Source organism: Staurois parvus, unplaced genomic scaffold (genome assembly GCF_062004578.1).
Source record: "Staurois parvus isolate SC_StPar_1 unplaced genomic scaffold, SC_StPar_1.0 ptg001146l, whole genome shotgun sequence".
Taxonomy (NCBI): Eukaryota; Metazoa; Chordata; class Amphibia; order Anura; family Ranidae; genus Staurois; species Staurois parvus.
The window spans coordinates 569,286-641,374 of record NW_028318942.1 but is presented as its reverse complement, the minus strand read 5'-3'; the positions used below and the strand labels follow the sequence as shown (position 1 = coordinate 641,374).

Sequence of the window (72,089 nt, the reverse complement as noted above, 5' to 3'; positions counted from 1 at the left end):
CTTATTGCACAGGTGGCCACCTATCATGGGACCACGCTTGGAGTCACTGAGCTCCTGAGAGCGACCCATTCTTTCACAAATGTTTGTAGAAGCAGTCTGCATGCCTAGGGGCTTGATTTTACACACCTGTGGCCATAGAGGGGATTGGAACCCCTGAATCCAATTACTTGGAGGGGTTCCCAATACTTTTGGCAATATAGTTAGTGTGTGTATATGTGTGTATACATATATATATATATATATATATATATATATATATTGTATTTAAATGCTCCAGAACTTTGTAAATGAGACAAAGCTCCCCCTTGCAAAGGATACCCAATTATAAGAATAGCAATTTTATGCTTGCACATGATTGGATAATAGAATCAGCTGAGATTTTACATATTTAGTAGGCCTTGGGGCAGCTGCACTTGCAAAGTGCACAGCCTATTTGTCTTTAGTAAATCATCTCCGACATCTTAAGTAATGACAAAGTTATTGTTTGAACCACTTGGACCATATCAGGAAATTTAAAGATTGCTTTGATCCATAAGAGATATACAAGTGTGAGAGCTAAAGAGGTTAACTAAACATACATTTTCTACTTCTCTATTGCTTTTCTTTAGGGGGATAACTTATAATATGCTGATTTGAAGCTGAAGTTTAATCTTTTTTTTAACCTTTCAATTTTTATTTCATACAATTTTTTAGAATAAGTGATGTTATCACTTGGTCTCTGTGCTTCTCTATGAGTATATTGTTGTGTCTCCAATCTTGACAGCAATTCAGTCACTAACAGTGTGTGGTCAAGAGAGTAAAAAAAAATATTTTATATAGTAACAAATAGCTAACTGAGTAACAAATCGCTAACTGCACAATTGGAGTAACTGAACTGGTCTTAGAAAGTTGTGAACCAAGTGGGTTCTCTAGAGATGTGCCACCCTTACCCCAGGTCCATAACCCTTTAGTTCTCTTATTTTAGTATGAGCATCTCACCTGTTTTTATGTTTTTGATTACTGATTTGTCTAATATGCTCTCTATATCTGTCTTTTAGCTATGGAATCCAGAACATTCTTCTCAAGTTGTCTTTCATATCTAAGACATGTTGTGAGTTCCATCATGCTGTTGACTTTCCTCCTTGCTGTTCATCTCTCCTCAATGTGCAGAAAGAGGTAATATACACCACTACGATCCTCAGCTTCTTAAAGTGACCCTCCACTGGTTTAAAAAAAAATAAAACAGACCCTGTAAAAGAAGACTTTCTACATTCACCTGTCCTTTTTATTACTCTTTGGTTCATAACCCTCTTGGAAAGCTACAGCCACTACCAAAATCTTCACATCCAGCACTTTGGAAGTTTTGGATGCCTGGCATTCCGTCGCTCAGTGTTGTTCTGTCCGCTGGCCCCTTCATCACTACAGAATACAATAGTGCCCAGGGGTGGACTGACCATTCGAGCACTTGGGCACTGCTCGAGGGCCCGGGGTCAGTAGGGGGCCCCATGAGATGCCCCTGGTACCTTTCATTGGCTTTTTCATAGACTTTTTTGGTTGTGGGCGAGGACACAGGGGCCACATTGTCCCCTATTGCCCGGGGGCTCCATGAGTTGTCAGTCCACCCCTGCTAGTGACATAAGGACGTGGGATCAAGCCACAGCACGCAGTGGGGGACACAGACATTCAATACACCCAGAAGTGTATTGAATGTGAATATTCTACCTAAGGCTGTTGCTGTGCAAGAGAGGAGAGGGACCCAAAGAACAGGCGGTGGGACAGGTGAATATTAAATGTTTTCATTTGCAGGGTCCGTCCCAATACACTAAATCTGTAATTATTTTCGGTCAAATTTAATTTACATTTTTCATGTGTGTTTTTACACAAGAATACAGCACCTACCATGGCTCAAGCTTCACAGGGCATTGTGGGCTTTCCAAAGAGAAGGTGGAGCAGAAGCTGTTTGCCTTCAGGCTTTCTTTCTTTGATTTAAGCTTCAAGCTGAGCCATCTGAAGAAATGAAGAGGGAGTGACAGAGATAAGTGAGCGCCTTTTCACACTAAATTTCTAACTTTTAACAAACACTCCTATAGCTTTAGATTAGCGTTTTACAAGTGTAAAAAATAGGCCTCAAATGCCCTATGTGCAGTTTTGGCAAATTTTACACGTATTAATACCGTACCACAAACGCCTATATTAAATTGTAATGTTAGTAGCGTGCTGCAGCCACTCTGCAAAAGGGTCACCATAGACTCAAATAGGAGGCGTTGAATGGCTTTATACTCCACGTAGCGACGCTAACGCTTCATGTTTTGATCATATGAACAGCACTGCATGCTGTCCACAGTATCATTTGCAGAGGCATTTGAGGAGCATTAAAAATGCCCCTCAAGCGCCTGCTTTCAATGCCAGTGTGACCTAGGCCAAAATGCTTTAGCTCATTTGTTTTTATAAACTTTGGTGCTTATGCTATTGAGTAGTATATATTTTTTTTAGTACAGCTGATAAGTCAACGCTGTAAACAGCAAAAAAGGAGCCCAAAGGACATGACTATAAAAAATGTTTTTATACATTAAAGAGAGAAATTATTATATATATATTATTTTTAAAAGAAACATGTGGTGGCCATACACACACACACACACACACATACATATATATATACACGTATGTCCACCATGTGTTTCTTTTAAAAATAATATATATATATATATTTATATAAATAAAAAAATTATATATAATTTTTAAAAGAAACACATGGTGGCTATATATATATATATATATATATATATATATATATATATATATATAGCCACCATGTGTTTCTTTTAAAAATTATATATAATTTTTTTATCTATATAAATATATATATATATATATATTATTTTTAAAAGAAACACATGTTGGTCATACGTGTGTGTATATGTGTATATATATATATATATATATATATATATACACACACACATATATTGTACATATACTGTGTATATATATGTATATATATATATATATATATATATACACACACACGTATGAACACCATGTGTTTCTTTTAAAAATTATATATATATATATATATTTATATAAATAAAAAAACTATATGTAATTTTTAAAAGAAACACATGGTGGCTATATATATATAATCGTACATTGCACCCAAGGCTCATACTTTAGTATTGGATAAACTAATGGGCAGCTATCAATGGTACAAGACAAGCAAGGGTTATAGGTGCTTAACTAATACATAATACACAATACACATAGACACATCTAAAGTACGGTATATCTACACACACACACAGGCACACAATCTCAACCTACCTTAAAACACAAGTGCATAGTCAACAGTGAGCAACACCTTTTGAAAATTGAACTATATCAGAAATGCCTTAAGGCCATGAATTGAAGTTATTTGTTGTTCTTTATTTTAATGGACATGTTATAATCAGTCAATATAATTTTCATTTCAGGAAGTAAAAGAAAACAAATGATGGGGAATCCCAAAACATCCATGACTTTTCTGTCAATTCTGTTGAGGAATTTGCCAACATACCCACCAACTATTCAAATATGAACTTTGGCACTAAGAATTTCTGGACCTTGACCTACTGGTGTTCTATAATAATCTATCTAACATATTTAAGTTAATCAATTTTTAAACATATAGGTTTGGTGTAAACTGAATGATAGATTAAAACATAACAATATTTGCATTTATGCAAATAAAGTAAAATAAAGAATGGTTCTTCCTCCACCTGTTTCTTCCTCCTTCTTATTTTTCCTCCTCCTTCTTCGTCTGATTCTTCCCCCTCCTTCTGATTCTTACCCCTCCTGATTCCTCCCCCTCCTTCTCCTGATTCTTCCTCGTCCTTCTTTTTCTTCCTCTTTAATCTCCCTCCTCCTCATTATTCTTACTCCTCTTCCTGATTCTTACTTCTCTTCCTGATTCTTACTCCTCTTCCTGATTCTTACTCCTTCTCCTGATTCTTACTCCTCCTCCTGCTGATATTCGGATTCTCTGGTCATGAAATATAATTGTCATTTACTGTTGGATTTTGATAAGTAATTGTTTTCTGCCACCTTGTGTGGATATTTGGGTGCTACTAGTAAGAAGCAGAAATCACCGTTTCCCTTTTTGAACATTTTTTTTCATTCTTTGCATTTTAGCCATAAAATACTTACACTCCCCCAAAACATGATTTTTTTTCTGAAAACAGAGTCCCTGTCGAAACAAAAAATAGTAGTTGTAATTTTTCATGTTGCACAATATTTTGCGCAGATCTTTTTCATATCTATATGTTCAGGAGAAAATATTTTAGTGTACACAACTGAATCCCTACATTTTTTGTACATAATAAAGGATGAGGTAAGGTAGAGTAAATAGAACCCAATAAATTGTGAAAAATGTAACAATAGGAGATACTGTGAAGGCCTTTACAGCCCATCCATTTCAATTCAATTGGAATTGCTTTCACTATGACGTTTGTGGCAACATAGATGTTTTTGATTTCTGTTTACATACACGTGAGCACGCTGTGTTGCATACATACATACGCAGATAGACGGAGTTGCTTTTAATTTTTTTTTTTACATTAAATGTAATTTTATTTAAAAAAATTGTATCTTTTTTTTAAATTTAACTTTAACCGCATGCCGCCCAGCCACTGTACATATACGGCGGCAGGGCGGCACTCACAGGCAAAACCACGTTTTAAAACGTGCGTTTTGTAAACAAATAGGGGGCGCGCGCGAAGCGACAGGTGTTCCTGTGGAACACCGCCGCAGATGTCAGTTGCCGGGTCACAGCCGCTCATTAGCGGCTATGTCCCGGCGATCGGCGGTAAACGGTGACAGAGAGCACAGCTGCAGTAGCTGTGCTGTCTGTCACCTCTCTGTCAGCTCGAGGATGAGCTGATCGAGAAAGAATAGTTTCACTTTCTCGATCAGCCTTGTCCCGCCCAGCACACACCCCCGCCCCCTAGTAAAACACTCCCCTCACTCCTATAACCCTTCCCTGCTAAATAAACTTAACCCCTTCCTCCCCTGTTTGCCACCTGTGCCCTTCGTGATCATGTTGGGCAGGTGACAGGTCGTCTTTATTATTATTATTATTATACAGTATTTATATAGCGCTAAAAGGTTTACTCAGCGCTGTACATTATAGTGGGGGACAGAACATGAGACAATACAGTAACAAAACAATACACAAGGGGGTCAAGGGCCCTGCTCCTTGGAGCTTACAATCTAGGATGGAGGGAATAGTGGTACAGGAGGAAGTGGCTGTTGGGGATGGAGTGGTAGGAGGAGATCAGCTGTTAGGTGAGGGTGGGGTAGGCTTCCCTGAAGAGATGGGTTTTCAGGGTGCGCCTAAAGCTGAGGAGGGTAGGTGACAGTCTGATGGATTGGGGTAGTGAGTTCCAGAGGATGGGGAAGCCCTGGAGAAGTCCTGCAGTCGGGCATGGGAGGTAGACCAGGGAGCTAGAAAGTAGGAGGTCTTGTGAGGAGCGAAGATTACGGGTAGGGTGGTATTTGGGTATCAGGTCGGTGAGGTAGTTTGGGGCAGCGTTATGAATGGCTTTGTATGTCTGTGTTAGTAGTTTGAATTTAATGCGTTGGGCAATCGGGAGCCAGTGGAGGGAATGACAGAGGGGGGGTGGCAGATGCAGAGCGATTGGTAAGGTGGATGAGTCTGGCCGTTGAGTTCAGGATAGACTGAAGCAGGGATAGTCTGTGATGAGGTAGGCCGGTGAGAAGGGAGTTGCAGTAGTCCAGACGTGAGATAATAGGGGAGTGAACGAGTAGTTTAGTAGTGTCTGGGGTTAGGAACGAACGTATTTTGGAGATGTTGCGGAGGTGGAGCCTGCATAAGTTTGCCAACGATTGGACATGGGGATATTGATATGAAAATATCAGGGATCTATTAGTCCCCTAATGTCTCCCCTGCCCTCTTCTCCAGCTGACTGAGCACAGGAGTGTGTTCGGTCAGGTGTACAGCCGGTTTTCTAGCTGAGAATTCGACAACTACTGTATGAACTGGAAGTGATCAGAGCTGACATTACATTAGGAAAGCAGGGAATGGATGTTCATGATGCTTGCCATCCTGACAGTGGGTGTTGTGGTGCCGGGCACTCAGGAGGAAAGGGAGAGTCGAGGAACAACTTGGAGGAGTAGGCTGGAGCAGGGGCAACATGCGCCAGTCATGTAAGAGTAATCAAGCGGCTCCAGAGCTGTCCAGATCACTGTTGCATTAAAACCAGGGGCCCATATGTGAGATGGGGAATCAGCTTTCATTGTTTGAACACTGGTTGAAGTAAATTAAAAACGTTCTGACTGACATTCTGCAGTTTAGCCACAAGATGTCACTGTTTTTTCTAATACAGCCTCAGACTGCATAGAGATTTCTATATTCATGAAAGGGTGGGGTTTTTACACTTGAAGAGTGAACAGGAAAAGAAGAGGAGAGCAGCCATGCTTGAGAGAGAGAAGGGGGGCTGTGCGATCTGAGAATCCGATGCCATCTAGATGTGAGGACAGCCCTCCGTAATCAGAAATTCAGTTGAGTGAAACTGATGGTGTTCAAGATGCTAACCCTGTTCATAGAAAGGAAGATTGCTTCAAGAAAGCTGATGGGAAGCTGAGGAACTAAGCAATATATATACTGTGACATTGCATGCTTAATGGAGAGACATTTGTTCTGTTCAGAGTCACCAGCGGATGAAAAGCAGACCCGGGTCGGTAAGATCGTGCATGCACCTCATTTCAGTGTTGGCGCCTATAGGACTGAGTCCAGGCCTATAGTTAGTTAGTTAGGGTCTCTGTTTGTGTCAGGCCACAAGTGTTGTTACTGATCATTGGAAGGACTCCACAACTTAAAGTGACATTTCACATTGGAGAGCTGATAAAATCCTACATACTCAAGCCAGACTGGCATTTTGCTCAGAAGGAATACTCAGGCACGTGCTACAGGACCAGTTATGGGAGGGGGAATACTGTAGATTTGTGTAAGATTGTAAGCTGTTGTGCTGCACCGCAGGCTAGCCCATACCGTACACCCATACACTGATTCCTGCTCTTTTAGGGTAATAACAGGTAAGGTGAGGCAGTGTAGTTGTGCCCGCCAGTAGGTAAATTACTACACCTTCTACCTTCGTCCATCAGGAGGCGCCGTGCTGTGCAGCACAAGGGTCTCAGCCTTTGGGCTGAGTGTATGTAAATTTATTGTATATTCCAGCATTTGTGGTTGTGTTTATTTGCCACATCTAAGTAAAATTCTGTTGTGACAAAAGCTGGTGTTGGGATTGCTTTCCTCGTTCATGACTTCACTGTATCCTGGGGAGCCCACCCTGGTACACGGCTTACACATATGTCTGACAATGCAGCTAGCGAGATGGCTGCTTTGACAGATGGCACCTTCCTCTATTTCCAAACAGTTGCCCTAGGTAAGCTCCTTAAGAGTAATGCAGGGGTTTTCATGTCAGTGAAAATGTTACAGGCAAGTGCTTGGAGATGGAGAAAGGTAGTCAAAGCAGTCATCTCCTTGTTAGCTGCGTGTTCAGATGGCCATGGAGGGAGAAGGGGTGCCCTGTCTGACCTCACTGCACGTACTTTGTCCTGTACGAACCAAACACATTAATAAAAATCAAAGTGGGACTTCTTTAAGTGAAGTAGCACAATATCATTAAAATAACTCTTTTTTTGTACCAAGATGACTGATTGTTTCTTATAAATGTTTTTAGTAATAAAAAAAGAGTCCATGCAATACATACCTATCTGCATAATGGGATGCCATAATGGAAAGCAGAAACATCATAGGTACCTCATGTTATATAATTTTCATCTTATGTAGAAATGTGTCTGGCCTGTACATGACTTTGCTAGTGCTGACATCCTTAAAGTGACAGTGTCACCACAAGGTCACTTAAACACATTAGGAAGCCTGTAAGAGAAGGGACCCATGGTCACTTGTACACAACAGCAAGCCACAGCTTCACCGGTCCCGAGCTTTTGTCTCCCTTGGTGGTCATTGTGCTCCTTGCTGGTCATTATGTTCCCTTGTGATCAATTCACACTCTTGCAAGTCTCTAAGCCCTCTTGGTGTTCAATGTCCCCCTTGCTGGTCATATTGTTCCCATGTGGTCAATTTGCCCCCCTACTGGTTTCCAAGCTCTTTTGATGTTCATTGTTCCTCCTTGCTGGTCAGTTTTCCCTTTTACTGGTCAGAGTTTCCATTTGGTGGTTAGTGTGCCCCCTTACTGGTCAGTGTACCCCCTTGTTGTTTAGCTTGCCCCCTTAGTGGTCAATGTGCCCTCTTGTTGGGCAATGTGCACCTTATTTTTCTTGGTGGCCATTGGGAGCAATATTACCAACTCAAAAAACACTGCTCCTTCTCACCTCCTGGGTCTCTGGAAAATAACATTTGGCTGGAAGTATGCAGGCAGAGTTTGGCTAGGTATCACTCTACTGGATTCTGCCTGTATAGAACAATGCGAGTTGGTGTTACATTTGGAGTGACTTGCTCTATTAGGTCTAACTAGACCCCGGACACATGGATCATGTCCCTAGTGCTGGGGTCTATTGCAGCATCTACTCACTGCAAAACTTCAATGTAAAAAAGCATGATGGGAGGATGAGAGTCCTGGGAGGCAAACATAACCAATTGTCCCTATCATGGTGGAGACAGTTGCCTTTGAGGTCAAGAACATGTACCCTATAAAGTGTGCTTTAAGACTACAGTGATTAGTAGCCATGGTAAAGGTGGGTCTTGTATTAAAGAACATGGTCTATGGTAGCACATTTTCACATGTACAGGGTACATGGTAAAAAAAAATAATATAAGAATTATAAGGGAAGAATTGTAAATGAGGAAGTACTAAACAAGATGACTGCTGTTCTTTTAAAAATTATCTGGACTCCCCTAAATAAAATACTAAATACAATACCATGAAAGCAACACAAATAATCCATAATATTTACCTTCCTTTAATAAATGATTACAGCATATTTCATAGTTTTGCATTCTTCCAGCATTGACGACTTTTGCAGCTCTTGGCATTCGGTCACATGATGTAAAATGGGAGCTGCAAAGGAAGTTGATGATGAAAGACTCCCCCTGGCAGCTGCTGTGATCCCAGGACTGAACAGGGTGCAGATAGCTGTATAATATCCAACAGATGCCACTGGATACAGGTCTCACTCCGATTAATCTCAGAATGGGAGAGCATCAATATTTAGCGCCACGAGCCAAATCTATAAGTTTTGTTTTGTACTGACATGGGGGGGGGGGGGTGGTGTGAATGACCCCCCACCCCAGCCAAGTCCTTGCTTGCAGTGGATATTACCATAGGTCACTCTTGCATTCGTAAAATGTACAAAGTATTATTTTAACACTAATTAATATCAAAGTATTCTTCGCTACACAGTAAAACTTTCCTAATGACTAATTCTCATTTTCACACCTTTTGATGTTATAGGTGTAATTGTATTCATGGGTCCGGAACTAAGGTCTGCACAACGTCCACTGCAAACTGAAAATGTCTATCAGCAGACTCGTTTTATAGCTGCTCCCTCTGCTGAAGTATAGCCAAAAAAATTTTTTTGAGTTTTTGAAAAAGGAAGGGTCAAGAACTTCTACCACTGGGGGAGATTCTCCTTCATTTCCTGTCCTGGAAACCCAACAGCAAGAGGAAATATCTCATCTTAGTCTCTTGCTCTAGTAGCAACTTTAACATTTTGGATCACCCTTGTTTACCAAGGGTAATGGTCAACAGGAAAGATAGAAAACAATTAATGTATCCATTGGGGACGCAAACAAGTGTTCTAACCCTTCCACACACTATCCAAAAACTGAAAAAAAAGCTTTTTCTTTACATACACTTTAACTTTAGCATGCCACCAGGTGCCTGCAGAAACCCCATGAAAAGACCTGAGTATGGATGGTCCAGGACAGGGGCGGACTGACCATTTGGAAACTCGGGCACTGCCCAGGGTCAGTAGGGGGCCCCATGAGATGCCCCTGGATCCTTTTTCATAGGCTTTTTTGAGTTTGGGCAAGGACACAGGGGCCCCATGATCCCCTATTGCCCGGGGGCCCCATGAGTTGTCAGTCCGCCCCTGGTCCAGGATGAAGCTTAGATGGGGCTGAGGACTCTTCCCCCTCCCCACCCCGACCCCACATGGCAGTTCTTGGGGTTGCATTATGGGAGAGAAGGAAGAGAGTCCCATATAGGGACGTAAGTGAGCACAGGGAAAAGTATCAGCAGTGGAGAATGAGGGGTTATCAAAGGAGGTTTTTTAGCGGTTAGCAACAGCTGAATGTTATAGCACAGATAGAAAATAGTAAAGTTTCCCTTCAAAGAAAAAGTGTGTGTGTGTGTGTATATATATATATGTATATATATATATATATATATCACTACCCTCGCAAGGACGGCTGAATTTGTTTGGGTCACCCCTACCCTCTGCACAACTAGGCAACATGCATTTTCCACACTCTACACATTGGAGTCAGTAAACAGTCCTTAAGCTTGTTTTAGTGATTTTATTAAGGGGTTAAACTTGAATAGGTTCTAGGGGTATGTGGGGATTCCCAGAGAACTGTAGAACTTGAGGATGACTCCTTAGCAACTATGTACAAAAATGCAGATAGCAACAGTCTCTCCTTGAACAGCACTAAAGGCTTTCTAGTGTACCTCCTCAGACCCTGGATGATTCCTCCTCTTCACCCAGCTGCTTGAGGGTATTCCCCCTGAGCAAGGGGGCCCAAAGCTGTAAATTTTAAATAGTCTCAGATGAGAAGCTAGTTGGGTCTTGTACCTGACCACCCTCTCCCCTTACCTGGTCCAGGGGGTGTAAGAGTACTCACACTGTGCTTTCCTGTTACCTTAGTGGGTTGGTGGCTGTCTTCAGGCCTTACGCTAGGCTGGTTCTTTCCCTGCTACATAGGCTGTCCTCCCTAGAAGACGTTGAAGCAACGAAGATGCTCTTCTCCAGTGTCCTGCCTGAAGGTAGGCCCCCTCCCAGACTACTCACTCCAGCCTTCCTCAATCCATCTTTCATCCAACACTGTACACCTCTCCCCAGGCTATGCCACATTTGAGGGTTGTCCTGGTCACTATGCCCAGCCTCCTGCCAGGGCATAGGCCAAGGTCTATCAAACATGCAGATCTGGGTCTCTTCCAGAAAGTTTTTCAGTTTCTGCAGAGGTGGGAGGGCTCCAGAAGCCTTGACCTGTTAGAGCCTCCTGGCCTGTCCTGGGTTCAACTCCTGCCTCACTCCCAGGCTGACACATCCCAGGGTGCTACTCGGTCTCTATCTAAAAGGAACTAGCTAACCTAGAGAACATTACATTTATAGCAGAATAACTTGAACAGGAGAGGTATTTAGGATCACAGGAAACTCCAAAACAATAATAGTAATCAACAGGAGGACAAACTTCACACTAATCTCAAAATTGCCAGACATGAAACTACCAAGACAGGTCTTACTCACAATGTCCCAGGAGCTGTACACCCCTCAACTTTTACCCAGAGATCTTTAGTGCGGAATGTAAAAGATCCTTCTCCATATTAGGTGTCGGGGTCCTGTCCACGGCACAAGTTCTGGAAGATCTGGCATTTCTGCCAGTACTCTGCATGGCCGCAGAAGGAGACATCAGCCTCAGTTTGGTGCCAGACGGCCTTTATAAGGAGGCTCATCACTTCCTCAAGTTGCTGGATGATCTCTAGCTCCCCGTGCCTTGTTCCTGTTTCCTGTTTCTTTGACCTGTGATTTCCTGTTACAGACTCGGCTTGCTCCTGGACCTGTCTACTCTGCCTTACCCCTGATCTGACCTCGGCCTGGCTTACGGACACTCATTCTCTCTCTCGCTCCTCTGTGTATGACCTATCCAGTCTGACTACTCTGTTCTGATTCCCACCTGGTACCTGACCTTGGCTTGAACCCACTACTCAATAAACATCTAAATCCCGGAAGGGCGTGCATACCACGCACAGGCGCCTCCTGTCTGCAGACCTATCTCTGTGCACCAGCTGTGCTTCTGAGTGGACCACCAACTAGCACTCCTACAGGCGACCTGTGCAACTTTGGGCCTGACTCCTGCTGTCCCACTCTCAGGGGAGTCCAGGAAATTGCGCCAAGGGAAGCCCTCTCTCCATTGGCCTCCATCACCAGGTACGTTATATCAGGACTCCTGCATAAAAAAACCCTATTTGTCAAGCCCTCAGCTTCTGCTGAAGTCTAGTCTGTAGCCGAAATCCTCCTTTACAAATTTCTCCAGGCCCTCAGGGAAAGGTTCCTGAGAAGGAGGGATAGTGCAGGGACCACACCATCTCCAAGTAGGAAACCTCCCATTTGGGTGTGGACCGGCCAGGCTGTATTCCTACTCTTCATTGCAGAAGCTGTTGGTATCATTCCAAGATTACAATACATTGCTGCTGTTTGTAAGTGGCTCTGGTTAGCTATGTCTACCCACGGACCTGGTTGTACATTATTGGGACTTTCTTAATATGCTGTTCTCATCCACCTCGGCCTCTGCTGGCACACCACGCTGCACCCTACTCACACATTACCAATTTACGAAAAAAAAAGGCCCTTTTCACCTGCCATATGATAACAAAAATATGTTTTGGTTCACCATCTTGTTCTAATGCAAAAGGTCTTGGGAGATCCCACTGAGAGAGATTCTGCGGCTGTCTGATGGGTTGGGTCTATTCCCATTTTCCTTTCACAAGATGACTAATTCTTCTTCACATTCAAACTACAGTTCAAATTCTACCACAGGTTCTATTCATTTGACTGTATATACTGTACATCGAAGTCTAAATTACAATTACTTAAGTAACACACCACCAAAGGAGCCGCTGGAAGTTTTGGTCCTATTTCCCCTCTTAGAGCACACATAGACTGGCACACAGCATTTCCTGCACTCTTACACTGGCTTCAAAGAACAGTCTAGGTCTTTCTTTTTTGTGATTTTATTGTTAACAATGAACTGAGATGAGGAAAGGTAGCACGGGATACCCCAAAAACTGTATAGTTGGATAAATTGAGGACTCCTCAACTTCTGGCTGCACTTCACAGAACTGCTGGCTGCATTGCACACACTGACAGTGACCTGTTCTCCTTTCAGAGTTTAAAAGCTACACACATATATAGTTGCATAGTTAACCTGGCTGAAAAAAATTAAAAAAGACAAAAGTACATCCAGTTCAACCAAGAAAAAAAAAGCTATAATCCTACACCCACAGTTGATCCAGAGGAAGGCAAAAAACCCAGCAAAACATGATCCAATTTGCTCCTGCAGGGGAAAAAATTCCTTCCTGATCCCCTGAGAGGCAATTGGATATTCCCTGGATCAACTTTACCTAAAAATGTTAGTAACCAATTATATTCTGTCTATCCAAGAAAGAATCCAGGACTTTTTTAAAGCAATCCACGGAGCTGGCCAGAACCAACTCTATTCTACATTTTCACAGCTCTTACTGTGAAGAAACCTTTCCGTATTTGGAAATTACATTTCTTTTCCTCCAGATGTAAAGAGTTCCCCCTTTTCCTCTGTGATGACCTCAGGGTGAATAACTGTACACCAAGTTCACTATATAAACCACTGATGTATTTATACTGTACATGGTGATAATATCCCCCCTTAATCTCTTCTTATCAAGAGAGAATAAATTAATTTCCTCCAATCTTTCCTCATAGCTGATCCCCTCCATGCCTCTTATCAGTTTGGTTGCCCTTCTCTGTATTTTCTCCAGTTCCCCAATGTTCTTTTTGTGAATTGGTGCCCAAAATTGAACTGCATATTCCAGATGAGGTGTTACTAATGATTTGTACCGGGATAATATGATATCTCTCTCTCTGGAGTCTATACCTCTTTTAATACAAGAGAGGATTTTGCTCGCTTTAGAAACCGCAGCTTGGCATTGCATGCCATTATTAAGCTTGTGATCTACCAGAACCCCCATGTTTTTCCATGGACCCCTGTATCTTGTAACCTGCGTTCCTGTTCCTGCCTCTGCCTGACTTGTTGCCGACCCTGCCTGATCCTGACCTCTGCTGACTTCTCCTGTTTTGATCCCTGGCTTGTGACCCTGACCATTCTCTCCGCCTGCTCCTCCTGTACCTACCTGCCCGATAGTTTCCCTGTGTCAGTCCACACACTTCTGGTCACACCCGCATCCCTGACAGTAACTGTATAGTATCCATCTCATCTCTTCTTGTGACTAAAAAAAATATATATGTAATTTGCACTTTCCTCTGTTTCCTGTCAAATACTTATTTCCATTCTTCAAACTGACCACAACAAACATATCAGGAACTGTACACATATCTCAAAAGGTTTCAAGGGTTGCTTTATTTACAGCTTTTCAACAGAGTAGAAAGTCAAATATGAAATTATTATAAATGTTCCTTGTGAAATAATCCAGAAGCTTTAGAAACTACAGTATATATCTCAGGGACTTTGCCCTCTCTCAAGTGTCTTACTTAGCTCATACTTAGCCAATTAGTATCATTTTTTTAAAAACTTAAAAAAATTAAGAGATTAGTTGTCCATATCTCATATGTTTGCCCATCAATGTTTTCTTTTACGTATATCCTGAAAAAAAAAAAGACAGATTTTACCATTTAACCAGAAGAAAACATATTGGTTCTATTCTTGCATTGACCTATCTATAGGTTGTCCCTAAACTCTGGACACATAGGCAAAATGCATATTTTCAATAGGTTTTTAAACATTTTATTTAATTGGAATATTAATCAAAAACTGTCAGGGCTCTGCCCTCAGCAGAGGTGTTAGGAGATCTGGCACCCCTGCCAGTACCTTGCATGACCGCAGAAGTTCACATCGGCTCAAATTTGGTGGCAAACGGCCTTTATAAGTAAGTCCTGCACTACTCTCAGGTGCTGGTTGATCTCTGGCTTCCCAGTACCTTGTTCCTGTTCCTGTGCTATTGTGATCTGTAATTTCCTAATACCGACTCGGCTTGCTCTTGGACCTGTCTTCTCTGCTTAACCCCTGATCTGACCTTGACTTGGCTAACGGATATTCCCTCTTTGATCCTATGTGTATGACCTCGGCTATCCCATCTGACTACGTCTGCTCTGATTCCCACCTGGTACCTGACCTCGGCTTTGAACTGGCTATCCTGTGATCCTCTGTTTCCCTAAAAGGCTTGCATACCTCGCACAGGCACCACCTGTCTGCAGATCCCATCTCAGAGCATCAGCTGTGCTCCTGGGTGGACCACCAATGAGCACTGCTACAGGCGACCTGTGCAACTTTGGACCTGACTCCTGCTGTCCCACTCTCAGGGGAGTCTGGAACTTAGCCGCAAGGGAAGCCCTCTCTCCGTTGGCCTCTCACACCAGGTACGTGACAATAACATCTTTAATGGTGATTTCCACCATTTGTGATGCAAAGTTCCATGAACCCAAAGCAGTAACTCCACATTTCCACCAATTTGAGCACATTCATTTATGATGCCTTCCTTCAGGTGATTCATATCTGTGAGTACATCTTCCTCTTTAGGATACCCTAATAAAAGAAGTCAAGGGGGTTAAGGTCTAGTGAGCTTATATAGTGATATAATGCACACACGCACACACACACATATACATACACATATATATACATACACACACATACATATAGTGATATGTCTTATGTGTCCAGACTTTAGGGACACCTTGTATATTGTCTTAAAGCTGATTCACATATGCGCGGTGTGGATTGATGATCAGGTTTCACAACTAATTGATAGAGTAGTTGTTCACCAGTTCATGTCAGGTTTACATCAGGTTCAGGAAAGGATTAGCTTAGGACCTTATCCTGTTCATACATGTGCGGTTTAGAAACGGTTCCCATAAAAGTCAATAGCCTATAATCCACACCTGATCCTGAAGGCACTGCTCAGAAATTGTACATGACTCTTTTTCAAACCACACTGAATCCACACTGAATCCACACCGCAAGTGCACCAGACATATGTGAACAGGCACCATAGGAAGCAATTTTTTTCACATGTCATGGGGACTGAACCGCATCCAATTCGCATATATGTGAACCAGCACTAAGTGGTAGACCTAGGGAGCAGCACCCAATATACCCCTTCCATGGACCTAAGATTGCCAACTTTAGTGAAGCTCCATTTACAAGGTATTGCTTCCTGTTAAAAATAGGCTCTCCAACCCCCTTTAACCATTTTAATGCCACCCTATAGCAGTTTTACTGCTACAGGGCAGACTCCCTGTGCAAAATCACATATAGTTATGTGATTTCGCTGTGTTTACGGGCAGGGGGCGCGCACCCGCCAGCCCAGCCGGTGGTTGGCCAGTGGTTGGCTTTCATGTAAAAGCAATCCTAGGGGATAATAAGCCGCAGGATTGCTTTTAAAAGCAGCGAAAGGATATGCCCTCCCCTTGCTGCCTTCCATGGCTTTCTCAGGATGTCCCATTGCATTAGGAAACCTGAGAATGCAGCCGGAATGGCTCAAATTATCTCTATAGTCTAAGGAACGAGAAGCTACCGATCTTGGTGAGATCAGATGATTTAAGGGAAGAGGAAATATCTAGAATCTAATAAACCCCAGATTTCTCAGAAAAGAGTACCTGTCACTGCCTATTGTTTCACTTCCTGACTACCCATCAGAGTTTCGGAGGCCCCGAAATGCCAGAATAGTACCCCCCCCCCAAATTACATCTTTTTGGAAAGTAGAAACCCCAAGGAATTTGATAAGAGGCACGTTGAGTATTTTGCAGATCTCGTTTGTTGCCACAAGTTTTTGAAAAACGAAGGAAGAAAACGAAAACTAATTTTTTTCCTTTTTTTTACTTTTTAAAAAAATTAGATCTGCAAAATACTCACCAATACTTACCATTTAAATGATAACTTTGTGTGAAAATTGTTTTTTTTTGTCATTTTCCAAAACTTGTGGTAAAAAATAAAGTATTCCATTCACTCAACATGCCTCTCAGCAAATAGTCTGGGGTGTCTATTTTCCAAAAAGGGGTCATTAAGGGGGGGGATTGTGCTATCCGGGAATTTGAGAGCCATGGAAACTGGAATTGGTAGTGAGGAACTGAAATGAGGAGTTTACGCACCATCAGGTTTTCAAAGAGGTCATTGGATTTTGGGCTTCTGTATGTGGCTAGGCTCCCAAAACGTCTTACACATGTGGTATCCCCATACTCAGGAGAAGTATCAGAATGTATTTTGGGGTGTAATTCCAAATATATCCATGGCACGTAGCCATGGGCAGCAATTTACCAGTTAAATGACAACTTTGTGTAAAGAAAAAAGTATTTTTTCCAAATATATTTTCCAAAAACTTGTGGAAAAAAATAAATCTTCCATGGACTCAACATGTCTCTCAGCAAATAGCTTAGGGTGTCTACTTTCCAAAAAGGGGTAATTTGGGTGTGTGTGTACTGTCCTGGCATTTTAGCACCTTAACAAATGTGATGGCAGTCAGAAAGTAAAAGCTGCGTAAATTCCAGGTTCTATATCATAGTTTGTAGATGCTATAACTTTCACACAAACCAATTAATATACACTTTTTGTTTTTGTTTTTTTACAAAATACATGTAGCAAAATACATTTGGCCTAAATTTATGGAAACATTTGAGTTCATTGGATATTTTTTATAACAGAAATGAGAAAATATTGGGTTTTCTTCAAAATTTTTGGTCTTTTTATGTTTATAACACAACAAATTAAAAACCCAGAGGTGAACAAAATCTCTATTTTTGAGGAAAAGTGACATAAATTTCATTTATATACAGCATTGCATACCGCGCAATTGTCAGTTAAACTAACACAGTGCCATAAAGCAAAAAATGGCATAAATTCAAGTATCTATGCCATAGTTTGTATATAACATTCACATAAACCAATTAATATACACTTATTGGGAATTTTTTTTACAAAAGACATGTAACGAAAGACATTTTGGCCTAAATTTATGACGAAATTTGATCTTTTTTTGTTTATAGCGCAAAAAATAAAAAAATCCAGAGGTGATCAAATACCACCAAAAGAAAGCTCTATTTGTGGGAAAAGAGGACATAAATTTAATTTAGGTACAACATTGCATGACTATGCAGTTACCAGTTGAAATAGCACAGTGCCGAACAGCAAAAAATCGCCTGATCAGGAAAGGACAAAAATCTTCTGGAGGGCAAGTGGTGAACTGAAAAAAAAAATATATCCTCTCATCTTTTAGACACTTAAATCCTCAGTCAAGTGGCATTCTGAGACCAAGTCTTCTCACTTCTTCTGTGTACAGGACACCTGGTTCTCTTCAAACCATATCACTGCCTGCATAATGGGGACACTTTCTATTGGCTTTCCAGTGGCATGCTCCTGAGCCTGTAGCTACACAGCCTTTGTCAATTAATATAAAATATTATAGCACTTTTGTACACTACTTTTCAGGACCAATTCACAATTTATGTAATTCACTTATTAGTTGTTCGATGTAAATCTGTAAGGGCAATGCAAGAAAAAGATTTCTGTAGAAACTCTAAAAAAGTGTAAGATAATCACCTCTTTTTGGTATTTCCCAGGGGACCATGACAAAGGAAGAGTTGAGCCAGACTTCACAGGTCACACGATGTCCATAGTCCCAGGTGCCTCTGGAAAGCGAGAGAAGACCTAAGACAGTCCAGGTGCCACCTGGTTCCTCCAAAGAGATCACATCACCCTTGTGACGTATTCCAGAGAAATTCCAAGTCACGTGACCTAAAGACATCCTGACTACACAAGCCATATGGATGGTGGTATAAGGAGGAGGAGAATCCTGAGGAGCCATGAGATAGATGGAACCATTGGGTGTGGAAATATCTGTAAATGTGAGTTTAAGTTAGTTTAGTTAGTGTGGTATTGGTTTTATATATGTATATATACACTATATTGTCAAAAGTATTGGGACGCCTGCCTTTATACACACATGAACTTTAATGGCATCCCAGTCTTAGTCCGTAGGGTTCAATATTGAGTCAGCCCATGCTTTACAGCTATAACAGATTCAATTCTTCTAGGAAGGCTGTCCACAAGGTTTAGGAGTGTGTCTATGGGAATGTTTGACCATTCTTCCAGAAGTGCATTTGTGAAGGTATTTGATGACGAATGAGAAGGCCTGGCTCGCAGTCTCTGCTCTAGTTCATCCCAAAAGGTGTTCTGTTGGGTTGAGGTCAGGACTCGCTCATCCGTGTCTTTCTGGACCTTGCTTCATGCACTGGTGTGCAGTCATGTTGGAACAGGAAGGGGCCATCCCCAAACTGTTCCCACAAAGTTGGGAGCATGAAATTATACAAAATGTCTTGGTATGCTGAAGACTTGAGAGTTCCCTTCACTGGAACTAAGGGGCCAAGCCCAACCCCTGAAAGACAATCCCACACCATAATCCCCCCTCCACCAAACTTTACACTTGGCACAATACAGTCAGGCAAGTACAGTTCTCCTGGCAATCGCCAAAAGTCGACACTTCCATCGGATTGCCACACAGAGAAGTGTGATTCGTCACTCCAAAGAACACGTCTCCGCTGCTCAAGAATTCAGTGGCTTTACACCATTGCATCCGAAGCTTTGCATTGCACTTGGTGATATAAGGCTTGAATGCAGCTGCTCGGCAATGGAAACCTATTCCACGAAGCTCTCTACGCACGGTTGTTGTGCTAATCTGAAGGCCACATGAAGTTTGGAGTTCTTTAGCTACTGACTCTGCAGACAGTTGGCGACTTCTGCGCACTGTGCGCTTCAGCATGCACTGACCCCGCTCTGTCATTTTACATGGCCTACCACTTGGTGGCTGAGTTGCTGTTGCTGATCTCAGTTGCTTCTGTTTTGTTACAATACCACTAACAGTTGAGCGTGGAATATTTAGTAGCAAGGAAATGTCACGGATGGACTTATTGCACAGGTGGCAACCTATCACAGTACCACGCTTTAATTCGCTGAGCTCCTGAGAGCGACCCATTCTTTCACAAATGTTTGTAGAAGCAGTCTGCATGCCTAGGGGCTTGATTTTATACACCTGTGACCATGGAGATGATTGGAACACCTGATTCCAATGATTTGGAGGGCTGGCCCAATACTTTGGTAATGTAGTGCGTGTATATATATATAACATTTTAAATAGTAGGGAATATATATGTATTTCCATATATATTTTCTTGTATCCCTTTGTTGTAATTTGATCTGCTATTTACAACACACAGATGAATGAGTCAAGGAAAGGACATGCACCCCCTTCTTCACCCTTTCCAGCCCATATAGCTTTGGTTGATGTTTCAGTTAAACAGGATTAGTCATAAAGCAAGCAGCCAGAGCTGAGCAGATCCAATTGTCAGCATAATAAATAATACATTTTCATAACAATATGCTCCAGAATATCTGCTGCTACAGAGATCACTAAGGACCTTGTTTTAAAATGCCATTTACTGATTGTACAGGAGGACTTGATCTCTGGAAGCCCAAAAAGGTAGGCAGAAGGCAAAGGACTAGACATTAGTATTGGTTATGGTCTCCCTACAGCTGATCTTTCTCCATTGCCTACTTACCATGCTTTCTTCTGCGTGGAACTGACCATAGAGGCAGAGCTTTGCATCCTCATATTAGAATTGCCCAGTGATGACTGGTGGTCTGATGACTGGTAGGGTAATGAACAAGAAGCAACAGGAGAGGTGGAGACCCAAACAAAGAATGAAACAGGGGAAGTTTCTTCCCTAGCAAGGAATACAGTGAGCAGCACAGCATAGCTTCAAATTGTCAATCTTTTGGAACCAAATCTCTCTGTTTCTCTTTGATCCTCATGTATACATTTTTTGGTCTAATGTATAGGCTTCAATAAAATATACTATTTAACTACCAGAAGTGCACCAAACCTTTTATAAAACCTTTTAATTATTGCATTTGTTACTTCAAAAAGCCAGGATAAATGAAAAGAAGTGATAAAAAAGGACCCCTTGGGGTTAGCCAATCTTTGTATATCATATGGGTAAGAGTGTATCTTTTGCCTACATATTTTATTGTGTTTTTTTCTTCCTATCTCAAAAAGTATGGCACAATAGTGCCATCACTAAATCTCACTCCAGATCTTGTGAGCCAAGCAGACAGGGACAGCAGTGCCTTACAGGATCTCCTACTGAAGATACACAGCTATGAGGTTGATGGTCCATGAGTGCCTAGGCGCCCTCATGTACCAGGAAGTGTACCGCTAATTTACAGGAGGAAATTAGGACAAAAGGAAAATCTTTAAGGGTACTGTATATGCGTAATTAATATTTCTAGACAATTCCTATAACAGGAAATCTTAAGTCCAGGTCCATTTTAAAATTGGGTAAATACCTGAATGTTCATAGTCTACTAAATCAAACCTGATAGCATTCACTCAGCTAATTTGTGAGAACTAAATTGAGCTTTAAACCTACCTGGAGTTCTATGTAAAAGAGCATTGTAGTAAAATAGTAAGTAAACATATGGGCAGCAGAGTGGCTAAATGGTTAGGACTTTCACCTGGTAGTACTAGGGTCATTGGTTGGAATCCCAACCACGGCACCACCTACCTGGAGTTTGCATGTTCTCCCTGTGACTTGGTACTCTGGTTTCCTTCTACACTCCAGACATGATGGTAGGTTAATTGAATCCTGCCTAAATGGGTCCTAGTATGAGTATGTATGAATGTAAGTTAGGGACTTTAGAATGTCCCTTGAGGGTTAGGGACTGATGTGAATGTACAATATACAGTATATGTAAAGTACTGTGTAAATTGACAGCGTGCTATAATATATATAGATAAATAATAAACATGGCTGACCTCTGGCAATAAGGGTTGTTCCATTACCAAAAGTAATATTATGTCTCAGATAGAAAGCACAGTAATATACTCCGAAGTCCAGTATGCTAATGTTTTTCACTTCTAGAATAGGGCCGGTGTCTTCCTGCTTACAGCTGTACTTCTCAGTAGTACTGCTTTGCCTACAATCTGTAATTTTTTCCAGGGTCTCAGGCTTTTTCCAAGCTCTCCGAAACCAGAGGAACTTTCTAATCTTCATTAGCGAATCACTGTCGACCAAACAAGAGACATTTACGGAGCCGCCTGTTTGTGCAAAGAGGACCTCCTGCAGATAAAGACCAAGTCCTGCAGACAAGGCTGAAAGATATAATGTGAAGTGGTAAAGTAAGGTTAGTGGTACAAATAAAGTGGTTGAAGTGGTTTTACATGGAGATTTTTTTATTTAAGAACCTGCAAACCAATAGGAAACCTATAGGGCCCATAGGAAACTCTGGTTAAAGTGATTCCATCAATTTTCTCAGTCAGGCTCTCTGGATAGTCCACTTTGCCACCCACTGAGACTTACACTATATTGCCAAAAGTATTGGGACACCCCTCCAAATCATTGGATTCAGGTGTTCCAATCACCTCCATGGCCACAGGTGTATAAAATCAAGCACCTAGGCATGGAGACTGCTTCTACAAACAATTGGAATGGGTCGCTCTCAGAAGCTCAGTGAATTCAAGCGTGGTACCGTGATAGGTTGCCACCTATGAAATAAGTCCATCCGTGACATTTCCTCACTACTAAATATTCCACCGTCAACTGTTAATGGGATTGTAACAAAGTGGAAGCAACTGGGAACAACAGAAATTCAGTCAGAAAGTGGAAGGCCACGTAAAATGACAGAGTGGGGTCAGCGCATGCTGAAGCGCACAGTGCGCAGAAGTTGCCAACTGTTTGCAGAGTCAGTAGCTAAAGACCTCCAAACTTCATGTGGCCTTCAGATTAGCACAACGACAGTGTGTAGAGAGCTTCATGTATTAGGTTTCCATGGCCGAGCAGATGCAGTGGTGTAAAGCACGCTTCCATTGGACTCTAGAGCAGAGGAGATGTGTTCTCTGGAGTGACAAATCACGTTTCTCTGTCTGGCAATCCAATGGATGTGTCGGGGTTTGGCAGTTGCCAGGAGAACGGTACTTGCCTGACTGCATTGTGCCAAGTATAAAGTTTGGTGGAAGGGGATTATGGTGTGGGGTTGTTAGTACTTAGTACTACTCTAAATTCCTCACAACACTTAAAATATCACATACCTGGTAGCAGAGCCTGATATGAGGAAGGAAGGAAGGCCTTTCTTACACCTGCGACCTGGGGCCTCTGGTAGTGTAAACTGAAGGTGCAGGAGTGCAGAGTGGCATGAGTACCTGTAAGTCTTTCTAGTAGCGGAGCAGGTATCCACGCTGGGCAAGTGACATCATCAGGGGTCTTCAGTAAGGCAGGAAGACTAGCAGGCAGCCATGCAGCAGGCTGAAGAAGACTGGTACTGGGAACTGCAGGCAGATGAGATGGTTGCTGGTAGCAGACTTTATATCAGCAGGGTGGCAGGCAGGTACTGGTGCCAACAGACAAAGTAGCAGAGTCAGACAGGCAGGGTCATACATCGGCAGGATGGATCAGGTACAGGGGTACAGGCAGAAGCATGGTCAGGGTACAAGCCTGGTCTGGAACTGATCAGTAAAGCACAAGCCAATGGAGCAAACAGCAGCGGATGTCAGAAGAAAAGCCAAGGGCAGTTCAAGCAGAGTTCAGAGGGTAGTTGGGACAAGCCAGGTCAGCAACTGGGATCAGGATACAGGATCACGGGGTCACAAAATACACAGGAGGCTGAAGACAAAGCAGCACTGATCTTGAACTCTGGCACAGTTTAAATAGCCTGTCTGGTGCCAACATCTGTCACGAGTGCACATGAGCACAAAAAAGTGCACACATGTGCATGGGCATGTGCCCAATCCCTGCATGCACCAGAAGGAACATACAGTATATAGCCTATGAAGGTGCACAGAAGACTGTCTAGAGGAGCCATCTCATTTACTGGCAGGCCCTTCCTCACAAACAACTTGGTTTGACATAAATAATCTTTCATAAAACCATGATGGCTGTCACTTATGATGCTTTTATCACTAACAAAGTTTTTAATACAGTCCTCTACCAGCTCCTCAGATTATTTACATACTATTGATGTTAGGCTGACTGCTCTGTAAATTCCTGGCATAAATCTTCCCTTTTTTTGAATCTTGCTTTATGTCAATCAGTTGAGGTCTTTAAAATAAGCAAAACTGATTTGGCTAAAACAGAATTAAGCTCTCTGAGCACTTGTGGGTGTAAGCCGTCTGGTCTCTGTGATTGATTCACATTAAGTTTGTCTAATCTATTTTGAACCTGGATTTCTACTGGCTGCCAAACTTGTCTTTTTGTTTGTATAAACTGAAGAAAAAAGCACGTTATACTCACTGCTGAACCTAAGGGGTTAATACTCTGCATTGTGTAAAAATGCTGTTTGATCCTGACTTTTCTGATCCTCTTTTTTTTCCAGTGTCTACCTCTTATCTCCTCATAAGACATATTGTGTGGAGACACTGCACATACTCAATTTGGTGTGTATTGCTAGAGATATTTTTTTTTCTTGGGAGAGTGCATGTGATCAGAACAGGGCCAATCAGTACTGCATAGACAGAGGTCAGGGATTCTACATCCTCTTATAGAAAACGCCTCCTACAAGCTTTAACCAGTGCTCTGCTGGACACTGATAGAAGTCACAAGACTACTCCAACTGCTGATGAGAAAAAGTATTTAGCAGTTTATATTTACTAAAATAATTGTATTCCCATGTTCTGTGTACTGTTGGAGACAAGATATAGTGAATGCAGCGTGCTGGGTTTAGTAACACTTTAAGCTTATTAGCTAAATCCCTGAAATATTTTTTAATACACTCAATCTACCACTTACCTTTTCTTTTCCACATCAGTATGTACCATTACAGCTGGATCTTCTAAGCATTAACTGGTATTCACCAGAATTCCTTATGGTGGAGATGAGATCTGCTGTTGGTTAGTGCTAGGTTGCGGTCCTCAGGAACATCCCACCAGGAGGTGAGGGGGTCCAGTAGCAGATATAGCAGGTATGGATCAAGCAGAAGTGTAGTCAGTGAACAAGCCAAAGGTCAGTAACAAGTGGTTGCAGATTGGGATCAAAAGGAAGATTAGCTGAGGAATAAGCCTAAGGTTGGTAACAAATAGTAGCAAAGATATGGAGCAGGAGTGAGAAAAACAAGATATTGGCTGGAGATGGCACAATAATCTAGCAAACCGGGAGTGCAAAGGCATGGCTTTAATAGGAAGTTCAGAGGAGGAGCAAAGAGACCAAGGTTCAAGGCAAGATTGTTTAAGGAATTGTCAAAGGAGCTGCCCTCCATCTTCTGTGGCCCAGCAAGAGGAGATACTGCCAGGCACAGCAGAGGTTGCAGTTTCAGATCCAGGTGCTGACACTTTCTATCTTTGCCTATACACCTGCTCCCGTTGTTCCTACAACAGTCATTACGCTGGAGGTATTCTACTCCAGCAATGTTACTCTTGAACTGATATTCCCAATATCATCCACCCATGGTATATTTATTGGGATGTATCAACTCAGGGCTAGCCACCCAACACATTTTTCTCTACCCCATCTTCTAACTGTAACCCAACTACCTATCTCCTATATCTCCATCTCTCCATCCTCCCCTATATTGGTCCCAGCTAGTAAACTAAAGGCTGATGTCCAAAACTCCTCTCCAAGTTGCTCCATTTTGCTAGTTGATCATTTAGATCAACCTCTCAACCAGGGTTCCGTGGAATACCTAGGGTTCATCCAGATGTGGCTGATTGACCTACCATCCGATAGTTTCTGCATAGTTCAAGAGCCAATGCAGCCAGCAGCATGACACCACTTATCTTTTTAACTGGTATTCTGACCACCACTGTAACTAAGGCATTCTTCCCACTCACTACCAATGTAGGGGGCATTTTTCCACTGACCCCCCAAAATTGGCAAAACCAGGGGTTCATTAAGACTTGATAATCATTTTAGGGTTTCCTTTAGGAAAAAAGGTTGAGAAAGGCTGACTTAGATCCTCAATCAGGGATTCCAAATGAACAGCTCCCTCATATCCGACACGCAATACTCACCTTCAAACGATGGTTCAGGGAGCGCTTACACCATCATTGCCACTAATGGAATACATAATTAGCTATATAGGGAAATAAAAAATGACAACACTGACCCAAACACTACTGGTATAGATTAGTTTCAAAGCTTTACCTAGCTGTGCTGATCCTTGTCTTAACCTATGCACTTAACACAGCAATGCATTTTACACAACAAACTTTTCACAGCTCAGAACTTCACTTGCATTGTTGCACAAATCCAAGCCTCACTCCGAAGTCAATCCAACTTAAGCAAAGATGTAAGATGATGACTTAAAGAATATTTGAACCCAAAATGTACAAAGCTAAACCACTGCCTCACAATAAGTAGTGCTGGCTTGTCTATCAGGTATATTAGATAGAAAGCCAAAAGCCACCTGAAGGAGAATACACCGCAGGCTGACAACGCTGCTTATTGCAATTTGGTGACTTAAAATTTTTCAGCCACCAACAGGAAGTGTTGTTATTGGCTGTCTCTGGGTGAAAAACAACTAACTGACATCATACAGTTGTCTTGAGCAAATGTTTTTTTTTTGTGAAACTAACTGAAAAATAGGCTTTGGATTTGTACAAACTTTGACCTAAAAACTTGAAAATTATGTTTATTGACATATAACCAGGGGCGGACTGACAATTTGGAAACTCGGGCACTGCCCGAGGGCCCGGGGTCAGTAGGGGGCCCCATGAGATGCCCCTGGTACCTTTTTCATAGGCTTTTTTGAGTTTGGGCAAGGACACAGGGGCCCCATGATCCCCTATTGCCCGGGGGCCCCATGAGTTGTCAGTCCGCCCCTGCATATAACACATTATATAAGACAGCAAATATTCCTAACTTAAACTAAAAAGTAATAAGCAAAGTTGCTATGACGTTTAAAAAAACTTTGGTGACAATGTTACCTGTAGAAAACAGCAAAATGCTCTGGAGAGTCATGTCTGGTCCTCGGAGAGTAACAGAGTAGTTGTCTTAACCTTTCTAGTAATTAAACGGAGATACTTGTGACTTTCTCTATTTCCTGCTTAATGCTCAATTTATTTTTATCAAACTGACCAACGAGACACACCAAGACATGCGCTGCCTGAGATTTACATAATGGAACACAACAAACATTTCAAGAGCCCATACGACTATTAACAACAAGTTTAAAACAAGTGAGTTAGACGCAACAACTTCTGGGTAAAATGGCAGAGGTCTTTGTTTGGGGTTTACTATACACAATTATAAAAATGGGTAACATTTTGATAGAATGAGGAATAGTTACAATTCTAGAAGTGTTTCTCTTCACTTGTTGCTCTGAAAATGTAAAAAAAAGCCCCAATATGCTTTGTTAAATCTCAAGCCCCCAGGAATAAACAAGCATGGCATCTCCCGCTCTGTCCCCAAGCAAGGCTATTTGTAGAATCAACGCTGCTCTTTTGGATGAAAAGATCTAAGCACAACTTACTTATAGGGTCAAAAAAGTGCCAAGCAGTGTGGGATCATGGATCTCATGTTACCTTCCATCAGGATTTGAACAAGAACTCTTGTGCCTATATCTGAGTTAGCAGATCTAACCACTACCCCTTCTTTCTTCACTTGCCCCTTCCCTTCTACCCTTAACTCCTCCTTTTTTCTCTTCTTCACCCAACCCTTTCCTCCCTTTTGCAAAGACCTGTACATTGGTGATATATTGGTGAGAGAAATAACTTCTCCATAAATGAATGGACCAACATAGGAGGGCAAACTCCACTGGTCAAGGCTCAGCAATTTTCATACACATACCTAGGGACATTCTTTAGATGGACAATAAGGTGCACAATTTGGACAGAGAGGACAAACTGTTCTCAAGAGGCATGAAAGAAGCCAAACTGGAACAGCCATCATTGAACATGGGTGGGGGCATTCAACACTATTTGTCTTCCACATATAATGCCATTTACAACTCTGCACCATGCTACATGACCAATCTTCTCTGCAAATATCACCCAAACTGTCATCTCCACACTTCCCAAGACCTCCTGCTCTCTAGCTCTCTTGTCTCCTCCTCCCATGCTTGTCTTCAGCATCTCCCATCTTCTGAAACTCTCAACTTCAATCTGTCCAGCTATTTCCTACTCTGGCTTCCTTTAGGCAACCTCTGAAAACTCATATCTTCATTGAAGCCTATCACTCCTCCAACTAACTGGACTTTAAACTCGTCCATCAGCTCATACCCCACAGGTATTACCTTTTGTACCACTTGCCCCACCCTATTAGATTGTGAGCTCTTATGAGCAGTATTGTAACTGTACTGTCTCCCTTTAGATTGTAGAGTGCTGCGAAAACTGTTGGCACTATATAAATCCTGAATAATAATAATGTTGTTTTACATCTTGCCTGGAGCTCAATCAACAATAAATACCTGCAGCTTTGTACATTGAAGGATTGATACCCATGAAGCTTTTCTGATACCATGGATGGGATTATGTAACTAGACCAGTTAACATTTTCACACTGTGAACCGTTTTTTGGAAAAAAACATTCATCTTTTCATGATGGCTGGATCATGGTGTCAGTGCTACCTGTGTGGGTATAAATGCTGGGCGTATATTCCTGACACTCCTTGGAACTGAGGAAATGGTTTCAACATTTTAGAACAAGTCCACTTGAATGTGACTAACAGCTACTAGATAGTCTGGCTGGTATATAATTTAAACATATTTTTATCTTGAAACCAGTTCTGATCGATATATACATTCACCAGCCACTTTATCATGAACACCTGTTCAATTTCTTGGTAACACAAATTGCTAATCAGCCAATCACATGGCAGCAACTCAGTACATTTAGGCATCTAGATGTCGTGAAGACGACTAGCTGAAGTTCAAACCAAGTATCAGAATGGGGAAGAAAGGGGCTTTTGACCTTGAAAACAGCATGGTTGTTGGTGCCAGATGGGCTGGTCTGAGTATTTCAAAAACTGCAGATCTACTGGGATTTTCACACACAACCATCTCTAGGATTTACAGAGAATGGTCCGAAAAAGAGAAAATATCCAGTGAGTGGTAGTTGTGTGGATGAAAATGCCTTGTTGATGTCAGAGGTCAGAAGTAAATGGGCAGGCTAGTTCAGCTGCAACATTCAGATAGTAGGGTCAGAATTTGGCTTAAACAACATGAAAGCATGGATCCATCCTGCCTTGTATCAACAGTTCAGGGTGGTGGTGGTGGTGTAATGGTGTTGGGCATATTTTCTTGGCACTAGCAAGGCGTACCTAATAATATGTCCAGTGAGTGTAGAGGAAAGAATTAATTTGTTTTTACAAACTGTTTTCTTGTCCACATTTTAAGTGCTATTCAAGTTCCTGTGGGTTTCTTTTCATGCTGTGGTTGTGGCTTGTTAACGGTGCATGCAAATTACACTTATAGTGTTTTGTGAAATTCTTACAAACCCCATTGTTGTAGCAGGAAGGAAGAAAAAAAGTGTTCTACCTTTAAACTACCAGATGTGTTTTACTACGTTCAGTCTTCAAAATGATTGCATTTGTTATTTTGTAAAACAAGTATAAAGTAATAGTAGGGATTAAAAAAACGTAATTGGGAGCATTACAGAGGAGTCTCCATTGGCTACAAACTAGGTGCCCCTCTCATGTCCAAAAGTTAGGAGTTGGGATGCTTCCTGACTAGCAGAGGAGTTTGTCTCACCAGAATGGTTGGTCAAACCTACAAATCCTTCGGATGGTAACAAAATAAATATATATATATATACACAGTGGGGATCGAAAGTTTGGGCACCCCAGCTAAAAATTTGTATGAATGTGCATAAAGAAGCCAAGGAAAGATTGAAAAATCTCCAAAAGGCATCAAATTACAGATTAGACATTCTTATAATATGTCAACAAAAGTTAGATTTTATTTCCATCATTTACACTTTCAAAATAACCGAAAACAAAAAAATGGCGTCTGCAAATGTTTGGGCACCCTGCAGAGTTAATATCTTGTACTGCCCCCTTTGGCAAGTATCACAGCTTGTAAACGCTTTTTGTAGCCAGCCAAGAGTCTTTCAATTCTTGTTTGAGGTATCTTTGCCCATTCTTCCTTACAAAAGTCTTCCAGTTCTTTGAGATTTCTGGGCTGTCTGTCACGCACTGCTCTTTTAAGGTCTATCCATAGATTTTCAATTATGTTGAGGTCAGGAGATTGTGAAGGCCATGGCAAAACCTTCAGTTTACGCCTCTTGATGTAATCCCCCGTGGATTTCGAGGTATGTTTAGGATCATTATCCATTTGTAGAAGCCATCCTCTCTTTAACTTCAGCTTTTTCACAGATGGCATCAAGTTACCATCCAAAATTTGCTGAAATTTTATTGAATCCATTTTTCCTTCTACTCGTGAGATGTTCCCTGTGCCACTGGCTGCCACACAACCCCAAAGCATGATTGATCCAACCCCATGCTTAACAGTTGGACAGAGGTTCTTTTCATTAAATTCTGTGCCCTTTCTTCTCCAAACGTACCTTTGCTCATTCCGGCCAAAAAGTTCAATTTTAACCTCATCGGTCCACAGAACTTGTTTCCAAAATGCATCAGGCTTGTCTATATGTTCATTTGTAAAGTTCAAAGGATGATTTTTGTGGTGAGGACGTAGAAGAGGTTTTCTTCTGATGACTTCCATGAAGACCATATTTGTACAAGTATCTCTTTATAGTGGAATAGTGTACCACAACTCCAGTGTCTGCCAGATCTTTCTGGAGGGATCGTGCAGTCAAACGTGGGTTTTGAATTGTTTTTCTCACAATCCTGCGAGCTGTTCTGTCTGATATTTTTCTTGGTGTTCCAGATCTTGCTTTAACTTCCACTGTTCCTGATGACTGCCATTTCTTAAGTACATTCCGAACAGAGGATATTGACATCTGAAAACGCTTTGCTATCTTCTTATAGCCTTCTCCAGCTTTGTGAGCGTCAACTATTTTCAGTTTCAGTTTTCTAGACAACTGCTTAGAAGAACCCATGGTGCTGATTGTTGGGGCAAGGTCAGATGAGTCTGGGCATTTAAAACCTTTGAGATTGACATCACCTGGTCTTCCCAGACGATGATTGAGAACAATCCATGACACTGGCAGGTCTCAGCTTTGCAAAGGGGGCAGTGCATGCTATAAATTCTGCAGGGTGCCCAAACTTTTGCAGACGCCAGTTTTTTGTTTTCTGTTATTTTGAAAGTGTAAATGATGGAAATAAAATCTAACTTTTGTTGACATATTATAAGAATGTCTAATCTGTAATTTGTTGCCTTTTGGAGATTTTTCCATCTTTCCTTGGCTTCTTTATGCACATTAATACACATTTTTAGCTGGGGTGCCCAAACTTTCGATCCCCACTGTATATGTGGGAGAACTGTGTATTGCAATGTGTTGCTTTAAAAGAAATCTGCCATGCCTAATTTTAGGAGCAATTTTAAATGAATGGGGTTCTTAACACAATGCATGCAAAATGTGAGACAATATTAGAGCTGAACTCTGGGAAAAACAGTATATATATATGCAATAGCTATTTTATGGCTTACCTTAACCACCGCTATACCAGCACATTTCTTAATTTCCTAAAATTGTGGCAACCTTGGGTTGTCTACTTTTAAAAAAGAGGTAATGTTGAGGGTGTTTGTACTGTTCTGGCATTTTGCTTTGATATTTTTTGTAACAAGAAGGGAAATATTTTTTTTTCAATATATTTGGCCCTTTTTTATACAGTAAAAAATTAAAAGCCCATTGGTTTTTAAATACCATCAAAACAATGCTCTCTGCACAAGTGTGTCTCTACAATCCCAAAGGTTGTTGGAATATCTAGTTCTAGTGTGGTACATAGGGCTTCATTGGAAATGACTTGTGGCCCCACACAGGTCCCTCCTCCTTGCATCCAGCCATGGCAAAGATTTTGGACATTGCTAGTGATGTCACTGGTAATAAAAATCCCAATTTTTAACCCTGATTAGCCATTTTACAATGGGCTGATGTTGGAGAGAGGAGGATCTGGAGCATTGTAAGGTACAGTAGATCTTGAAGTTCAACTTTAAGTTCAATGCACTGGTGTGGTTGGGTCCTATGGCTCACCAAAACATTGGTCTGCTGTTTCCTGACCTGATAATAAACTCTAACCTAATTTCATGTTACATCATGCTAGGTATATCTGGGTCAACATGTATACAAATCTACACACGGTAGCTCATCTACTCATGGTAGCTCTGCTACTCTGAGTCTGTGTGTTGAAGGGGTGGAGTTGAAACTTCTTTCCGAAGATATATTTCTGCTGCGTAGACAAAAGTTTGTTCTTTTCCAAGGTTGTTATTTCTGCAGCTCAAATTGTATATAGCATGATACTCGTGAACTTCCTGCTGATCTCTGGAGGTAAGGCAAAATTTTAACAACTTTTTTTATTTTTAATACATATAATTAGTAATGTATAATTTATAATGTAAAAAGAATGTAGTGAGCACAAAGGGAGAAATTATACCAGCCGCTGGCACAAAAGGACAACCCACTTCATCCACATAAACATATAAAAGAAAGAAGATTGTAAGCTCCAAGGAGCAGGGCCCTCGAATCCCTTGTGTATTGAATTGTATTGTTACTGTACTGTCTCATGTACTTTCTCCCATTATAATGTACAGCGCTGAGCAAACTGTTGGCGCTATATAAATCCTGTATAATAAGAAGGTGAAGCGCTATTGTGAGACTCATAAGTGACTTGAAGAAATTATATAGTACATAAAAATTGGTGACATGCGTGACCAAATTATCAGTGCATATGAAATGATCAATAAAGCACAAACACTATATATAGGGCCCCATGAGTTGTCAGTCCGCCCCTGGTCCTAACTCTAATCTTTTAGAACTGCCATGTTGGAGCATATATAGCAAAGATAAATTGAGGGTAGGTATGCCTGGAGCCCATTCTTCCTTAAGAACACTGGGACTCACCAGAAGCCTAGCACAGAATAATGACAGCTGAAGGCGTCCAATGTGTCCCCACTCCAATTTTAGCAAGCTAAACAAAATTGGCAACTGCTCCAATTTATATCTAGCATTTAACAAATTAAAAAAAACCTTTTTTTCCCCAAGCACACTTATCAGCTAGCCAGAAAAAAAAATTACACTGTCTTAAAATTTGCATTAAAAATAGGGTTTAGTTGCACAACATTTGCCAATGTACTGTGTGTAAGCTGCACTGCCTAGTCAAGGTCCCTGTATACAGTGTGGTTCTAACTCTAGTCTCTGAGAGCCTCTTTGAAATCAGTACGGCTTGGCTCTGATGATCATGTCCCTGTAAACTTTCATTTAGTGTATAAACAACTGGTAAGAAATCTGTCCTAAAATAAAATGCTGAATTTGTGGAGGACTTGCTCTGTACTAAGCTAATTGCATTAAAATAAAATTGGTTATACACCTTAAAAAATGTAATAATTGATGACTGCTGCAGCAGTAGTGATGGGCTACATGTTCAAACTGAACCTGAGTTCAACTCGAACATGGGCCGTTCGTGTGTTCGGCGTACGACGGTATGGCCCCACAATGCACTGCGCCCTGACAGTGCATTGTGATTGGTCAAAGCAATGCACCTGACCACAGGTCAGGTGCAATGCTTTGGCCAATCACAGCATAGGATGATGTCACAAGGTAGGGGTGGTGAACCCCGCCCCCCTTGTGATGTCATGACAGTATTTAAGAGCTGTCATCGGGGGGCTCAGCTGTCAGATGGTGGGAGCCAGCGTCGCGAGCTGAGCTTTTTTTCTTTTTTCGGGTAGCGGCGGTGTACTTCGGGGGACACTTTTTTCATTTTTATTTTTAATAAAAGACTTGTCAAAGACTGTCTCCTGTCTTTTTTACACTACACTTTTTTTGGAAATAAGTAGCAGTACCATGTACCCCATACTCATTCACATGGGGGGCAGGATCTGGGGGTTCCAGATTCTGATAAGCCCCCCGCCTGCAGACCCCCACAACAACAGGCCATGGTTGTGGGGAAGAGGCCCTTGTCCCCATCAACATGGGGGGGTTGCCCCAAAGCACCCCCCCATGTTGAGGGCATGTGGCCTGTTATGGTTCAGGAGGAGGGGGGTGCTCGCTCATCCCCCCATTTCCTGACTTCCGGGCTGCATGCTCAGATAAGGGTCTGGTATGGATTTTGGGGGGACCCCCACACCAAATTTTTTTATTTTGGCATGGGGATTCCCCTCAAAATGCATATCAGACCTGAAGGGCTTGGAATGGATGGGGGGACCCCACTTCAGGGTTTTTTTTTACACTTTTTTTAATTGTCGGGCAATGTCCACAACTATTCTTACATTCAGCTGTCAGTGGGGAACCCCCACTGACAACTGAAACATGAATGAATGTTTCACTACTAAAATACCGCATTACTTAATAATATAAAACTCATGCCGTATTTTAGTAACTGAGCTGTATCTTACCACATACTCAGATGCAGTAAGATACCACTCAGTATAATGTTCGTGTTCAAAGTTCACGGTCGGATGTTCAACCGCGAACCGAACGGGGGGGGGGGGGGGGGGGGTGTTCCGACCATCACTATGCAGCAGTAACATGTTACATATTACATCCTTAATACGGGTAAACTTATCTTTTAAAAGTCAAAAATTCAAAAGAAGTTAGAAAAGTAATCAGGTAAATTAAAACTGTGTATAGATAGTTTCCAATCATTAATGATTGGTAAATATTAACTTGCAAAAAATAAATAATTTATCATAATCTGTCAAATGTGAAGCAACTGTGTATCAAAAACAGTTTCCATTGTGTGAAATAAAATCTAAATCTGCACCACTGTAAGCACTCAGGCCAGTGGTCTCTAAACTGTAACCTGGGGGCCAGATGCAACACTTTGATTGCTTTTTTCTGGCCCTTGAAGTACTATTTCATCCACTGACACCAACAATGGGGCATAATTCCCTCAACTGACACCAATGAAGGGTCGCAATTCCTCCCAATGACACCAATGAAGGGGCACAATTCCTCCCAATGACGTCAATGAAGGAGCACAATTTCTCCCAATGACACCAACAATGGGGCACAGTTCTGCCCAATGACACCAACAATTGGGCCCAATAACACCAATGATGGGGCACAATTGCTCCCAATGACGGGGCACATTTCCATCCAATGACACTGACTATGGGGCACAGTTCTGCTCATTGACACCAACAATTGGGCTCAATACACCAATGATGGGGCACAATTCCTCCCAATGACACCAATGATGGGGCACTATTTCCCAGTGACACAACGATGGTGCACAGTTCCTCTCATTAGCACCCAACATGGGGCATTGTTTGCTCCCACTGATGACAGTGTGACATTTTCTTCTCCCAAAATCCACAGTCCGGCCCCTCTAGAGTCTGATGGACGGCAAACTGGCCCTTTGCATATAAAGTTTGGAGACCTCTGATTCTGATTCAGGCTATCAGTAAGATTAAATCATTTTATAAGTGCTGCATTTTGACTGTCCCTGGAAAGTTAGCTTTACCTACAAAATAAGAACAATTGGGAGGTTTCATCATATAGAATATGGCAGATGAGTGATTGTGCGCAATTTATACTGAGCCAAAGGTTCTCATTGTCTTTACAGCTGTTGGGATGGTTATGTATCAGCCCCAAGAGATCATCTTTGGACCTGCCGGAGGCTCTGTGGATATATCCTGCATCTCTAACACTACAAATGTATTGAATGACATGGGAAGGATTGTATGGTATCGGAGGACATGGAGAGATGGGGATATGCTGACAAGAGTTGGATCATGTACGAATAGGAGACTCAAAACCTATTCCTGTAGACTGGACACAAATGGCGCTACTATAACATTATTCAACGTTCAGCCTGAGGACTCTGGGATGTATTACTGTTCACATCTTCATTTAAGATCATTGCTCTTTGCTAATGGAACAATGTTAATCGCTGGAGGTAAGCCATTCTTTATTTCAGTAAAATGTTTAATTTTGTAGATCCATGTCTACGGATAAAGACAGCAGTGAGATTTACCTGACACTGCAGCTAAATGCTGAGGTGAACTCTTATCCTGCGTAGGCTGTAAATTAACAAAGAAGTCCAAAACCAAGAGTGATCACCCCTAGAAAGGTTGTTCAGAAGGGTAAAGCTAGGAATTCTGATGGAGAGACAGTGGTGTCACTAGGATTGGTGTCACCTGGTGCGGTGAAATATGGTGTCACGCCCCCCCGCTCCAAATATTCCTTTCCCATTTTCAAAAAATGCAGGAAAAAATGCGCAACCTAATAGAAATCTATAGGACTGCAGCTATAACTGCAGGTAGAGTGCAGGGAAACCCTTTTTACATTACACAGCTCCTGCACCTCTGGACCTGTTTACATTACACAGACCCTGCACCTCTGGACCCCATTACATTACACAGCGCCCTGCACCTCTGGACCCCTTTCCATTACACAGCCTTTTCATCTCTAATCCCCCTTACATTATAAAGCTTCCTGCACCTCTGGACCCCTTTATATTATACAGCCCCCTGCACCTTTGATCCACCTTACATTACACAGTTCCCTGCACCTCTGATCCCCCTTACATTACACAACTCCTGCACCTCTGGACCTCTTTACATTGTACAGCTCCCTGCACCTCTTACTGTCAGGGCTCCCAGGTATGACCAGAGGTGTGTGACTGATGCAGGGAAACGCAGACTTCAGATATGTGATAAACAATACAATTTATTAACACTAACAATACAAACATAAACGCAGTGCAATACTAAAACATAACACAGTGCAAACAAACCAAACCAACCACCCACAGATAACAGTACATACAAGCAAGCGTCGTCAGGCAGGCCGGGTCAATATCAATGGGCAGGTAGGTACAGGGGGAGCAAGCAGAGAATGGTCGGGGTCACAGGCCAGGTTCAGCAGGTAGCAAGCAGCGTAGTACAGAGGGTCAAGCAGAGGGATGGTCAGGGTCACAAGCCAGGGATCAGGACAGGTAGCAGAGAATCAGACAGGAACAGAGAGCAGGAACAGGATACAGGGCCCAAGAGAAACACAACACCAAGGCAGAGTCTGTGGGTCTGGCCATCCCTTAAATACCCCAGCATCATCAGTTCCAGGTGTTAGCTGGCTGAAAGGTTGAGTCTCTGATTGCTGGGAGCACCCGCTGGCCAGCCCTGGTACTGCAGATAAAAAGGCAGGTGAGTCCCACCATTGCTGGCCAGTCCATTCCTAACACTTACATTACACAGCTCCCTGCACCTCTGGACCTCTTTACATTGTACAGCTCCCTGCACCTCTGATCCCCCTGATCCCTGCATTTCCATAGACAGCAGGTTGTAATCCAGTGCTGTTCGAACTCCTTCAGTTGGCCTTCCTATCTAACTGACCTGATAGGTAGCCCAATGATCAGCTGAAGGAGGCATGGCAGGGTAGGAATACTCTCAGGGAACGGGAAGATCGCCGCGGCAATCGAATCTGCACATGCGTAGAATCCTGACAAAACGTACAGGCAGGCGGGCACTAGGACCCAGGCGCGCCTGTCACCAATGACGGCGCCGGGCAAGTACTAGGAGCGCCTACCAGGAGTCGGGCGGGCTATTTAAACCCGACTCTTGCAATGCTCAAGTGCCGTATGGTCTTACCTGTTTTCCTGAAGTTCCTGATTGTAGATTGTCTTGTTGCCGACCCTGCCTGACCCTGATTTGCTGTCCGTCTCCTGCTCTGATCCCTGGCTTGGTTGACCATTCTCCTGTTTAACCCTGTACGTTCTGATCTCCTGTTACCGAACCCAGCTTGTGACCTGTTTATCCCTCTGCCTGCTGATTTTCTACTACGCTGCCACCACTGTTACCGACCCGGCCTGCCCGACGCTGCTCCTGTTACCTCCTCACATCAGACTCTCACCTGCTATACACCTCCAACGGTGCTTCTAGCACAGCTGGGTGAACCCAGGGGCCGCGACCTGGTCTCGGCCTGCTCCAAGTCCATCCCCACCATCAGGGGCCCTGGTGAACAACCAGGTTGGAGCTTAGATTCCACGCCTTGGGGGAATCCGGTCTGTGGAGTGCTAGAGGCTACCGCGGTTGGATCCCTGACAAATACTGTTGCTATTGGCAGGGAAGAGGTTTAGTGCTGTCAGCCTAGAAAAGGAATCTGGCAGGATCTCCAGGGAATAAACTTTAAAGGAGAATAATGTATACAACAAGGCACAAAGCTAAACATAGTTTTAAGATTTGCATTCATTGTAAATCTGAATTTCAGGTATGGGACCAATGTACTGTATGCATATATTCCATACCTGGCCAATTCCTGTGCAAGTGGAAACAGAACTGTAGCAGCCACCATTACTACAGTGATCCCCGCTGTCTTCCCGGTTATGAGCTGAGCAGTTTCCCTGCTGTATAGTAACTACAGACGCTCACTCAGCAAGGACACCATTCAGAAAATGTTTTGCATTTTCTCAATGATTCCCCGCTTTCATAGGAATTGACCAGTTATGGAATGTGCATAGTTACATTGGTCCAAGCTGCTCTCTTTGTATTGTTGCTTCCTTTGTGTGAAATACCTGGTGTTCCCGCCAGTTTCTATGCTATTAAAAACTGACCACACTGTGCTGGGAACTCAGTGTACTCTCCTCCACTGATCAGATGTCTGCTCACACATTCACTGGGAAGCTCAGTGTGCTGCTGTTTTTCCTCCTCCAGCTCTTTTCTCTGCTGCCTAAGGAGCTTGGAGGGTATGTGATCACGTATTAAATAAAAAAGGAAAAAAGGTATTTATAATGTTTTTATATCTATACACAATTGTTTTGCCTCTCATTTCTGCTTTAAACTGAATGGGTTGGGTGAGGGCAGGGGCGGACTGACCGTTTGGAAACACGGGCACTGCCCGCGGGCCCGGGGTCAGTAGGGGGCCCCATGAGATGCCCCTGGTACCTTTTTCATAGGCTTTTTTGAGTTTGGGCAAGGACACAGGGGCCCCATGATCCCCTGTTGCCCGGGGGCCCCATGAGTTGTCAGTCCACCCCTGGGTGAGGGTTTACAAACAGTATGCTTTAACTTACTTCTCTGTGACAACCATACAGGAAATGGGGTTAGCTGTTGTAGCTTGGACAGGAAAACATTGACAAAGTTCTAAAGCCCTGTACACACAATGAAAATATCGGACAAATGATCGTCTGGTTTTTTTTGCATGCTAGTCTGATATTGAAAGAGAAGAAGTTGCTAAAGTTATGAAAATTCTTGTATGACAGAATAAAAATTCAGAAGTGATGTAATGTATTTGTATTGTATTGGTCTGGTACCGTACGAGAAACATTTTTGTGCTTGTCCCTTCAAATAATTTTGGGCGAAAGTTGTGTACTAATTATCAGATTATCATGCAATTTAGGGGTGTCAGTGGTGTACCCCAAGGTTCAGTGTTGGGACCCTTATTTTTTAATATATTTATAAATGATATAGGGTCTGAGATTATAAATCCCATTTCACAGGATGTCTCCAGCTTACAAGCCGACCTCAATGCACTGTTTAATTGGGCAACTATGTGGTAAATGTTGATAAACTTAAGGTTCTGCACTTGGGGGCATACTAGGGGGGGTACAACTGGGGGAATCAATGGTGGAGAAGGATCTGGGGGTTCTGGTAGATCACAAGCTTAATAATGGCATGCGATGCCAAGCTGCGGCTTCTAAAGCGAGCAAAATCCTCTCTTGTATTAAAAGAGGTATAGACTCCAGAGAGAGATATCATATTACCCCGGTACAAATCATTAGTAACACCTCATCTGAAATATGCAGTTCAGCTTTGGGCACCAATTCACAAAAAGAACATTGGGGAACTGGAGAAAGCACAGAGAAGGGCAACTAAACTGATAAGAGGCATGGAGGAGCTCAGCTATGAGGAAAGATTAGAGGAACTGAATTTATTCTCTCTTGAGAAGAAGAGATTAAAGGGGGATATGATCTCCATGTATAATACATAAGGGGGGATATGATCTCCATGTATAATACATAAGGGGGGATATGATCTCCATGTATAATACATAAGGGGGGGATATGATCTCCATGTATAATACATAAGGGGGATATGATCTCCATGTATAATACATAAGGGGGGATATGATCTCCATGTATAATACATAAGGGGGGGATATGATCTCCATGTATAATACATAAGGGGGATATGATCTCCATGTATAATACATAAGGGGGGATATGATCTCCATGTATAATACATAAGGGGGGGATATGATCTCCATGTATAATACATAAGGGGGGATATGATCTCCATGTATAATACATAAGGGGGATATGATCACTATGTATAATACATAAGGGGGGATATGATCACCATGTATAATACATAAGGGGGATATGATCTCCATGTATAATACATAAGGGGGGATATGATCTCCATGTATAATACATAAGGGGGGATATGATCTCCATGTATAATACATAAGGGGGGATACGATCTCCATGTATAATACATAAGGGGGGGATATGATCTCCATGTATAATACATAAGGGGGGATATGATCTCCATGTATAATACATAAGGGGGATATGATCACCATGTATAATACATAAGGGGGGATATGATCTCCATGTATAATACATAAGGGGGGGGGATATGATCTCCATGTATAATACATAAGGGGGGATATGATCTCCATGTATAATAAATAAGGGGGGATATGATCTCCATGTATAATACATAAGGGGGGATATGATCTCCATGTATAATACATAAGGGGGGATATGATCTCCATGTATAATACATAAGGGGGGATATGATCTCCATGTATAATACATAAGGGGGGATATGATCTCCATGTATAATAAATAAGGGGGGATATGATCTCCATGTATAATACATAAGGGGGGATATGATCTCCATGTATAATACATAAGGGGGGATATGATCTCCATGTATAATACATAAGGGGGGATATGATCTCCATGTATAATACATAAGGGAGGATATGATCACCATGTATAATACATAAGGGGGGATATGATCTCCATGTATAATACATAAGGGGGGATATGATATCCATGTATAATACATAAGGGGGGATATGATCTCCATGTATAATAAATAAGGGGGGATATGATCTCCATGTATAATACATAAGGGGGGGATATGATCTTTATGTATAATACATAAGGGGGGATATGATCTCCATGTATAATACATAAGGGGGATATGATCTCCATGTATAATACATAAGGGGGATATGATCTCCATGTATAATACATAAGGGGGGATATGATCTCCATGTATAATACATAAGGGGGGATATGATCTCCATGTATAATACATAAGGGGGGATATGATCTCCATGTATAAATACATCAGTGGTTCATATAGTGAACTTGGTGTAGAGTTATTCACCCTGAGGTCATCACAGAGGACAAGGGGGCACTCTTTATGTCTGGAGGAAAAGAGATTTAATTTCTAAACACGGAAAGGTTTCTTCACAGTGAAAGCTGTGAAAATGTGGAATAGACTCCCTCAAGAGTTGGTTCTGGCCAGCTCAGTGGATTGCTTTAAAAAAGTCCTGGATTCTTTCTTGGATACACAGAATATAACTGGATACTAACATTTATAGGTAAAGTTCATCCAGGGAATATCTGATTGCCTCTCGGGGGATCAGGAAGGATTTTTTTCCCCTGCAGGAGCAAATTTGATCATGCTTTGCTGGGTTTTTTTGCCTTCCTCTGGATCAACTGTGGGTATAGAATTATAACTTTTTTTTTTTTAATGGTTGAACTGGATGGACTTTTGTCTTTATTCAGCCAGACTAACTATGTAACTATACAATCGCTTTGAAAGCGACATTTTTTGTACGATTTTCTGATTGTGTTTACTAGGCTTAACTCGTCTTCACTGCCTGTGTTCCTGTTGTTGAGATATCCTATTAATTTACTTTCCCTGTGGGGAATCTCTACAACAGGGACACAAATGAAAACAGAAGCTGACAGAGGCTTTAACTGTATGATGCTCTGTCCAAAAAAAAATGTTTTGGCTGATTAGTCTTTAAATTGATAACAATTATACATTTTAGATGTAATTGTAATAGAGCATTCCATTAACTGGATGTTGATAATCTCATATTTTTAGATAATTCCATCATTACTGGTTATCTCCTGATTACTCCACAACAATCTACTACTAACAGTACTATCCAGCTGGCCTGTGTAGTGACCGTGCCACTTCATACAGTACATGTAACCTGGAACATTTCTGGAACACGCCACATGGGCAGAAGAATATCTATGAAGCTCCATAATGGTACATGGACATTATTGAACCTTCTCTCCCTTCACAGAGACACTTGGAACTATGTCAACCATGTGACCTGTGAAGTTTGGACCAGCTCTTCTCCTGTCCAAATCCATGGGACCATACCACATAGAGGTAATAATGGGCTTGTCTTTTCCACCATAAGCAGATTAATTTAAGAGAAGCAAGTGCATTCCTTAACAGTATTTTCAGATAACTTTGAGATAAGCTATTGGTCACTAGAGTTCTTTAAATATCTTAGTACTTAATTCAGAAATAGTCCACTGATACATTGCCTTCTGTTGAATTATTTTAGAGTCAACTCAAATTTTTTTTTTTAAGGAGACCTAAAGCTTATTTTAAGCCTACTCAACTTGAACCCCCAAGTTCCTTACCTAATTTCTGTTGGCAGATTAGGACTAATGCTATCATCCAGAGGTCCAACAGAAAGCTTTGACGGGGCTAAGGCCACAGGGAGCAAGGAAAGACAAATACAAGTATGTCAGGCTCAAAGTCTTTAAAGTATAATTAAACCCCAAAACAAAAAGGTAATATAATGCAGGCTGGGCTTTAACTATATCCGTCTTTTGTTCATCTCCATTACATGGCATTGGGGAGATTAGTTGTTCACAGAAAATATAGATTGTTTTATATTTTCAGTTTAGCTCCTAGAAAATGTTAAGAATACAAGATTATAAGCCTAAAATAAGTTAAAATTAAAACTATTGCAGCTATTACATCTAAAGACTGAGCAACTGCAATAGATTACATTTTGTTATTGGGTTTAGTTATCATTTAAAATTGTTGTAAACCCCCCCAAAAAATCAAAAATCTAAATTGAGATGACCAGTCTACCTCACACAACATAGCAGCAGAAGTCATTTGTCCATAGTCTGGCCAAAAAGGAGCAGCCAGTGATCTGAAATTCTCTCTGCTTTCCTATGGTAAAAAAATCTGACACATGAAAAAAGAATGTGTCACCACACCCCCTCTCTTGTGACTTTTTTTACTTGGGAGAGTGCATGTTACCAGCACAGGCCCAATCAGCACTGTCCAGACAGAGGTCAGGGGTTTTGCATCCTCAAAGTAGAAAAAAACTCCTCCTACAAGCTTCAACCAGTGCTCTGCTGGACACTGATAGAAGTCACCAGACTGCTCCATGAGAAAGGGTATTTAGCAGTTTATATTTACTAAAATAATTGCATTTCCATGTTCTGTGCACTGTGAGAGACCGAATATAGTGAATGCAGGGTCCTGGGTTTAGTATCACTTTAATGTTGCCCAGTGGAGCAGCCTGAGAGGTAGGAGTTAACTCTGCTGGCCTGGTTTTTCTGGGCTTTTCTAAGAAGGGCTTTTTCCCTCTGCTGGGCAAAACATATAAAAAGGGAAACAGTGCTCTCTACATGGGAAGAGAAGGAGAGCGCAGCTGAGAGTGTAATTGCCACTTTGCTACTTTATCACCCCTTGTGGGAGCCCAGTTGGGATTCCAAGGGTATGGACTCATGCTGTTAAATGGAATAATGGACAAACACTTTCTCACCTATTTAAGGTGTGGCTACCTTATGGGGCAAAAGGGAATGCCAGAAGCACAACTAAAAGGGCACTTAGAGGACTTTGTTAAAGAATATGGATGGAAGATGTCTTTGACAACTGTTCATTTGTATTATTTAACTATTTCATTAAAAGTATGTTGTTGTTACTTAAATTGCCTGGTCTGAAGTCACTAAAGGGCTGCATTCATGACATATCCAAAGAAGAGGGCTTGACAAGGGACGAGAAGAGTTAGTGAAGATGCTGTACAAATGACTAATGAGTCGAGAAGCTATCTGGAAGAGGCTATATTGTCATTGCTAATGACTACAGTATTAGTGTCATGTGCATAAGTAGCCAGCCAAATGGGAAGCTGGTGGCATGGCAAGGGTGACAGGAGCCCTGATAGTGAAGGAGCTTGGTGCTTAGGCTCCTTCCCTAGTGACCAGTTCCCCACAAACTGGAACCGACTTTGTGGCACGGGGTATCCTAGGGACCTAGCCTTGGAGTCATGGAAAAAATAGTGAGGCCTCGGGAGAAGAAAAATAATTGGATATGTACAAGGAAACTTCCTAGTAAGTAACTAAAACATGCGGATCGATGTCACTCAGAGTGAGGTGAGAGGTTACTGAGTTGGTGATGTCTGGTACAAGCTCTGTGGTACCGGCTCAGAAATGCTGCACAACTTAAGTGAGAGAAGTATTCTAAAGTGTAATAAGGAATGGCGTCCATAGTAAATGAGAAGAAGTGTTACAGAAGTTGGTCATGGATTACAAAGGGTTAACTGTGTTTTCATGGAGGAGCCTTGCTTTTAAGTTGGAGTGTTGCTTCAACTCTATCAGTGTGAAAGTTGGCCTCAGCTCACATTTGGGGGCACTAGTGAAAGCTTGCACTTGGGAACAGTAAGTCCTGCCCACAACTCTATCATGATGGATGCTGTAAAGAGAGATGGTGTAATTTTGGAGCACATGGTTTTTGCACTTTTCTTGCTTTCAAATGATGCACTGATGTGCTGAGAACAAAAGACAGCTATCTGAACAGAATTTCAGTAATTTCCTCTTTTTTTCACCTTTCATAGTGTAACTATTCGCTCCCCCTTTACTATTGTCCCCGTTATTGACAGTTGCTAGCCTACAGACCAGGGAGCACAGGACATTGTGTTTGGGAGCCTTAATATACCCAAAATGCACATGTTGGAGAAGAATATGAATCCTGGAATTTGTTAGCAAATTCAAATGTCACCTCCATTTAGCGTGCAGATAGCCTTTGTGTGTAGATGACCTTAATGATCCTAGTGCAGCCCTCAGGGAACTTTAGGAAGAAGGACATGTGCTTGATTTGCCTGGATAGAGAAGCAAATGTAAGATGTTTAAAAAGTTAAAATTTTCTTCAATATTCACTCAAATTGGTCTAGAACAGGATTTCTCAACCAGGGTTCCTCCAGAGATTGCTATGGGTTCCTTGATCAATGACCAATTTCTTCTTCTCAGCTAAGTTCCCACTGGCACCATTGATCTTTTTAGATCATATTTCCAAGGACTACAGGTGTAAGTAGAATTTTTCTCACTGACCATCACACTAATGTATCATGAATTGTAGATATAGAAATTTTTAGCATGGGTTCCCTGAGACTGGAAAATTATTTTAGTCTCACGGACTGTGTTGAAATGGTTGATAAAGTCTGGCCTTGATGGTTTTAAAAAAAAGAAACACTGAACAAATCAACCAATTTTGTTTTCACAGATGTGAAATATACATGGATTGACTCATGCTACAGCTGGCTGTCTAGTATGCTAACCATAGCTCTTCTTCTGCTTGGAGTCACTTATGTCCATCTCATTTGCATTAAAAGGAAAACAGTTAACTCAAGTAAGTTCTGTAAAATGTAATTTCATTAAATGTTGACCAACAGCTATCTGGCACTTAAAGTAGATCTTGCAGCAAAGGTCCACTTATTAGATAATGCCTCACACCTCTGCAAAAATTGCTATGGATTATAACAGCAAAATGTACCAATTAGGAAAATTTATATGCGTACTATACCTTACCTTCTGCCTGTGAAGCATAGGTGAGGGTGACACCACAATGCATCTTGTAAGATCTCAGGAAGGAAAAAGGTTTGTAGTGAGCTAGAATTTCTTCTTCTGTGATGTGGGGTACTCATCATTTCTCAGAAAGCTCACCAGAAAGATGGTGATGACCTCTCCTGGACTGCAGGAAGACAATGGTTAGATAAGTATATAATCTCACCTTTTGACTTACAAGTACATTTTTGCCTTATTAACTATATTGACTTTACAGAAGAAGAAGGTCTTGATCAGATAAACTGTCCTTACATTCTACTGCAAATTCCACTCTAGCCTAACCTCTTTTATTTTAAGCCTCTTTCTCCCTGCTGTCGCTCCCCCCACCACTATTATAGGCGATTACACAGCTGGGAATGGCAATGTATTACATAGTGGATGCTGCTGTCAAAATGCAGCCGCTCCTGTGTAAAATGGGATTTGCAGATAATCATTGTGTAATACAGTGTAACAATTTATTTGCACATTGTATTTACTATTTAATTGATATGTAGATCAAATATGCAACCTTTGTTCTGCATTTGACATAATTTAAAAAACCCTTACAAGTAAAAAAAAAAAAAGAATTTAAATAAAATGCATTTCTGTATAACCTGTTAAGAACTCTTAGTTAAGCCTAATCAGTCTTAATTCCTTTTTGTCTTCTCCCCTTAGCTATTATTTTTCTGCTGACTTTTTTTTTTTATTTATTATTTTCTTTTCACCATAAACATGTTTTTAATTTATTTTTCACTCAATTAGTTTGTAAATGTTTTTTCAGTGTCACCAAAAAGTGCCAATTTGCAAATAACTTTGCCAAACTTTGCAAATAACTTTGCCAAACTTTGCATTACAACTATCACTTTAGCTTCATTTTAAATGGGATAAACAGAATGTATACAATTTGTCAACAGTAAAACTACTTTTTTAAAAACTATCACCTCTGTACCACATCTAAAATTGTATAACCTTAAATTCTGCTTATCAAAGTTTGAACAATACAGTGAAATGCCCACCCAGGACCTGGAACTGGCCAGACAATTATGCCGGTACCAAAAGCAACAGATTACAAGCAGGTAGGAAAAGTAAAAATTACAATAAAAACAAAATAAAAAACCCAATGTGTGTGTGGCTCACATCTCAACCAGAACATAATCACAAGGAGAGGAGTATATTACCCAACCAGGTCCCACGACCCCAGTTGCCCCCAACCCGCCAACAATCATTAAGCTTTAGAAAGCATTTTAACATTCTCCTGAGGCATCAGACATCAATGCAGTGAGTTATCATTAAACCATTTAGACCTTACTTTATTAAACTTCTTGGGTCAACCTCTCTTATGATAGGTATCCTTGTACAATGGGAGTGTCACGTACCTGATGCGAGACTGAATTGGCAAGGTCGACCTCACTTGTGTTACTAGCCCTGACCCAGCTGAGGTTGGAACAGAGGCAGTCTAGGGACCAGGGGGACAAGAGCGCCAGTGGTTGTTGCTTGTGGCTCTTGCAGATGATGACCTTGGTAGACAGAGTATCCTCTGATTTGGGCACCGTAGAAATAGACCAGGCAGGTTCAGTGGATTGCCAGATGTGCAGCAGAGCAAGGTAGGTAGCAAGGACACAGGACTGGAGCAGAGTCATAGGATAGCCAGGGTCATAAACAGTCAGGCAGTGCGGTACAGAATCAGAAGGAGAAGCCAAAGTCAAGAGCAGAGCCGAAGTCAGGAACCAGGAGCAGGAGAGCAATCGGAGTCGGGTCAGGAACAAGCCGGGTCAGCAACAAAGGAATCGTACAGGAGCAAGCAGGACACAAGGGGAAGCTGAAGACCAGTCAGCATTGAATCTGAGCAGAGGCACTCCTTAAATGGCCCATCTGGCGCCAATCTCCGCCGTGCCTGTGCACTTGTGCGTGCATGTCCTCGATCGCGTATTACTGCGCGCCTGCGCACAACCGGCAATTCTTCTGCGGAATCTCCTTTGAGCTTATAAAAGTGTGATTAATTTGGATTAGGCCAAAGTGAAGTATTCAGGGACACCATATGCAGAGTGCGAGATTCAAGACTCAAGCCTACCTTCCAGGCCCTAAGGGTGGTAAGCATAAAAGGAGTTAGGGTATACGGGGCTCTAGGGCCTCTAAATAGGAGGGATTGTAATGCTTCTAGAGAGGATTGGACTGTCGCTTCCAGGACAATAGAAGTGTTAGATGTGTCTGGACATAGCAACCAGTGGGCAGTGACCAACTGAGAAGCAACAAAATATTTAAAACAATCTGGTAGGTCCATGCCCTTCTGAGATGAGGGCTGCATTAGGGTAGCTAGTTTTTAATGTGGTGGACAAGGGCCCCACTGAAAGGAGAACAAAATTTGGTTGAGTTAAAAAAAAAACGAATATCTAAAGGGAATATTTAGGGAGAATTTTCATTTTTAAAAAGGTTAACCTGGTCTAGCTACGACAATGGCAAGTTCTCCCATGGCTTCAGTTTTGCCTTGACATCACTTGAAACTGGCAACAAGTTTAAGGTCACAAAATCTTTAGCATTGATAGATATGTGAACACCCAGGTATTTGAAGTGATCAACCCACTGCAGCTGAATATCTGGAAGTGCAAGGGCTCACGCCCTCAAATTCATCAGCAACATTTTGGGACATAGACCATTTCACGCAGAGGCTAGTAACCTCTAAAAAAGACCCGGAGAGTACCCTTGCATGGAAGAACCTGGATCATTTAACCTCCCTAGTGGTCTGATTATGTCTATATTTCTGTGCTCAAAGCGGTACATTTTTTGCATGGAAATATGCATTTTTTTTATTGTAGGCCTGTAATTTTTAGAAATAACTCACTGAAATCTGTCCGAACAAGAGTCTAGTAAACATCCCGGGTATGTTAAAATTTGAAACACGAACTCATAAATAATAATTTAATAAATAATCATAAAAAACATAATGATACATTTAATTCAATAAAACAATCAAACCAAAAACACGGAAATTTGAAATATAGCGCCAAGTTCGCACATCGCTGAGCAAAGTCTCAAAATCATTTTCAGTGTCTGATGATGAATTTCCCCCACGAATCATTATCGCTCAATTCTGCAAGTGGTTCTAATTTACTATCGCTGTTCTCTAGCTGGTCTAAAACCGATTTTGACCTAAAGGGACGCTTTTTGGACGCCATGGACGTTTCTCACTTTCCAGGCAGAAAGAGCAGTAAAAATGCAGGCAGGGCACAGGACAAAGCACTCGGGACAAAATGTATGTGAAATGGTTTGATACAGTAATGTTTTACTATGTGATTTTAGTGTATTTAGTGAATGTCACTTTATGTCATTTTCAAATTTCCCGCCATTCCATCCCTGTATGTCCTGACATCGCAGAGGACGGAACCCAGAAGACAGATGCCGGCATCCGCTGGAGGACATTACAAGGGACACTGCAGGAGGGACATCGCGGGAGCGCAGGACAAGGTAAGAGAAGAACAGATCCCAGAGCAACGCTGCATGATAAGCCCGAGTGTAGCTCGGGGTTACCGCTTGTGGTACTGAAACTTTACCCCAAGCTACACTCGGGAATACTGCCAGGGAGGCTACAAAAAGAAGGAGGTTGTCTGCGTACAGGGTTATCCTCTCCTCCAGCCAGCCAATACTGAGACTCTTGATTTTGGAAATGATGTGAAGCGCCTCTGCCACTGATTCCATGGCAATGGCAAATAAGGGGGGAGAGGGGTGCAGCCCTGCTGAGTACCCCTATGTAAAGAAAAGGACTGAGACAACCAACCTCCTAATTTAATAAAGCAGTGGGATGTTTATATAGCGTGCATAACCACTGTATAAAAGAAAGACATACCCATTCTCCAAAGGATCTCCCAGAGGTATGCCCATTCAACTGTATCAAATGTCTTCTCAATATCCATAGAGGTGATCACTCTGGTTCCAAGGTTAACGTGAAAAGCATGAATATTAGTAAACAATCTACGTGTGTTAAATAAACAAGTGATGCTGCGCTGCCAAATGAATATAACATATAAAGAAAAAAAGAGAACATAACTCAATAAAATGTCCATATATAAGTCCATAAATGTGAAATCAACAATATTCATTAAGTGATAGAGATTCTTCAACAATTCATGTGCTTTCTTATTGTACTGATATCCCAAACACCATCAAGTGAAGTAATGCACATAAATGCATATAAATGGTGTCACCTCAGTGCTCACAGAAATTTCACCTCAGAGCACATGAAAATGCGCTTTGTAATATCAAGTAGACAAAAGGGTTCTTCACTTTTTCAATCAACAACCATGTGGTAGTAGTCAGACACCTTTATGCATTCAATAGAATGCCAAACCAGAGCTAGAGATCAGTCCCTTTAAGAGTAATGAAGGCCACACATTTCTATCCTTGAAAGGAAACAAAGGACACTCCCATGGTGCAGTATGTACTAGCATATATATTTATGAAGGAACAGTAATACACTCACATGTAACAAATGGATAAAAATGCCATAAGCAAATAAAAACACCAGGTGCGGGCTGCACTTCCTATCAGCTGAACTCACGATTCACATCTGCCCAGAGCCATGCCCCTTACACGTTGCGTCACACCCCTGTGAAGGATCATCTGCAATGTTGGTTTCATGTAGTCAAGAAAGATGGAGATCTTGTAGTTGTCATAAGAGAGATCTTGTTTGTTTCAAGCCATGGCAAGCAGCATGTCCCTGTAGTTTAACAGGTGCATGAGAAAAGGGTGAGTAGGGGGTGAGGAGGGGCCCCAGGGACCCAAGGGACCAACGGTATAGGTGGCACTCTATGGACCCACTTCACAACAAACGTGGGTACATCGGGAGATACAGTCTTCCACCTCAGTAAGCATAATTGCCAACAGTCCCAAAATGCCCGGGACAGTCTCAAAAATCTGACAGATGTCCTGCTCAGAGCTTGTACTGGGCAGAATCCCGAAAACTAAGCTCTGCCATGGACAGCTGAGACAGTTGTCAGATCACTATAGCAACACGGTTGCGGTGCTGCGTACACACTCACAGAGAGATCCCTTCTCCTACCTACTAGTGACACTGCCTGTTCCAGCAACTGCTCCAACCACTGTCAGGCCTGTCTCATCTGATCTTGGGAGGGTTTTGTGGCTGGGGATCTCTAGTCTTGATTTTTTTCTTTTTTATAGGGGGGGGAGCAGTAGTGGGTGGTCTGCATGGGGACTAATGGCTGATGGAGGCCTTTTTTATCATTTCTTTTTGCGTTTTTTTTTTAAATTTGGGGGGAAGGGGAAGTGGCAGTGTGTGGTCTCTTTCCCATGGGGTCTAATGGCTGTGATGGGGCCTTTTTTTTTATTTTTTATTTTTTTTTGGGGGGGGGGGAGCAGCGGTGGGTGGTCTGTATTTCATGGGGATGGCTAATGTCTTTTTTTAAATTTTTTTGAGGGGGAAGGGGGGAGAATAGCAGTGGGTGCTCTCTACCTCATGAGGATTAATAGTTGTGATGGGGGCCTTTTTATTGGGAAGGAGGGTGGTTGAGGTGGTCTGTATCTCAAGGGGATGGCTGTAATGGGAAAGTCTCCTAATTTTGTTTTTCGGGGGGGGGGGGGGGGCGTGGTCAGGGTGGTCTGTATCTCATGTGGGTGGCTGGGATGACACTATGCATGTCATCTCAGACTATTTAACCACACCCCCTTTAAGCCATGCCTGATATTTAGCATAATTCAAACCACACCCGCTTTTTTCATGGTGTGCTTCACGCAATGCATTTTTTTTTCTCTTCCCTCTTAAAGAACCACGTCCATAATAAAGGACTGCCTCACCCCTAATTAATGTAATGCTCCACCTACAGATGCTTTCTGGACATACAGAAAAAAAGGTGTCCCTAAAAATGTTTTTGAAATGTTGGCAACTATGAGTAAGGCAGGAGTGGAAGTTCCCCATGTCAAGGCAGATCAGATTGATGTTGGTGTAGAAATAGTCAATCTTCACCATAAGTGATTCTTTACAGGAGGTGATGGTGGACAGTCCCAAGATCTACCATAGCAGTTTGTGTGCCCACTGATATGGTAACTGCTGAAACCCTTGTGGTCAAGATGACTGCCGAAGAGTACTATTTGGAGGAGTTTTGGGTGGTGCGCTCAAAGTGCGCCTTACTGTGGGACATCTGAAGCACCAGAGGTAGCAGGAAAGTCAGTGTAGGATGCGGGTTGTGAATAGATGTAACAAGTAAGATGTACCGACTTTACTGGTACAAATGAGAATACACTTATATTTAAATAGTATGCAGGTTTTTATGACATCATTATGATATAAATGGATCACATGGATCCTAAATATTCATAACCCTTATCATTGCCAATGTCTCTTCATGACTGAATTTCAAACATCATGTACAATCCAAGTTTAGTACATAAACAATGCAATCTTGGCAATCTCCTTATAGCCTAGGGAGGCCACCTTTATGTAGAGCAACAATTCTTTTTTTCAGATCCTCAGAGAGTTCTTTGCCATGAGGTGCCATGTTGAACTTCCAGTGACCAGTATGAGAGAGTGAGAGCGATAACACCAAATGTAACACACCTGCTCCCCATTCACACCTGGGACCTTGTAACACTAACGAGTCACATGACACCGGGGAGGGAAAATGGCTAATTGGACCCAATTTGGACATTGTCACTTAGGGGGGAATCACTTTTGTTGCCAGCAGTTTAAACATTAATGGCGGTGTGTTGAGTTATTTTGAGGGGACAGTAAATGTTATACAAGCTGTACACTGACTACGTCACATTGTAGCAAAGTGTCATTTCTTCAGTGTTGTCACATGAAAAGGTATAATACAGTATTTACAAAAATGTGAGGGGTGGACTCACTTCTCTGGGATACTGTAAATACCACAAAGGGGCCAACTTTCCCTGCAGTTGACCAGGGCTATATCCATATTCATGCTATTCGTTTGCCTAGCCCCAACCCATGTTCTGGAAGGCTCTCATAGCTTCCTGAAGGCGGGCAGAACTCAGAAAAACTCCAACACCACCAGAGCCTCATGAGAAGAATTGATTATCAATCACAGCACTCTGTTATGCAGAATACCACACTGAATTTACCTGACAGCCTCTCTGGTAAGCAGAGAAACACAGCTATGCTTATCCTAACTATACCAATCCTAACACCTGACTAGGAGGATGCTATATTTGTAGAGCCCAATCGGGGTGAAACTCATCGGAGGGAGTAGTCTAGGGCGCTTAAACCAACTGCTTTGATTAAACTTTATGGATGTGTGGCTTTGTTCTTTGTTTTTGCCAGTTATTTAATTTCAAGTGAATATTCACACAATAGAAAAATGTTAACTCCTTTAAATCATCCACACAGGGAGTGCATTGTTTTCAGCAAGTCAGCCTACTCGTAGACTTGCATTGTCAGTAAAGCACAACCAATGTGTAGCATATTCAGATATATCAACAAATCTTACATAATACATTTTTTTACATCAACATACATTGGTAAAATTATTTACATAAAGATACTTTGCATTATTTAAAACAAATTGAAAGGACTGTACCTTCTCTTTAAACACACTCTTGTACCAAATGGGCACTGTACAAAATTAACGGGTTGCCTAGTTTGCTATAGAAGAACGTCTCTAGTTCTGACACTCTCCATGTATGTAACATATCCCCCAACTTTCTAAGAAAGGAACAAGGGACACCTATTAGCAAAAGTATGTAGCCATAGGACACACACCCTGCCACACCCTCCGTTAAAGGAGAATTTTACAACAAAAAAAGATTGCTTAAACCCTCAAGTGTCTATTTTTTACCACTACTATTCTCTTACATTAGCTTTTGAAATTTAGCACTGCAAAATGTTTTTTAATTATTATTATTATTATTATTATTATTATTATACAGGATTTATATAGCGTCAACAGTTTGCTCAGCACTTTACAATATAACGGGAGACAATACAGCAACAATACTGTTCAATACAAGAGGGAAAGGAGGGCCCTGCTCCTTGGAGCTTACAATCTAAGAGGGAGGGGCTAGTGGTACAAAAGGTAGTAACTGTGGGGTATGGACTGGAAGGAGTAGAAGATTCCATTGTTAGCTGAGGGCAGGATAGGCTTCCCTGAAGAGATAGGTTTTCAGAGATCGCTTAAAAGAGAGCAGAGTAGGCAATAGTCTGATAAATTGGGGTAGAAAGTTCCAGAGGATTGGGGAAGCTCTGGAGAAGTCCTGGAGACGAGCATGAGAGAAGGAAACAAATGAGCTAGAGAGCAGGAGGTTGTGCAAGGAGCGGAGAGTACGATTTAAGTGACATTTGGAGACAAGATCGGTGATGTAATTTGGGGCAGAATTATAAATGGCTTTATATGTTATTGTTAATGTTTTGAATTTTATCTGTTGGGCAACGGGAAGCCAGTGGAGGGATTGGCAGAGAGGGGTGGCAGATACGGAATGGTTAGTATAGATAAATAGTGTGTTTCCTATAGATCTATATAGAACAGACCAAAATGAGGGACAAATGAGGAGGAAGGAGGGATAGAGGGACTTTGTTCCAAACGAGGGACAGTCCCTCGAAATCAGGGACAATTGGGAGCTATGATATAATCACCCACATCAACATTACCAGCCAGGCTTCATCTTTCAGAAAATAGGCAAGGAATCTGACTGGTCAATCTGATCATTAATTGTAGAGAATTGTTTTTATACACATGTCTCTGTTATCTTCTTTTCGCTGCTTAGTCTTTTAAAGAGGGTAAAGTGGGCAGAACTGCAAATGGAATGTTTCTAAATTAAACTGCAGACACCTACGCACAGGATGTAGTCTCTCTGACCACACACATTTGCCCAGCCATATTAACATACTCCAGAGGTCAGTGTTAACACTTTAAATGTCATAGCGTGTTCTAAAAGGTTAGAGTGGCAAACCTCAGCTGAGATCAAATACTGGCAGGGGAAGTTGTATTTTTAAAGAGATTTTATTTAGTTTTATCAATTTTTTGTAGATATACACTTTAGTTAGACATTTTACAAATAATGTAACTTGTCCTGCATGGTCAAAGCACAGATTTAAACATGAATTCCGACAATTCCGGCAATTTTTACATAGTTACATTGAATCAATGCTTGGACCAATGTAAATATCAATGTGCCATACCTGCGGGAACCTCATGGAAGTGTCCAAGCATCTACACTGCTGCACACTGAACAAAGAAGGTTGCTCACTTTATACAGATGCCATTCTGAGAACCCTTTCCATTTTTTTAATAAATGCAAAGTATTCTTTGATTGGATGAGGTGGAGATTGTGACATCGCTTCGCCTCGTCTCTACACCTTGTCCAGAGAACGCTTTACATTCATTGAGAAACTTGAGCTGTGTCTACTACAGTGATTTCCAGCTTCCACAGGGATCACATGGGTATGGAATATACATACTGTACATACTGTACTTTCATCAGTCCAAGCTGAACCAATGTAATTACGTAAAAATATCAATACCTGGAATTTATCTTTAAAAATCAATATGCTTGGAAGACAATTCTACACAATTAGTGCTTAATGGTAATAGGTGTGCATGTGTTAAGGTTGCTATAAAGCTACCAAGTAGTACTTGTTTTAACACTGGCATTTCTAAAATACTTGTACTTTAATAATGTTGAGAACCAGTACCACATACAACACTTGTTGAGTTGGGATGAGAGAACAGTTCGTCTGATTTTTTGATTAGGTAGATGAGCTTATACTCAAAAATTCTCAGTGTTTCCTGACCTACCAGGAAAAAAATGTTGCTCCCTCTTCCCTCCATGGAGTTAACTGGAGGGATCATCATAGCCTTCAACCTCATGTCCACAACATGGGTCTTCAGCCTCGTGTCCACAACATGGGTCTTCAGCCTCGTGTCTACAACATGGGTCTTCAGCCTCGTGTCCACAACATTGGTCTCCAACCTCCTGCCCACAACATGAGTCTTCAGCCTCGTGTCCACAACATGGGTCTACAGCCTTGTGTCTACAGCATGGGCCTTCAGCCTCGTGTGTACAACATGGGTCTTCTGCCTCGTGTCCACAACATGGGTCTTCTGCCTCATGTCCACAACATGGGCCTTCTGCCCAATGTCCACAACATGGGTCTTCTGCCTAATGTCCACAACATGGGTCTTCAGCCTCATGTCCAGAACATGGGTCTTCTGCCCCATGTCCAGGACATGACCTTCTGCCGTTACTCTGACCTACAGTTGGAAAATAAGTAAATCAATTGGTATTTAGGTACACACACATCATGTTTAAGTATTTTCTGCCCACTGCTGTGGTGGCAGTTAATCACTGGAATATCTGACCAACTTGAACAGATTCAAATGTCAGACTAACTGGAAAAAAATATTTTAAAAAAATAGTCATCTTGAAGTGTTAGTAAAGGCTAACTCTAACTATTTCTAAAAACATTCCTTCTGTGTACTTCCCTTTTTGTAATCTGGTCTGGTCATGTGATTTAGCAGCTCTGGATCTCCTGTGCAAGGGGTCATTCAACAATGGCTGTGAAGTTTCTGCAACCCATAGACTCCAATGGCCAATCCTTTGTTGATGCTCCCTCCTGTCCCTACAGCAGCCATTCACTTCCAATATATGTGAATCCTTACCTGTTAAAGCAACCCATTCAGTTTACAATAGAAATGCAAAACATTTAAATATACTGTACATACAGTCTTAAAAAATTATATATTTTTTGTTTTTTCATTTTACATGACTTTTTCTGATTACATGACTTCTGATTTCATCTACATAAGGAGCTTAGAGAGGTGGGAGAGGAAACTGTTTGGGGGGGGGGGGTGTCAGCAGGAGGCAGAGAAACAGCAGTACACTCATCTTCCCAGTGAAAATCTCTGCAGAGGGGTGTGTCAGCACAAGTATGACCATTGGAGGACAGGCAGGCTCTTCTCCCAGCACATCCAGAAAACTAAACATACTGGGCTGGATGTGTTTTTTATGTCTAGTGTGAGTAGGTTGAAACAGGAGAACAGAGGGCTGGCAATATCACCAGAGGTTTCACACAAAAGAAGCAAATCAAAGAGAACAGGATACTTTTTTTTAACCACTTCAAGTCTGGACACTTTCACCCCGTTTCTGTCTAGGCCCATTTTCAGCTTTCAGCGCTATCACACTTTGAATGACAATTGCGCGGTCATGCAACACTGTACCCATATGAATTTTTTAGCATTTTTTTTAGTCAGATAAAGCTTTATTTTGGTGGTATTTATTCACCACTGGGATTTTTTTTTTTTTTGCTATATAAATGAAAAGTCCAAAAATTTAGAAAAAAAGTGTTTTTCTTCTAAAATTTTGCAAATAAATAATATTTAATCATAAATCTTGGCCAAAATTTATTCTGTTATCTTTTTAGTAAAAAAAATAAAATAACCCAAATTAGTTTGTAACCAAAAAGTATAATTTTTAAACTTTTTTTATTATTTTTTTATATTTTTTTTTTTTACATACCGTCACTCTAGCAGTACAGTGTCACCATGGTGACACTGTACTACTTGTGGGGGGTGATGAAGATTTTTTTTTTTTTACACTGATTGCTATTACACCCATAAAGGATGTAAAAGCAATCATTTCTCCTTCTCTCTAGCTGCATTCTTGCAACCATTGGGAACTACTGTGTGAGCTGTGATTGGTCACAGCTTGTCACATGGTACAAGGCTGTTGTGAATAGCCTTGTACCATGTGACCTCTGTGATCATTCACAGATTTCACACGTAGTAAGCAATGATGTCACAAGTGACATCTTGCTTACTACTCTGCATGTGATCACTGATTGGCCAATGAGTGATCACATGATCGGGACCTCGCACAGAGGTCCCGTCCGATGATCCGTGTTCCACTGTGTCCGGAGGACACAGCGGGCACTGGATCGCGGTGCTGCGCACTTCCGGGGAGCGTGCACAGCTAGAAAATGCGGGTGCCGTTTATGAACGGCAACCCGCCCCTGGAGTGCCACCGTCCTGCCGTTTATAAATAGCAGGCGGACGCCAAGTGGTTAACACAAGCACATGGTACAGCAGACACATATCAGGAATCTGAAATGTCAGGGTAGCAAACACTTTTAGAATAGTTAGATTTAGCTTTATCCTCCTGTTTAATAGTTTGGTAGTGTAAACTTTGGATTATAATCTATTTTATGTATCTTGCCCAAAATTCCTTATAACAATTCCAACTGTTTAAATAAAATATATTCACAGTTATAAGTTGATTCTGTGTCCTTGTGTATTTTTTTTGCCTATGTATCATTATACATCAGGATAATAAAAGATAACATACAGTATTGGCTTATATTTTTCAGGACAGAAACTGAATGTCTCCAGAAGCAGAGACTTTAAGGCTCAGGTATGTTCACAATCACTGCTAAATATGATTGAATAATAAGAATATTACTCCTACTCTATGTCTGTATGATATTAGGTCATTTTGCTTTACTGGGGGAATCAAAAACAGTGCTGAAAGATAACGTTAGTTTTCACCACTGATAATCATGTCACTGTGAGGAGAAGAAAAGGTACCATAATTGCTGAATTGAAGTACATGGTGCGTAATGGCTAATTTGTGCATAGAAAATAAACAGAAAACAGGATTCTCATTCTTCTTCAGGATAGATGATCACTCATTCATTGTCAATAAAAATAAAATATGTAATTCCTCATCAAATATGGCTCAGTAAAGGGGATTCAAATGGCTGAATACGCGGTTTTTAGTGTTATCTGTCAGTCTACATTCCTTCCCGGAACTGTACTGACAGAGTGTTTAGGAGTCCTAGAAGAAACAGGAAATTATTTGTAAAAATTTACATGGCATAACCATACAGCATATACTGCATTTTGCTGCAGAGCAATGAATAGAAGAGAAGCTAAGAATGAACAGGCAGTATGTTCAGAGATGCCAGAGCAGCTTTGTCACTGTCTTCTAGAGCAGGGGTCTCTGAAGTTTTCATTATGATGACCACTTTTTATGTGTTTCAGATATTCACAGGCTGAAAAAATAAGTTATATAAATGAATGAATGAAATTTAAATGAATGTTTAAACATGCTCAAAGAAATGACGTCTCTTCAGAATTCCCCTCTTTCACATCATAGTTTCCCCTTCACATCAGAGCCCCCATTACACATCAGAAGCCCCCTTTCACAACATAGTCCCTCATTCACATTAGAAGTCTCCTCTTTCACACCATAGTTCCCTCTTCACACAAGAAGCCCCCCTCATTCGCATCAGAGCCCTCCTTACACCTCATAGCCCCCCTTAAAATAAGAAGACCCCTTCACATCATAGTCCCCCCCTTCACATCAGAAGCTCCCCTTCACACCTTAGTTCCCCCTTCACATCAGAGGCCCCATTACATATCAGAAGCCCTTCTTCACATCATAGTTCCCCCATCACATTAGAGCGCCCATTACACATCAGAAGCCCCCTTTCACAATATAATCCCCCTTTCACATCAGAAGTCCCCCCTTTCACACCATAGTCCCCTCTGCACATAAGAAGCCCCCCTTAAGATCATAGTCCCCTCTTCAAATAAGAAGTCCCCTTCACATCATAGTCCCCCGCACATCATAGCCCCCCCCTCATATCAGACGTCCCCCCTTACACATCAGAAATCCCCCCTTACACATCATAGTCTCCCTTTTACATAAGAAGCCCTCCTTAACATCAGAGCCTCTCTTACACTTTAGAAACCCATACTACACAACAGAAGCTGCCCCCCCACACCAAAGCCCATCTTCTACACATTCAAGTATCCCTTTCACATCAGAGGCCTCAGGACCCTTGTCCTACCCTACAATCTTCACAGTGGCAGAGTGACACAGGGTAGGAGGTGGAGCAGGTCTAGACAGAGGGCAGGTCCTCTTCTGAATGCTGAGGTGGCCCTGGATGCTGCTGCCCTGAATTAACATCATGTGTTTCCATGGTGCAGTTAGGCCAGCTGTCAGAACCATAGCAATGAATGACACCATGGGGTAGCTTTACTAAAACCGGAGAGTGCAAACTCTGGTGCAACTCTTCATAGAAACCAATCAGCTTCCAGATTTGATTGCCAAAGCTTAATTAAACAAGCTGAAATTAGAAGCTGATTGGCTACCATGCACAGCTGCATCAGATTTTGCACTCTTCAGTTTTAGTAAATGTACCCCCGTGTCCTGGCTGCTCCATGTCATTAGTTGTCATGATGCTGGTGGTTGGCCCATGTGCAGCATGGAAACATACAACACAAATACAGAATAAGCGATTGAAGAATGGCAAAACCTTGTAGCAGGTCAGATATGGCCCATGGGCTGTAGTTTGGAGACCCTTGGTCTAGCGAATTGTGTAAATAGTATAAATGAATGAAGCTTCCTCTTCTAGCATAGCTCTTTAAGGGTAATTTCATATTTTCTATAGACGATCTATAAGCTAATCCAACAATATTGGTATTTATATACAAATTCTTACATGTTATGGACTTCACTTTGAACTTTGTAAATCGTACATTCTTTGCTACTGTAACTGAAAATAATATGGTTGAGTTTAAAGGAAATCATTGGATGGGCTCATAGTTCATCAGAGAACTATATTCAAGTGTAGGCTAACGCTCAACGTAGACTCTATTTGGGGTCTGTATATTGATACAGGCTACCCCGAGAACTCCTTATATGTGTTTTTTCATATTTTGACTACATGATCACCTTCAAGTATTGCTTTTTTTTGCATTGGGTGGGCTCATAATTCATCAGGGAACTATATTCAAGTGAAGGCTAACGCTCAACATAGACTCTATTTTGGGTCTGTATATTGATACAATCTACCCCGAGAAATCCTTATATGTGTTTTTTCATATTTTGACTGCATGATCACCTTAATGCATTGCTTTTGTTTGCTTTGTGTAGGGTGAAATTGTTTATAGAGAACTAAATCTTCACATGCTTAGTGTCAACCAAGAGTAAGAACACCCAACAGTTTCCAAGAACTTCTGCCGGGAACATAAGGGTCCAAGATTTACTCTCTATGGATTTGAAACAAAAGGAACTGGAAGCTTACTTGTACCATTATTTTATTTTTAATTTATTTTATTGTTTGTTTTCTACATTGTAAGAAATGTATTATTGTCAATGCACGGATTAAAAGAATATGAATGCTTAATCAACAATAAAGATCTCCTGTAAGTTTGGAAGCTGGTTGCAAATAAGAGACTTATAAGAATTGTATACAGTATAACAATTTTTCTTATACACAGAGACATCATTACAAGGACAGTTGTTGGAAGACACTTCTACATTGCTAGGCAAATAAAATTTTTATGGACAGAGTTTAAAACTAAATCCATGTTAGAGAGACGATATGTATAATACAAAGTATAGCTACTGTCTGATCACCAAGTCTATTTTCTATTATTCTTCAAAAACTCTTACCCAGGACCATCATCAGCCATGTTTTCTTCAAACCTCCTGGTTTCCTTTATCCTCACTGCTTCCTTTCTCTTCCGCTGCTTATACTTTTGCAGTCACTTGAGGGGTGAACTGACCATTTGGAAACTCAGGCACTGCTCGAGGGCCCGGGGTCAGTAGGGGGCCCCATGAGATGCCCCTGGTACCTTTTTTATAGGCTTTTTTGAGTTTGGGCAAGGACACAGGGGCCCCATGATCCCCTGTTGCCCGGGGACCCCATGAGTTGTCAGTCCACCCCTGAGTCACCCTATATTTGTTAGAACTTCCCATTAACACAACATACCTTAATAAAAAAATAAAATTAGAAATAAAAATAATTTCTTACCTTTAGATGTTTCTGAGAAGGTGTCATGGAACACCAAGAAGAGGAGGAGCCAGGAGCACCGGAGGGGGAACCCAGAGGAAGAGGATCACGCTGCTCCGTGCAAAACCACTGCACAGAGCAGGTACGTATGATATGTTGGTTATTTTTAAAAATAAGAAAAATCAAGGTTTACAATCACTCAAAAAGGTAACCATCAATATTTTTTTTTCTAAAAGGTAACTCCACTTTTGTGGGAAAAATATTAGCAAATAAAAAAAAAATAATATAGCATATACAGTTGTGACACAAGTCATATTGTAATTGAATGTTATTAACCACCTCCCGTCCGGCCATTGTATATAAATGGCCAGACGGTGGCAGTGCAGGGTCGGGTGGCTGTTTATAAATGGCCTCCCCGCACCCTGTTTGTGTGCGCTCCCTGGGAGCATGCAGCACCGCGATCCGGAGCCCTCTGTGGAACACCGATCGTCGGACGGGACCTCTGTGCGAGGTCCCGATCACATGCACAGTAGTAAGCAAGATGTCATTTGTGACATCATTGCTTACTACGTGTGAAATCTGTGAATGATCACAGAGGTCACATGGTACAAGGCTATTCACAACAGCCTTGTACCATGTGACAAGCTGTGACCAATCACAGCTCACTCAGTATTTCTCAATGGCTGCAAGAATGCAGCCAGAGAGAAGGAGAAATGATTGCTTTTACAGTCTTTATGGGTGTAACAGCAATCAGTGTAAAAAAAAAAAAAAAATCTTCTTCACCCCCCACAAGTAGTACAGTGGCACCATGGTGAAACTGTACTGCTAGGGTGACAGTATGTAATAAATAAATAAATAAATAATATAAAAAAAAAATGTAAAAATTTTTTTTAAAAATTATAATTTTGGTTACAAACTAATTTGGGTTATTTTTTTTTTTTTTTTACTAAAAAGATAACGGAATAAATTTTGGCCAAGATTTATGATGACATATTATTTATTTGCAAAATTTCATAAGAAAAACACTTTTTTTCAAAATTTTTGGACTTTTTCATTTACATAGCAAAACAAATAAAAATCCCAGTGGTGAATAAATACCACCAAAATAAAGCTTTATCTGTCTCAAAAAAAACTGAAAAAATTCATATGGGTACAGTGTTGCATGACTGTGCAATTGTCATTCAAAGTGTGACAGCACTGAAAGCTGTCAATTGGCCTGGACAGGAAGGGGGTGAAAGTGTCCGGACTGGAAGTGGTTAAAAATGACCTTTCCTTTTCAATCTGCAGTGCTGTCATTTTCTGTAAAATGCAATGCAAATGTACACCAAAGATTATGTACAGAATGCACCCTCAGAAATGTCATTTTCTGCTTGTGTGATTGGCTTACTGATTTTCCCAGAAGTCTGCAATAAGATACAAATCAGAATTTCAGCATCCCCTGCAACAAAAATGTCATTTTTTGGTGAGATACTCACAAAAAGGAAATCACGTGTAAAGGGATGCAGACCCTGCCACTTTGCTCATTAGAGCCCTGCAGGTACAGGACTGATAATTATAAAATCACTCCCGTACACAGTCACTCTGCCCATGGACACAAACAAATAGCTATTTCTTGAGAATAACATAAGAGGAATCTGCAACAAAGTTTGTTAAAATCCTTGCAATGGAGATAGATCATCCAGTGTTTTTTTCTCAACAAAAGTGGAGTTATTCTTTAATATGTCAACGTGAACATGCAAAATATAAAGAAGCTGGTATTACAATTTGGCTGCAAAAGTGGAAATACACTTTAGTCCCCCTTTCCATTGTCAAATGTCACTCCCATGTGAAAGAACCTGATCACCATATCAAACTACTTCTTCGATGATTGCTGGTTTCAAAGCACAATTAAGAGCAAAAACAAGGGGCTTCCAGTTGGTACCAAGTTTCCCCTCCTGCATGTAGGCAGGTGCAATTTGCCTGCCTGCCAGTAGGTGGCTCTGTTGTGGCATGGTAAAGGGAAGATCATAAGCAGGTGTTAGCTTCCCTTTTAGATATAGTGTCCCTATAAATGCTAGCTATGGGTGGGGCCCGAGTAGAATGGGGTATAGGAGCAGTTCACCCCTGTACAGCACCATGTAACAGCTATGGAGAGAGTGGAGGTGCCCAGCTTGGTAGTGGAACAGATGAACATTTTTTCAGAAGCAAGTAAAGTCACCTTGCCACCCCTGATCCTCAGCTTTGGGTTTGTGGCTTGGTGCATAGAGGCCTTGTGGCCTGCAACTGGGGAGCTATGTAGGGAGCTCAACATTGTGAGAGGATTATTATAGAACATAGGAAGATGGCTAACCTGATAAATAGTGTTCTGCACTGATGTGAATGCAATGTTAAGAAGTCACTTGTAAATTGCTGGTGCTCTTCACTAAAGACTCTGTCAGTGATTCTGTGAAGATGTGATGCTCTGCTGAAGATTTATGTGAGAAGAGCTGCAGTAAAGTGTTGAAATTCATCTAAGAGTGGATATTCCTTTATTGTGAAGACTAAGGCCTCTGGCCAGGAATGTACTGAGCATGCCTGTGGCTGGGAGAAATGTGCCTAAGATAATGGACCCAAAGACAGGTATGTGGGGTCTCTCCCCAAGAAAAAGCAGGGCAGGACTTGAGACAGCATGGCACCAATTGCTGTCCACTCCAGGTCCCCTACAAGCATGTGTAGATCAATCATACTATTCCTCAACAGGCAATTCTTTGAATAAAATCTTAATTTATTCACATAAAAGTGAGAATCCTCCCAAAAAAATACAGAAGATATGAACTGACTCTCACCTAGGTGACTGTGATCAAAGAAGTATTCCTATATACTAATTTCCTTGTAGTCTATGAAACCAAATGGCCTGAAGGAGAATATATATATATATATATATATATATATATATATATTGATTTGCTGTATTTATCCCTACTGGGGACAGGGAGTAATGAGAAAACTCTCTCAATGGGGAGACAGGGAAAATCGAAAAATACATTTTTAGTAGAGCGAGAAAAGGTTAGAAATTCTGACATTATTTGTAGTGCTGCCAATGACCAACCATATTCCACATTTATTGTACTGGCATCACGGGGACAAAAGAAGACCTTTCCAATGGAGTCATAGATGAAAAAAATAGAGAAAAGGCAGAAATGTAAACTCTTCACTACTCTTTTCAAAACGTAAAAAAAAAAAAATGATACGGCTATAGTTAGGCTTCAAATGCAACTTTTTCCACCTAGCACATGTAATCTTCCTCCAGTCTGTATTTCATCTGCACAGGTACCTCCAGATAAAACTACAATGACCTTAAAATGGTAGTAAAGATTCAAGGTTTTTTTCCTTCATGCATTCTATGGATGAAGGTAAAAAGCCTTCTCTGTACAGTATCTTTCCCAGCCTCCCCGTAATACTCACCTAAGCCTCCTCTCGATCCAGCGATGTGCACTGGAGTCTCAGTTATCCCAGGACTCCCTCTCCTCATTGGTTCTGGCTGCTTTCAATCACAGTCAGTGAGCCAATAAGAATAGAGAGAGGGTGGGGCCAAGTCACTGCTCCGTGTGTGAATGGACACACAGAGTAGTGGCTGGGGAGTGTGCATGCTCGGGTGTCCCCATAGCAAGCTGCTTGCTATGGGGGAACCCAAAAGGAGGGAGGACCCAAGAAGAGGAGGATCCGGGCTGCTCTGTGCAAAACCACTGCACACAGAAGGTAAGTAAACACATGTTTGTTATTTACAAACAAAATATAAACCTTTAGAATTACTTTAGCAAAGGGGGTTATTTAGAAAGAAATTGGTCACCCATAATGATTAATTGAATTTTTTGCTTCATTCTGGAAGTTTGCAGTGATACTCTTTATTGGGTAACTTAAAGAGGAGCTTCAGGGATATGGGAGAAAGAAAATAAATAAATAAATAAATAAATATCATGTCAGAGGACAAATGGAAGAAGCATAGGCTGAGAGAATTCAATACCCCAACAGGTTTCCAAGAGTGTTTTGCCTTCATCAGAATAAAGAAATTGATTCCAGTAGAACTATGTTTTCGTATATTGCTCCCACCTATTTTGGACAGTGGGGACCAAATCCTCCACAATGTTAATGTCTTCAACCTCATTAAACCACATTGAAATGGAAGGAGGATTTTGATCTTTTCATTTTAGAGAAATGCAAGATTGGGCAGCGTTAGATAAGTGGTGCAGGACTAATTTTCTGTAGGTCTTTACAGGGAAGTGAGAACAGTGGAGGAGAAGGAAGGCAGGGTCATCTGGGACTGGGATAAATAGTTGAGTGATTCTGCAAACTTCCCTCCAATAATAATCCAGTTTCATGCAGGACCAGAAAATATGTAGTAGCGTCCCTCGTTCCTCCTGGCATCTTCAGCACCTATCTGAAGCCTCAGAGAAGAAACGGCACAGAACTGATGGGGTGCGATAGCATCATGTGAAGAGCTTGTAATTAGTCTCTTGTATGCGGGTACAAATAGAGGACTTCAGAGTAAATTGGATTATATCCCGGCATTGGTCGGGTGTGAAGGTGCTATTATGATCCTGTTCCCATTTGTCTCAGCAGGGTAGTTTAACGTTTTCTGTGGGGGAGATCAACAGAGAGTACATTTTTTAGAGGGTTCGGGGAAGAACGCCACTGTTTGAGCAATAGTATTCAAACATCAGCAGCAGACAGCCAAATCGCATGGGGGGACCAAGAGTGCAAAGAAAATGGTGTGTTTGCAGCGCTCTCCAAAACTTTAGGGCAAAAGGGCCTGCCGGATGTATCAATGTTGAGATCGAAGGCCAAGTACCCAAAGAGAGAAAGTGAGAGGCTTGGAAGGAATCTTTTTCTATGACTTCATGAAACAGGCTCTCGTCTAGTCCTGTTGGGAAGCTGGGATTGCCCAGGATAGGAAATAATGGGGATTGGCTGGAAGATATGCTGGTTTATAACAGGCCAGGTAGCAAATACAAAGCGTAGGACCTATAGTCGGATGCATCTTAAAAGATGCCAGTAGAGATGTGTAACACCACAGAGCTCGACAGAGGGGGATGATGTGCAGCCTGATAGTATTTCAATTCCTCTGGAGCCTCAACACCCCCCATGAAATTTAGGTAGGGTTAACAGTCGATGGCAAAGTCTGGGTCTTGTATAAGCCTAAATAAATTTGGTAAACTGAGCAATGATTTGGTGGAAAAATGATGAGGGAGTATACATAGGCAGAGCCTGAAAAAGATACAAAAACTTGGGCAAGATACTCATCTTTAGGATGTTGCAACCCCCGAATCAGGAATGTAGACCTTGATTCCATTTTTCAAGAAGGGTTCAGGCTTCACTAAGTAGAGGTGGAAAATTCAGCAAGAAAGTATTAGACAGGACTGGTGGAATTATATATACAGTATATAAAGTGCAGCACAATAACAATACAACAAAGTTTATAAATCATTGCATAACAACAAGAACCCCCAGGGAAATGTATTGATTCACAATTAGTGATGGTATTTAGACATCCAGGTGAAAAAGTGCTCTGTCCCACCACCAGAGGAAATCCAGGCTGCTCACCTTACATGAACCCTGAGTGAACAGAAAGATGGGAACCTACACAATGCAGCCTGACCCTCAAGCTGCATTGTTCCAGCTGTGCGGGGTCCCCTCTATGCAGATTTTGATGGATACACTGCTAACATTCTGCAGAGGCTGAAGATCTTGCATTGGATTTGACCCCCCAAGGGGATAAAAGTGTGATATGTCCTGTTTGCTCAGGGGTCATGTCCTTAAGGTGAGCAGCCTGGATTTCCTCTGGTGGTGGGACAGAGCACTTTTTCTCCTGGATATCTGAATACCATCACTAATTCTGACTCACTGGATTTTCTTGGGGGTTCTTGTTATACAACGATTTATTAACTTTTTTGTTGTATTGCTGATGCGCTGCACTTGATATATTTGTAATTTCTAGTGAGGTATTATGGATTGTACCTTAAGTGCTTAGCTTGCAATCGTTTTGGGTTTTAGATTTTATTATTTGAATGCCCTAATTGTTTTTTGATATTTTAGGACCAGTTGAATGCGGGTGCCCAGGTACTTTAGTGCCATTGAGGTCCATTTGAGATGAAAGTTAGACCGCAGAGTGTGCTGCAGAGTGGAGGGTAATACTACACCGATAGCTTCTGATTTATTGAAGTTCATTTTCAAACTCGAGAAAGCACCATATCTCTCAAATTCATCCAGAAAGTTTGGTAGGGAGATATGAGGCTTGGACAGGGAGAGGAGCTTTTCATCCGCATAAACAGATACTATGTGGTGAGAAGCTACCACCTGTACACACGTAATATCCTTGTTTAGCCCAACTGTACATAGGAAGGGTTCCAAGGTAAGAGCAAATAGTAAAGGTGAGAGCGGGCAGCCCTGGATAGTCCCATTGGATACAGCGAAAGGTTTTGAGAATACCCTGTTTGCTTTAACTAAAGCTGTCAGGGTGGAATAAACACTAGATATCCACTGAATAAGTCGATCCCCAAAGTTCATGCGGCGCAGGAATGCAAACATGAAATTCCAGTTCACCCTGTTGATGGCTTTTTCCGCATCAGTATTCAAAAAGATGCAGGGGGTTTTATTATAGTTAGCTAGATAGATCAATGCCGGTTTGTGATCCACTGCCCGAAAGTGACGTATCAACGCATTTCTTCAGCAATGTCTGACGTCATCAGGGGACCCTGAGGCGACTACTTTGATACATCAATCTATTTCTTTTGTTTGTATTGGTATGACACAAAAAAAGTGGAAAAAACTCCAAAAATGGAGAGGAACATTTTTTTGGCACCTTCTCAAAATTGTAAGAAATAATTGCATTCCAAGTTTGTGATACTGCTGTAATTTTTAATAAAATTCAACTGTAGCAATTAACATGTGCTGACAATATTGAAATCACACCGGCAACCAATGGTGAAAAATAGATTCAACCTTTCTGTTGCGTGTCTTTGTGTGGAGCATGAAGAAGAGAAAGAGCAGCAAAGAATTGTCTGAGGGTTTGAGAACAAAAATTGTAGAAAAGCATGGACAATCTCAAGATTACAAGTCCATCTCCAGAGATTGTAATGTTCTTGTGTCCACTGTGCACAACATTGCCAAGATGTTTACAGCCCATGGCACTGAAGCTAATCTCCCTGGATGTGGATGAAAGAGAAAAACTTGATCAAAGATTGCAATAAAGGATTGTTCAAACGGTGGCTAAAGAACTTCGATCATTTATGAATATGTAATGTAATTTTGCGGTTGAACTTAATGGAGTTTTGTCTTTTTTCAGCCAGACTATGTAACTATAAAAGGTTATGCACTTGGGGACTAAGAATATGCATGCATAATACATACTAGGCGGAGTACAACTGGGGGAATCAATGAGGGAGAAGGATCTGGGACTTCTGGTAGATCACAAGCTTAATAATGGCATGCAATGCCAAGTTGCGGTTTCTAAAGCGAGCAAAATCCTCTCTTGTATTAATAGAGGTATAGACTCCAGAGAGAGAGATATATCATATTACCCCGGTACAAATCATTAGTAAGACCTCATCTGGAATATGCAGTTCAGTTTTGGGCACCAATTCACAAAAAGAACATTGGGGAACTGGAGAAAGTACAGAGAAGGGCAACCAGACTGATAAGAGGCATGGAGGAGCTCAGCTATGAGAAAAGATTAGAGGAACTGAATTTATTCTCTCTTGAGAAGAGGAGATTAAGGGGGGATATGATCACCATGTATATTACATAAGGGGGGATATGATCTCCATGTATAATACATAAGGGGGTATATGATCTCCATGTATAATACATAAGGGGGGATATGATCTCCATGTATAATACATAAGGGGGGATATGATCTCCATGTATAATACATAAGGGGGGATATCATCTCCATGTATAATACATAAGGGGGTATATGATCTCCATGTATAATACATAAGGGGGTATATGATCTCCATGTATAATACATAAGGGGGGATATGATCTCCATGTATAATACATAAGGGGGGAGATGATCTCCATGTATAATACATAAGGGGGTATATGATCTCCATGTATAATACATAAGGGGGGATATGATCACCATGTATAATACATAGGGGGATATGATCTCCATGTATAAATACATCAGTGGTTCATATAGTGATCTCGGTGTAGAGCTATTCACCCTGAGGTCATCACAGAGAACAAGGGGTCACTCTTTACGTCTGGAGCAAAAGAAATGTAATCTCCAAACACGGAAAGGTTTCTTCACAGTAAGAACTGTGGAAATGTGGAATAAACTCCCTCAAGAGTTGGTTCTGGCCAGCTCAGTGGATTGCTTTAAAAAAGGCCTGGATTCTTTCTTAGATACACAGAATATAACTGGATACTAGCATTATAGATAAAGTTAATCCAGGGAATATGAGATTGCCTCTCAGGGGATCAGGGAGGAATTTTTTTCCCTGCAGGAGCAAATTGGGTCATGCTTTGCTGCTTTTTTTGCCTTCCTCTGGATCAACTGTGGGTATAGAATTATAATTTATTTTATTTTTTTTTTAATGGTTGAACTGGATGGACTTTTGTCTTTTTTCAGACAGACTATGTAACTATGTAATTTCCAGACAAATTCAAGTTGACCTTCAGGCACAGGGTACAACTGGGTCAGCTTGCACTATACGTCTGAACGAAAAGGGACGATATGGTAGGAGACCCAGAAGGACCTCACTGCTGATGCAGAGACATGAAAAAGCCAGATTGGAGTTTACTAAAACTTATCTGAGGAAATCAAGATCCTTTAGGGAGAATGCGTTGTGGACAGACAAAACAAAATTACAGCTTTTTGGTAAAGCCCATCATTCTGTTTTCAGAAAAAGCAATGAGGCCTTTAACAAAAAGAATACAGTCTCTGCAGTCAAACATGGTGGAGGTTCACTGATGTTTTGGGGTTGCTTTGCTGCTTCAGACATTGGATGTCTTTACCATATGCATGGCATTATGAAATCTGAGGACTACCAAAGAATCCTGGGGTGCAATGAAAGGCCAAGTGTCAGAAAGTTGGGTCTCTGTCAGAGGTTATGGGTCTTACAGCAGGAGAAAGACCCAAAGCACAAGTCAAAAAGCTCCCAGAAATGGTTTCAGACAAAACGCTGGAGAGTACTGAACTTGTCAGCAATGAGTCCAGATCTCAGTCCCATAGAGCACATGTGGAGAGATCTCAAAACAGCAGTTGGGAGAAAGAACCCTTCCAATCTGAGAGACCTGGAGCAGGTGGTGAAAGAAGAGTGGTCCAAAATTCCAAAAGAGAAGTGTCAGAAACTCATTGATGGTTACAGGAAGAGATTGATTTCAGTTATTATTTCCAAGGGATGTGCTACCAAATATTAAAATGAGGGTGCCAATAAATTTGTCTAGTCCATTTTTGGGGTTTTGCATGAAATGTGTCAGATTTGGCTTTCTGTTTCTCTACTTTTTTATGTCATACCAATACAAAATAATAAACAGGAGAATGCCTAAACATTTGTAATTGCAACAACTTTCTGGGCAAAGTGGTGCATTTTCTGACAGAAATTAAGGGGTTCCAATATTTTTGGCCATGACTGTACCCAGAAAATGTAGAGGATCCAAAATAGACAACCAAGGCGGCACACCAAGCCCTGGTGGTATCTGTGAATATTAAGCAGGTGTCTCATTATGGTATTTATTTAAATCAACTTGCAAAGTCCAATTACTTCTCCCTGAAGTTTGTCACCATGGTTAAATAACCTACCCCATCTTCAGCAGACAGAACATACATCTCTACTGCTTCTTATCAAAGTTCAAGCCTATGAAAGCAATGCATGGATGGAATCATACCTTAGTTGTTAAGCAGATAGCTCCTTAAAGTTAATATTTGGCTTTGCCCATACAGGATAAAGCAGAGGGTACGCTTCAATAAGCAAAGGTTTGGCAGAACACTAGCCAGCAAAAAATAAATAAAATTACATATATAACCAAAACTCTGTTAACTACTAACAGTGAACTAAACAGAATATTGTTGCATACGTTTGCAAATTGAAAAAAAAAAGGTTACCCATTGTCGAATAACCTCAAGAACAGAGGTGACAAACATTTACACTAGGTCTTTTTTTTTTTTTTTTTTTTTTTAATTTAAATATTTATTAAATTTTTCATATTAATACAAAAGTCCCAAAACAGGGAAAAAAATTCTCAATACAAATAAACATTTATAACATTTCTATCTTTCCCTTATTAAAAAGAACTCTTTTCTTTCCCATCCCACTATCTCCCCTTCCCGCCCCTCATCCCCCCTCTTCCCTCTGCAGACTCCAATCCATTCTGATCTAATAAGGCTTATCCATTTTATTGTTAACCTTTTAGTTTATATTTTCTTATATTTCTCCTTCAATCTTGCTCTTTCCCACTTTTCCCATCTCCTAGAATACACTCCCATCCTATCTTCATGCATATGGTATGATTTTTCCATTCTAC

The 72,089-nt window shown here is 41.4% G+C and overlaps 2 protein-coding genes across 2 annotated transcripts in view; both read left to right on the top strand.

Annotated features, from left to right (window-relative positions):
* LOC149439221 (uncharacterized) overlaps nucleotides 1-3,733 on the top strand; it is a 10,421-nt gene extending 6,688 nt beyond the window's left edge. The window contains exons 3-4 of the mRNA XM_089659314.1: nucleotides 1,038-1,155; nucleotides 3,450-3,733. Of these exons, the coding sequence (XP_089515440.1) occupies nucleotides 1,038-1,155; nucleotides 3,450-3,456 (125 nt within the window). The 3' untranslated portion in view covers nucleotides 3,457-3,733. The remainder of the gene's footprint in view (nucleotides 1-1,037; nucleotides 1,156-3,449) is intronic.
* A 31,862-nt stretch (nucleotides 3,734-35,595) lies between these two features.
* Nucleotides 35,596-61,006, top strand: LOC149439220 (uncharacterized). Its single transcript, XM_089659313.1, has 5 exons — nucleotides 35,596-35,917; nucleotides 42,090-42,386; nucleotides 45,525-45,650; nucleotides 58,170-58,213; nucleotides 60,743-61,006. Exons 1-5 carry the CDS (start codon nucleotides 35,599-35,601, stop codon nucleotides 60,797-60,799), a joined length of 843 nt encoding a protein of 280 aa, XP_089515439.1. The 5' UTR covers nucleotides 35,596-35,598; the 3' UTR covers nucleotides 60,800-61,006.
* Nucleotides 61,007-72,089: the final 11,083 nt, after the last annotated feature.

Excerpts from the sequence above, each read along its gene's own strand:
- LOC149439220 (XM_089659313.1), top strand. The coding sequence starts at position 35,599 with ATGTATCAGCCCCAAGAGATCATCTTTGGACCTGCCGGAGGCTCTGTG. Across the intron at positions 42,387-45,524 it reads TGGGACCATACCACATAGAG|ATGTGAAATATACATGGATT; the intron begins GTAATAATGGGC and ends TTGTTTTCACAG. Across the intron at positions 45,651-58,169 it reads AAGGAAAACAGTTAACTCAA|GACAGAAACTGAATGTCTCC; the intron begins GTAAGTTCTGTA and ends TATATTTTTCAG.